Below are 68,751 nucleotides of genomic sequence, written 5' to 3'. Positions count from 1 at the left end.
CATGGCATGGAAAACTTGCTCTGCTTCTTCGTGCAGAATTATTGTGGGCAGTATGCCAAAACCTCTCTGAATCTTGTTACTATAAACGTGTTCAAATGCTGGAACATCTAGAGAAAGTAACCTTTGTACTAACTCACAGAGCCATAAACCTTTAATAGGACACCTCAAGGTGTGCATGATCGCATGGGCTGGGAAAATCGACACACGTCGCTTAACATATTTGTCTCCCATAGATGATTATTTGAGAACAAACAAGATGTATAATGACATAAAGATTGCACCACAGAGGCATCGGCGATTTGCTTGGGACGCCATTTTTTCAATTTGATCCTGACCCGCGTTTCCATGGAGCGAGTAAAACATGTGTTTACTGGCTTGAACTTGCTCGAAACTGGGTCTCTTTATCTAAACAATGGTAAGTTTCTTTCTGTATAGATGTTTACTGAAAAGTAGGACAAACCTTTATATGTGTGTGTGTGTGTGTGTGTGTTAGTTTACATTTGTGATGCCGTGTATGTGTATGTGCTACGTGTGACTGAGTGCCTGAATACGCGCATTTATGTTCGAGTCCAGGGGCGGATCCAGGAATTCCGTAAAGAGGGGGCGCGTTTACAACATTAAAGGGGGGGGGGGGGCGCACGCACCCCTCCCCCATTTTTTCTTTTTATTTCTTTTGTTTCAACAAAATCTAAAGGGGGGGGGGGGGCGTGCGCCGGTTGCGGTCCTCCCTGGATCCGCCCCTGGAGTCTACCATCAAGTGTATTTCAGGAATCGTACAAAAAAGCTAAACCATACATCACCTGCACAGCTTACTGAAGCGAATACAATAATTGCATGGAAAGAAAGAGACAGAAAAAAACAAACCTATATAACATGTACAAAGGCCCCTTGCTTTGCTCGGGGTGTATTTACATGTACGTGGATGCGCAGCCGATCTTTGGAGAGAGCAGATACAGCGGTACACACACACACACACACACACACACACACACACACACACACACACACACTGCGTCCGTAGCAACCAAATCAATGGGCGAGACGTTCAACGTCAATGTGGGGGAAAAATCATCCGTCTCAAGGCTGTGTGTCTATACAGTTTTCCAGTGCAATCGAGGAAGACAAAAGGGGGAGGTTTACACATACACAGACATATATATATATATATATATATATATATATATATATATATATATATATATATACATATATATATATATATATATATATATATATATATATATATGTGTGTGTGTGTGTGTGTGTGTGTGTGCGTGTGTACATATATGATACAAATATTTCAGCTCTCTTGTTGTTTCCAAAACACAAAATGTAAAAGAAGAGATCAGTATAAAATGCATTAACGTCCAACAAATTTTAAAGGTTCGTCGAAATTTGTTCGGTGTAACGAGCAGAATCTTCTGGACGTTATGCATTACTGATTTCTTTCTTTCATCTTTACATAATTGACATTGCGTTGTCAAAATATACAATGTGTTCATTTGTTCTAGGAGCTGCAATAACAGGCTATTAGAAGAGACGACGTACGAATTAAAAGCGCACCATCTATACAACCAATGCCTACCATTTTTTTTTTTTGGCTGTTTAAACGTTTTTCTTGTTACAAGATGTGCGTGTATCGTAAAGGTTGTATTAGTTTTAATATTTTATCCTTTCACCTTTTACAAAAAGTCTGTACATCGTAAATGAATTTATCAGTATGATTTTAGTTTGAACCTTTTTTATCTTCTTAATGGAAGTCGGTCACACATACACGAAAACTATTGGTCGACCTCCGGTAACCCTCTTCTATACAGTACATACATGACGTATTTTATTTGATTTCATATTTTTTAAAACAAAAACGAAGTAACATACAAATACATTATACAAACTATGATGGCAGCAGTGATTTATCAAGGTCGGCAAATTGTTCATAATTATGCACATACACACGTAAAGCAATCAATCAGACATCATTGATACATACACGTACACATTTGAGACTGCTGGATTTCCCAAAAGTAGTTTGAATGACGTGATTGCTGCATTTGATGAACATTGTTAGTCGTTAACATGTTCCTATCTACAATCTGAGCATGAAGTAGTAGTAGTTTATTCTGTAAAAAATCACACCCGTCACACGGACGGCCGGCCTAAAAAGGCCTATGAGTGATACATGTGTACATCAAACATTATAAGTAATACAAAAATATATAAATGAATCATGTAAGACATACAGACAATAAAAAATAATTTAACATAACAAAAGAGAGAATATGGTGGGCTAAATAATACATAAAAGAGATATTCAGCTGTGGGAATATAATAAATGAATGTAGGCGATGATTTTATGAGTTTTAAACATCGCACAATCTGGATTATGATGTTATTTACCTGTTTTGGTAAATTATAAACATGTCACTTCTTACATATTGATTGATTTTAATGCTAATGATAATAAAGCCAATAGTAATGATGATAACAACGATAATTTTCATTCACCGACAGTGATAAAATGTTTGGAGATCAGCTAGGATCAAAATAGGGTGTTTAATGCAAGGGAGTTGAGAGACTGGGTGGGGGGGGGGGGGGGTTCCCCTCCGGTTCTCCCCTCCGGTTCTCCTCATTAACTTATCCCTAAAAGACAGCAGTCTCCCAAAATGTTCCTGTACTAAATGCAGGCTAACACTCGCGGCTAGCCAGCTCAACGACAGTCGTCCATGGTACACTAGCCATTCATTCATTCATTCATCCATTCATTCATTCATTCATTCATTCATTCATTCATTCATTCATTCATTCATTCATTCATTCAATCATTCATTCATTCATTCTTTCATTCATTCATTCATTCATTCATTCAATCATTCATTCATTCATTCAATCATTCATTCATTCATTCATTCATTCATTCATTCATTCATTCATCATTCATTTATGTATTTATTCATTCATATTTTTTTATCAAACCAGAAACTGTTGCTGGGTGTGAACATTAACAAAGAGCCCTGAGGGGTGACAGCACGAAAGACGGGTTAGACCTAGTAAATCTGCACTACTGATAAGTCATAAACCTGGTACTCGAACGTAATGGTTATTTTTTTATATTACTGCTATTTATATTACCACCACCACCACCGCCGCCATCACCACCACTACTATACTACTACTACTACTACTACTACCACTACTACTACTACTACCACTACTACTACTACTACTACTACTACTACTACCACTACTACTACTACTACTACTACTACTACCACTACTACTACTACTAATACTACTACTAGTACTACTACTGCTACTACTACTACCACTACTACTAATACTAATACTACTACTAGTACTACTACTGCTACTACTACTACTACTAATTCCACTATTTCTACTCATGATAATGATGATGATAATAATAACAATAATATCAAATATAATAATAATAATGGTGATAAAGATAATGATCATATCATAATCAAACCCGATAAAGCCAATTATAGTAAGTTCTTGTTACACAATGTAGCATCTTTGGATATAGGATATAGGAAACCCTGCCATAATCAACATCCCATCGCTTCAGTTCACATTATTTCCACGTTTTGGTCAAGGGAGGCATTGTAAGTGAAATGTATTGTCCAAGGGTGCAGGAATAAGACCCATTGGTGTTTGTAGAGACTTCTATGTTTGTCGCATCAGGAGCCTTACCTACAAGTGTCCCACAGCGTGTACTGTAAGTCGTGTTCGGCAGAAACGTTGCGGGTCAATGCAATCTTTTGAGGCCGCAATAACTTTGTAAAATGTCCTAATGCAAAGCTAATTGCGTTAAGTGTTGAGTAGGCCTAGGTAATTATGCAGACTGATACACGTAATGACTCTGTTGCTAAGGAGCTCATAAAAAATGACCTTTTATATAGCAACTATAGCAACCTTGAACTTAGGAACGAACGAATGCGATGTAAACAAAACAACTAAAAACTCACTAAGCATAGTACTGTGCTAACGACATGCAGGAGCTATCATGGTGTCTAGCAAAGTAGTAATCGTCTCTGCTGAACACTTAAACTTGTAAAACGCGTACACAACAACAACAACAACAATGACCACTATACTAATCATACTTAGAAATGAATGAAAATCATGAAATTACCAACACACCTTTCCTAGAGTCCCACTGGATACACGTGATTGGCGGTGAAGCGTCCGCTTGATGTCTCGAAACAGTCTAGATCTCTGAGGGCAACGTGAAAAGCTCCTACGAGTGTTTTCACGACGCCTGACTCACAACGGTAGGCTTTGACATGCTCCAATGGCTACCAAAGAGTTGACCGAGGAACTCGTTTGCATATCAAATAAAAGCTCATTTCCAACCACGAAAAGACTTTCAATAAGTAGTTTTGGAAGGCTGCTTAGCAAATCGATTAATCTCCGCTCTCTACAAAAAAAGGGGGTGGGGCGCATGACCTATATTACTTCATCAAAAGGATAAACAAGAACATGTGCAGCTAAATATACGTATTCTCACCTTCTCGGGTTAACGTCTACTTAAGAATCACTGTATCCCCATTAACCTTGGCAGCTTTCAGTACAAATTGGCATAAAAAACCACAAGATATTGTACACACTGTCCAAAGTACCTAGCAAAGAAAGGGTTAAAGAAAAGCTACGACGTAGTTAAAAGGTACGCGTGTATGGCGTCATGTAACTTAGCTCTGCTAAAGTAGGGGTTAAACAAAAACATACACAAAACATATCGCTCAGAGACGAAAGTAAAATTGAGTAAAAAATTGATTTGTTATCTGAAATCAAGCCTCGCATCTAAGCTCCCCATTTGTTAGACAGTGTCTTGTCCAGATTACGCAAAAATGCATTACAGCTCTGAAAAATTGAAGCAGGCGACTTTGGCTGGATATAAGAAATTCGACATTTTATTCAAGGAGTCACAAGTGTGTTGATTCACCCACTTCCTATTTTGATATTATAATGAACTTGTCAAAATAAAATTTATTCTAAGATTTGCAAAAAGTGTTATTATCTTGATGTTTTTATTTGACCTTTGGCGTTTCAATCCTCTCTCTCCAGTACTTCTGATTGTGTCCAGATAGGGTAGACGATATTCTCAAATCTTTATTCATCTGGCGACGTGTGTTCGTGGCGCTTCTGTGGTATACAACTTTTGACATGAAAGCTAGATTGATTTAAGTAGTGCGTCATGTTGCATAGTATACTCATTCCCACAAACAATATTTTTATAACCGTGCACTTTGACAGGGCTTGATGACATACACCGTTACACTATACTTTTTCATAGCCTCCATTAATTTTCATCAGACTTTCGTGGAGGTTAAAATGGTTAAAAAAATGATCACCAAAAGTTCGCCTGTTGCACAGCTTCAATGGGGTTACCATCCGATTTTCTAATAAGTATTTGGGTGAGTATTGTAGATAATCATGTTAAGTATATTTTTCTGTTGCTTCCCTCTTTGTTTGGTTTTAAATGAAATCATTGAAAACAAACAAGCAGGCGAAGGGATAATTGTCAACTTTAAAATAGTTTGTTGTCATGACATCACCTTTTTTCACCAATTCTGCGCTATTAATTACCTTTGTCGAGAAACACATTCGTATGAGTGTCTTAGTTTGTCTGATTTGGCACGTTGTGTTCCGTCGTATAATTGTCTTCTTTCATCCAATCCGTTAACTTGATAAGAGGAGATGTGTCATTCCAAAGCCTAAATGGAACATCAGGTCTTTTGCTTAACTTACAGAAGCTGATCTCTGGTATGTCAAATCCACGACATCTTTATTGCTATCTACCTTTTGGATTTTAATCGTGTGTAAATTGTGGGTTTAACGTCGAAATAAATCAAAGTTCATTTTTGTCATTACTCTCGGAACTACAGAATTATTGCCTTCGGTTTGCACACCAGACACGTAATAACATGGCGAATAAAACTTCAGCACTTCTGTTCCAACCAACTCCTGCGTCTCAACACTTCTTTTCTTTTCGGGGGAAAGGGGTAGACTGCATGCTTATGAATCTATGACGTACACACACACATACTGTGATTGTAAGGGAGACTTTTATTACTTTCATGTCATTAAATTACTAAGGCACACGTAAATCAGACAAAAGGCATAACATGCCAATACAACCAGAAACAATGTATGAGTTAATTCATTCAGATTAACATTCACGGGATATGAAAAGAGAAAAAAAAGATGGATTGAAGAGAGAGAGAGAGAGAGAGAGAGAGAGGGAGGGAGAGAAGAAAGAGGAGATCCATAGAATAACAGGTATATAGCAGGGGCGGATCCAGGAATTCCGTAAAGAGGGGGCGCGTTTACAAAATTGAAGGGGGGCGCACGCACCCCATCCCCATTTTTTCTTTTTATTTCTTTTGTTTCAACAAAAAATAAAGGGGGGGGGGGCGTGTGCGCCGGTTGCGGTCCTCCCTGGATCCGCCCCTGTAAAGGTAGAGAGAAGGAGAGAGAGAGAGAGAGAGAGAGAGAGGGAGAGAAAGGGAAACAAATTTCTCTTCAGTTGCTAAACCTGTCATGTACGGGTTGTAAAAGGACAGAGTCATTTTCATCTGGTACTCCTAGATTCTGTCTTCCAGCTGTGTAGATCCACTTTCCTGTCTGTAACTATGTATCTTCATGTTGAATCCTGACCCGGCCTCTCTAATCTTCATAACTCTACACCTGAACAAACCTTTTATATGTTACGCAACTCTTTACCCTTTCATATGTTTATTCAGGAATATGGCTTTATCTTTTTATCACTGTGTGTGTGTGTGTGTGCGTCGAGTGTGTAATTCTATTACACGAACTTTTTTTTTTACAAGGCCAGCAGGTTTTTAATTCGTACTTGCAATATCAATTGATACATTTCATAGTACCGACATTAACAAGCATTATACTAATCAATAATGGTTTCTAACGGGTTCTTCATCACTGAATATGACGATTTTTCTAGACTGACAAATGAACTATAACGAGAATGAGTGACATTCTTTATTTTTCGTGTCACCAGCTTATATTCAAGAATATCATCGACATTGTCTTGAAATATGAAATCAAGTTGAATTGCAATGAACATTATTTCTGAAATTCAAATAGTCACTCAGATGTTCTGCACAATATCTTTATTTTTGGTCGAGGAAATAAAATAGCCCTACTAAGCATAGATTTCTGAACTGCGACATGAAAGAAACTAATGAAGCAAAAAATTGGAAAACGTTCTCAACTAAAGTATAGAAATTGATGTAAAATTCAAAAACATTCGGTATTCATGGCTCTCGTTATTCTTAGACGTGCTTTAAAATTTGTACTTTAATGATAATCGTGTTCAGATTAAGATTACATGCTAGACACCTCAATTCAATGTTTGTTTCAATTCTTTGTGACAGAAGCATCTATAATTACTTATTTTATACATTTTAGAACAAACAAACAATGAAAAACAATAAAAACAAATAAACAAACAAACAAACAAACAAACGATAACTTCTTGTCTCGTGTTCTTAATATCACTATATAGGACCTAAACGAATTAAGCCGCATTCACACACAGAAATTACGGTTTTTGCATTTGCCATATTTGTTCATACACGCTATGCTGGACAAATATCATGAATATCGCGAAGTTTCCCTAAAGGAAAAACAGTTTCCAAAACGTTACCCCAGGCATCCGATTTTCCGGACATACCGTGGCGCGTTGCATTGTGCGATTAAAACCTCGAGTTTCTCTTTGCGTTTCGTTCACACGCACCTCTCAGGGCGATCCTCCGCGATGTTTAAAAAAAGAAAGAAGATCAGGCGGGATTGATTTTTCAACCGCGATGCGGACGGTGATGATAAGGATTATTTTCCTACATTTTGTTTGCATTGATTTTACTCCAGTAGTAACGAGTTCAAGTTCTACCCCGGATTCCTCCACACTGTACAATGTTACAGTCGTCTCGTGTTGGCTGCCCGCTGTCTTCATCATGTGACTGTGTGCTAGAGAGACCTGACTTGAATGAGGACGGACCCGGATACATCCTTGAGTTGACTGCAATGGAAGCCTACTAGGATGTACTTCAAGCCCGTGTTCCTGGCCTTGAAAGAAATGTTCCGGCAGATTGAGCCTTTACCAGGGATGTCCCTTTCGGTACCAAGATCAAGAGAGAGTATAGAAAATGTGTTAGAGTGGTATACATAGATGGAAATATAATGATACAGGTATATAGAGATCGTTATGTGAATATCTAAATTCAGTTCAATTTCAAATTAAATTCACACAATTATACACTTGAATTTTCATGAATATGACACAGACTGAAAATATCGAAATTTAAAACAAAAACTCCAATGAATAACTCATGATGATACAGTTGCAAAGTAGACAAGACAATTTATAAGTATATAGAGATTACCGATCTTTATGTAACTAAATACACAAACCTAAAGGATACGACATAAAGGTGCATGACTATACTAGTAGTCTGTGTGTGTGTGTGTGGGGGGGGGGGCGGGGGGGGGGGGAGAAACAAATGAAAGAAAGTGACAATGTCAATGCAGAGACAACTAAAAATTGTCGGCCGAGGGTACCTACTGAAAAGCTTGTATAGGTAGATTGTCAGATAGAATGATAGATAGATAGGTAGATAGATAGATAGATAGATATAGGTAGGGCCTACAATGTATATAGATAGGTATTATAGATAAATATATGAATAGTTGAATACATCAACATATCGATATAAAAATGGATAAACAGACAGCAAATATAGTGATAGATAGGTAGGCAGAAGATAAAGACGATGATAATATAATTTTATATATATAGAGAGAGATAGAGAACGAGTTAAAGATAAAACGCATCATACACATCATACATATTTCTTTGAAGTGAACTAAAGAGGGCAGTCGTCTGCCACAGTATTTTTGCCGACTGTTTACCATTCTTAGCACACGTATCAAGACAGCGATATGATGGCAGACTGTGATTTCATGTATGATTGATTTCAAAATAATTCACACTTGCTGCTAACACAAAAGGCTGACTATGGTGGGGTCCATGCTCAAATTTACTCACTCTTGTTTCACCGAGAACGGCTTGACAAGGTTTGACCCCTCGACCTCAAAACTGCAGTTCGTCAGCACTTTCTCTAGAGGGTTGGTGAACTCGACTGCCAATATGACCTCTGACCCGGTCACCTCTGAGTTGACCTCCAGCCTAGGAATCTGGAGTCTGATGTCCTCACGCTTTGATATTGTTTTGTCCGTTTCCTGGTGTAATGGGGAAAACAAATAAAGGTTGATTTAGTATCTTTATGCCAGAAAGTAGAAAGTCCTGCCAGTCTTGTTGTCATCATTCTCTTGCGAAATTGAAATAAGGTTGTTGTTTTTTTGTTCACAGTAGTGATATTGTCTTCATTTCATTAATTTTCTTTATTTGTCCAAATTATGTTAAAAAAACATGGTATGGAGATTTGATTTTGTGACACATTCACTATGAACACATCTAAACACCATATATTAAAAAAAACCCCAAATTATAATGGATATTCAGTCACAATGTTAAAAGGAACTAAACGTTAAATCAAAACACAAAATATCATCGTTAATCGTGAACATTGAACAAGAGAAAATAATTTATACACATGAAAAGATAAAAAGAATATACTACTTCAAACAATATCAATAACTACAAGTTTCAAAACAAAATTTATTAAAGAATATTCATACAGACCACATCAATATCATAGCCCCCAAATTATTTCACACATTGCACATTATCCCCACCCTAAACCAGTTACAGCTCTTGCACATACGGAAACACAGTTAATGAGATATCCCGCCATGATATCTGACTTTATGATTAAGCTGATTTTAAAGTGGACATCATTGCGTATGATTCATAAAATTAATTTGTACTATGCATATCATGTAAATATTTAGAAAAAATGTAATTATGTTTCCTTCATTTTGTTTCTCATTATCACATGTACTTTGTTAGTTTACGTTTGTGCAGTTATTACAAATATTTTCTGCTTGCACACTGTATATAACTATTTCTGTTTACTGAGGGAAAGGAAAATATATTTGAACTTTGAATTTTGAACGGTATGTAACTAGTAACTGTCTAATATTAAGCAAGACAGTTTCATGTGAATGTCTCTAATTTTTGTTACATAATTATTTGAGATCATCATGAAATTGATCAATCTTGGATAAAGACATATGTTTGTACAACGTGCAAACACACACACACACATATCCATATATGAATATATACATATATACGTATAATTACTTACGCTTAATGATTGGTATGTATGTATGATAAACGTAGTGATGAATTTCACTCGCCTTGATGGTCAATAGTACGAAGACGGTGAGAAGACCTTGTTCTTCGATCTTGTCCACGTATTCGTCAACGAGCACAGGTAGCACGTGATCTTGAAGGTCACGTGCTTCCAATCTTATCACCATCTTTTTCTTCTTGATCTCCTGCCGAATAATTCCTGGAGCACATTGCATAAAAAGATCTAGCACATTAGCATACATACACTTTTTGAAGCATTGAAAGTCAACGATCAGGACCACGTTTCATAAAACTTGTTATCAACAACAAGTTACGATAGTTGTTATTTATAAGTTAATGCTATCCTTGCATCTGATTGGCTGAGAGCAAATCTGTCATAGCACTGTGGCAGTTGTCAAAGTTTTATGAAACAGGACCCTAATACACACTTTTAGAGAGATATTGGGACTTTTTTTTTTAGTCAAAAAATAAGAAAAATGAATATCAAAGGGAAACAAATGCCTATATCGCAATATCTGTCACCTTCTGTTCCGGATGTGCGACAACATTGTGTACTGTCTTTTGAGTGAGTACCTCTATTTCTTTTTTTCACACAATGTCTAAATATGTTTGCATAAGTAATGCCTCATTTTGTAATGACTACAGACATGAACATTCCTTGTTACCTGTGTATATATAATATATCATTTAAAACGCATGTCAAATTTACGTTGGTTCTTTTTTTTTTTACATTCTGTTGAAAGAAGTGAAAATAAAAGTTTAAATTGAGCTGAATTGAACTGATACTTGGTCTATGGATATAGACCGAGCCGGTGTGTGTGTGTGTGTGTGTGGGGGGGGGGGGGGGGAGGGGGGGGGTAGGATATATAGGAGGAGTATCCACGCCCCTGGACTCTACATCTTACCAGTGTAGAGGGTGCTCTGTAGGCTGACTATCAGAGTGGCTGTCCTTGTCTCATCGGAAAGATTGGAAATCCGCGCTTTCAGCTCAAAGGAGTCCCCTATGTAGGCGTCGTTCAAGTCGTTGAGATATATTGCCACGTCGTGATCAGGGCATTCCACGTTGTAGAACCCCCGTCGCATACCTTTAGCTAGCACCATCTCCACTGTTGCCTTCTCCTCGCCTGACCCTGCAATGAGAGAAGGGCAGAGCAAGCTATAGAATGATGAGAGGTGGATTAGTTCCTACGCCCACTGCGAAGCAAAACACTTGCATAATATTGTCCAAAGCTTATGAGAAATTGCATTTGTGACGTCATCTTTTTAATTGATCATCTAAGGTCGATGGTGCTGTTTACCGTTTAGCGTATAAACATTAACTTTTTACCAACAAAGTTGTATTATAATATCACAGTCAGATCTGTCAAGTCTGAGGGACGCTTGTGGTTGAAACAAAGTGATGATCCAAACTTTGAAATTCAATATCTGGAATATGAAGAACTCGTCTTTGGTAATTTGGACCCAAACGTGTTGACACAATGATACGTTATAAAGTACGTTTATTTGGTACTTACCAGAGGTAAAAGAACTGTTTTCTCCTCTCTTTTTTTAAATGCTTGAAAAACCTTTTATTCGTGATCGTAATTTTAGTTATTACTGACTACAGGTGCTCCAGACAAATGGGCATGCAAGTTTTCATGAACTGCATTCAACTGTTTAATCTTGTGTGCTGATTAGTTCATTCAATCATCCTAACCATTATTTGTAAACATAATGACTTTGCTTGTTAAACCATCACATTATCTTCAAACAAGATATTCACAAAATCACCAGATTTCTATCGGCATTTTTGTCATTTTTTATATCATCATTTTGGGCGTGGCACTCAAGCAAATCGTGGGTCTGATTCCGTCACGAAACGAGGACAACATCTAGTTTATTTACATTGTACATAATCCCTAGTACCAGTTGAGGAACGGCAAAGGACACCGCCATCTACAATGGACGACGCGTGGCAATCCACCATTGGTCACTCGACGAAGAAGTCACCAAGTGCTTGAAAACAAAAGCTAAATTCGCCGCTAGGTTTTTGCTCAAGATGATATTGAAAGAATGTAAATTCCATACAGGATATTATGGATATCATACAAAATGCTTAATCTATAGATACATGAATTTCGATGATATTAGCAAATTGATTTTCGAGTGATCTGAGTATTACAAGCGCCGCTTAGCAATAGATTATTCACTCTTTTCCATCGTTATATATAATATCTTTTCATTTTATCCCCGTCGGAAAGCATGCATTGTTTCTATTCCTTCGTCCATTTCAAGTTGTATTACTTAAAACTTTGAGGATTGTATTTCGTACAAAATTGTTAACAATATGATTTATTGAATGCCTTGATTTTGCATCAACCTTTTGTTGTACGGAAATAAAGCGCAAGTGAATTGAAAAGTCGTTAGATATACGTTGCCCCGAACGATCCCCGATAATCATAACGATACCCCGAACGATCAAAAGAAAACCTTGTCACATATTATACTTACGTAAATATATACCACAAAACTTCTAAAATTATCATGTGCCTGGGTTGTTCAATGTGTGTTCAAAAAAAAAAGAGAGTCAAACCTGCAGAGTATTTATAATCCATGGTTACATCTTGAAACTCGTCAGACCCAACGGCCTTGGTGCACAACAACTTCCCGACGGCATTCTTCTCGACGTCGACCAGTTCGTAGCCGGCTGATTCGGGATTGTTCCGGTGGTGTTTATCTGGCTTGACCATCCACGTCACACGGTCGGCATTTAGCTCTGCAAACATGAACCTGATCATTGCAATGGCAAAGAAAACATATGAAAGACAAAACGTAATTACATCAATTATGGAGGCTTACTAGTGAGTTAACTAAAGCGATAAATATCCTGTAGCATCCCAAGGGACCTAGCTTCTGGTAGTGACGCAGTGGCGTATCGGGGGGGGGGGGGGGCAAGGGGGGCACGTGCCCCGGGCGCCACTCCTTGGGGGCGCAAAGAACGAAAACACGAGAAAAAAAAAAACGAAGAAGAAGAAGAAGAAAAAAAAAAAGAAGGAAAAGAAAAAAAAATCTCTCCCGAACCGGGAAGGGGGGGGGGGGGGGGCAGAGGGGGGCAGCGAAAAAGCAAATCAAACAAGATAAGAACAAAACGTAATGATGACGCGGAAATATAAAAATTTCTACTCACTCGCGCGTACTAATTTGGAGTATTTTTTCAAGTAATCAGTTCATTGGTTTAAATCGTTATCTATAAGGCCGTCACTACAGGTGTATATATTGATTAGAATTGTAGGATTTAATAAGCAAAAAATGACAAAAATTCCATGCTTTGTAAGCTGAAATACAAAATTTTCGGCTCGCTCGCTGCGCTCGCTCGCCAAAATTTATATAAATAAATATATGTATATGTATATATATATATATATATAAAGATAGGAACAAAACGTGATAATGACGCGGAAATATATAAATTTCGGCTCACTCGCGCGTACTTATTAAGAGTATTTTTTCAAGTCCTCAGTTTGTTGCTATAAATCGTTATCAATAAGGCCGTCACTACATCTTGATTAGAATTGTAAGATTTAACAAGCAAAACATGACAAGAATTCCATATTTTGTAAGCTGAAATGGAAAAAATTTCGGCTCGCTCGCTGCGCTCGCTCGCCAAAATTTATCACAAATAAAAGAGATAAGAACAAAACGTGATGATGACGTGGAAATATACAAATTTCGGCTCACTCACGCGTACTAATTTACTAATTTACAGTATTTTTTCAAGTTCTCAGTTTGTTGGTATAGATCGTTATCTATAAGGCCATTACCAAATCTTGATTAGAATTGTAAGATTTAACAAGCAAAAAATGACAAGAATTCCATGTTTTGTATGCTGAAATGCAAAAAAAAAAAAAATTCGGCTCGCTCTCTGCGCTCGCCAAAATTTATCAAAAAAAAAAAAGAAAGAGATAAGAACAAAACGTGATAATGACGCGGAAATATACAAATTTCGACTCACTCGCGCGTACTAATTTACAGTATTTTTTCAATTTCTCAGTTTGTTGGTATAAATCGTTATCTATAAGGCCGTTACTATATCTTGATTAGAACTGTAAGATTTAACAAGCAAAAAATGACAAGAATTCCATGTTTTGTAAGCTGAAATGCAAAAATTTTCGGGTCGCTCGCTGCGCTCGCTCGCCAAAATTTATCAAAATTTATTACATTTAAATCACCCTCAAAAGGCCCCCTTTTAAGTGCTTGAAAAAGCATATCATGTGGACTTTTTAAAAGTCCCTACTGGGATGGGGTTTGGGTTGAACACTTTTTCAGAAATTAGGGGCGCAATTTTCGCGCTTGCCCCTGGCACCGTTTTCCCTAGATACGCCACTGGCAGGCTGACTGGGTAGCGGCATACATGGATAGTATACAGAAACTTGAAAAAATCAACTTTTGATAAAGACGTGGCCGAGGAAAAAGCTACGGCGTATCTTTGCTACTTCTAAGTGGTCGGCATGCACAAGTATTACGTGTCATTTGTAGTTTATCTGGAGTGAAACAAAGATTTCAACTAGAGGAACAGCAAGATGGAAATATCAAGGAAGACATCAGTGGTAACAAAAAACCGATACCTTGTTTCATGGCCTTGGTTGACAGATCCCCGTTTGATTGCTGCTACTGGAGCCGGACCGCACTGATATATGCCTTGTGTGGAAAGGATCGAAAAACTGGATTGACATCCACTCTCAAACCTCACTCGTTTACTCAACATAGGCTTTCTTATCAAAAAGCCACATGGATCCTGTGTGAAAAAGACTTCGTATGGCACTGAAAGAGTTAAACTCCAAGACTAAATTAAGTCTTAATGTCTCGTTATAATTTCCTCTATGAGAGACCTCCACTTCTGCTGTATTCTTTGTCCTCTATTCTACGTGCTTATGTCATGGTCATCTTGTGCCCTAGTTTGTCATGTTATCTTCTGCATATTAATCTTTGTGAAGAAGGGTATTGCATTTAGCCTTGGGAAGGCTGGTAACGAAATCTAAATGCTTAAAGAATAAATAGGTGCCTTCAAAAGATCTCCACAATAGTAATAATTGAATTGTTCCCCTCTCCATAAACGAACAACTATACTTGAACAGCTCGGTTTTCTTAGAATCAGACTTCTCTTTTTCGGGGAGGAGTGGGAGTCAATCAATGATTTCTGGTCCATACGGTTTTCTGAGAATTAGATTTCCCATTCGTGTTCACGAATAGTGGAAGAATTAATCATTAAGACAGTTCAAGCAACATTTGCAAGCTCCAAAATTACACCAGCACATGCAGAGTTTGATCAACTGAACAAAGCTGATTTGTTTTTGTTTTTTGTTTTTTTTTTGCATAAATTCAAGGAACAAAAACAGACCTTCGCTGGTATCTTGAGGAGTCACGTCTACGGCCTGCCACCCATCGAACCCGGGGTCCAGATCTGGGCGAGTCATCCACGCCTCGTTCCACACGTGGTAGAGCCACACCGAATCCCCGCCCCGAATGTCCACCCCGTTGTCGTCCACGAACTTGTCGATCACCATGGAGTCGTCCGAGTCGTGGGCGGAGGAATAATTCGTGATGCAGCGTGCGGGGATCCCCATGCATCGAAACACGGTGGTGAAGAGTCCGGCGAACACCCAGCACTGGCCGAACTTGACCGGTTGCTTCGTTCTCCGGTACTCCTCCAGAATCTTGACGCTTCCCTGCCACTGCGTCGGCGCCATCCCGCCGGCGTACTTGCTGTCCCAGCTGCCCGCGAGGACGCCGCCGGGCAGGCGACCCGCTGCATTTAGCACAGCCGGCAGGATTCGCGCGACCTTCACGGGATTCCCTCGATCATCGACTCGCACGTAGTCGTGAAGAAGCCCGAATACCGTGTCGACAACGTCCTTGTCCAAATGTCCAAAATTCCACTTCTGAGAGAGCGGGCATCGGTAGTTCCCCTTCCAAATCTCCCCTTGGTCTTCCAGCACATACTCCCGTCTCTCCTCCTCGTTCTCCATGTACACCGGATCCCTTCTGCACCAGGGATTAAAGAGGAGATAGATTGGCTCCGCTTCCTTGAACTCTCTCTGGAGTCCAGTGCGGTTGTTCTTGATGACGACTGTTAGACTGTATGGTCCTATGATTGAAGTCACTGCTGTGCAGACGATGACTCGAACACTGCCGTCATCCGACGATTCTAGCGCGATGGACCAGCCGTTGGATTGATCACTGTCATGGATCGGTAGCAGAATAAGAGTCCCGTTTGACTGTCGAGGGTGTTTTGCTGAGATTTCAAAACGAGAATGATTAAGAACATTTGCGCATTTTTTAAAAAAATAATATAATGACAAAAACGATAAACGACCATACACCAGACAACAAACACGTTTTGATTGTTGTTATAAACACTTTACTCACGAAACAACCTATGTGTTCAACTAAAGGGCGATGTCATGTGAGTGGGAATCATGTCTATTCTATTTAACAAATCAACTTACACAGATGTATAAACAAACTAATGACAAACAAACGTACACATCAATTATTATACATAACGAACTGCTCAATATTTGCTTTGACCTATGGTTATTAAACGGAATCCATTTCATTCACTTCAACAACTACACTCACACATGGCGGCAAATCGCATGTACAACGTTTCTCGCTCTGGAACGTATTTCCTGCTCGTCCGTACGGTAAGTTTGAAATTCTGCGCTCGTCTGATCACCAGGTTCTGGTTCTCGTAGCTTTCCGTGTGATGCTCAGGCTGGTTAGTGTCCAACTGTTCATGAATAAATATTAGCCAATGAAAACTCGACGTGATGTTGAATCGTTTTACTTTGTGTCTTTAATCGTTTTAAATATCAAACATTTAAAATGAACACTTCCGATCAAAGAGAGAACTATCAATTAAAGTTAAAAGGACACAGGCCCAGGATTCCATAGGGCGCTGTTGCATGGACCCACGCTTTTGCGTCTACCATGTTCCAGAAATCCGAATAAAGCCGATTATGAGTAATGTAGAAAATGTTCGAAATAATGCGAATCTCAGCTCGGCTCTTCATTCGGCCTTTGTTCCTGACTGGTTCCGCCTACTACTTACGGATCCTTCAAAGATAAAGTTTTCTTGCAAGATATTCGTGGAAACTTGCGTGAAAACACACTATCTACTTTGACTGACAGATAACCGCGGCAGATAGCTAGCTTTACATCGTCGATCGTCGTAATGAAGATGGCGGTAATCGTCATGCCGTTCAACAGCGCCCTCTTTCGGATGCTGGGTCCGTGTACCTTTAAGTCGAGTCCGTCTCTCGAAATGATATCACTGATTCGTATCTATCCACACTACTGCTCAAGAATCGCATCTGTTCTTCAGTGCCTCCGAAGTTAACACCTTTATTTCAAGAAGACACTGATTTAAAATACTTACCACAACACTCGTCCCTATGCTGGTTCTCTCCCAAAATTCCTGCTTATTGTTTGCAATTATACAGCTGTCGACAATTTTAAATGTTGGCTCACAAACCTATTCACTCTGGCAGCAATTCCTTTGAATATTACATTCTATTTTCTCATTAATTCAAAGTTAAGCTCATGAAAGATGCAATGCGCATCATCATCGAGGTTTACAGTTAACATTCACAAGGACCAGTTTTTCCTCCTTCTTCAGGTCTTTAAAACATACCTATAGTTTCCTAGAAAAGAAAGTCAGGGACGGGAAAAAAGTCAACAAGCAGCCCTGTGAGTGCATCAAGCTGTTACACCACGCATCAAACATTATATCCGTTCCCATTTATCAGTCATTCGTAACTCAGTGAAATCTAATTCATGGATGGTGATTTGCTTCGACGTTCGATTTCATACTGCACCTGCCCTTGACTCGGATGAAAGCAAGTTAATGTTATGTGCAGCTCTTCATTTCGTCTGCCATTTGGAAAATCGTGTATGTATGATGTAAGCGTAAGCCGGTTGTCATAGATACAGAAGGGCCAGAAGACACACTAGCAATTGATTGCGAGAATCGTTTGCGCTGCCTTACTCTCAAGTCTACCCTTCACCGTGTTTATGATAATTATCCATCTCCTGATGAGCCGCGTGTTTTCTGTCAATGTCATAGCGTAAGGAAAATCTCGATTCAGCAAAAGAAATTGGAAAATTCGTCTGTATAGGGGAGGGGGAGGGGACTGGCGGGAAGGATGAGAGCATTATATACATGTATGAATGTGAATACGGGCTAAATTGAAGAATATGTAGCTACTATATGTCTGCTCTCGCGACATGGAGTCAGCATACCAATTCAAGACTTGATATAGGGGGCATTCTTGGAAAAGCGGAGAAGAGTCCAGACTTTCGTGTAGGAGGATCTAAGGGCGCATCATGTCAGTTGCTTACAGCCTTGGATGATGCGTTATTATCTACCATGTACCCTTCGGCCCAATAGTAAGAATGGCTACCTCACGTTGTTGGGGGTACCACCAAAGGCAACACAAAATCCTCTTTGAAAAGCAGTGCTAACATTAATGTTCTGACCAGAAAAATTATATGACGATATCTCGAATGTATCTAATTCATGTACGTATATCCGATAGGGCTCTGAAGTGACTCTCCACTACAGATTGCTTAGCTCCTCTCTTGTACTCACGGGGGACGAACGAACATGTCAATCTACATCCGATGTTATGGATATGATGCAATTTAATTGTGCAAGCTTGGCAGCAAATGGCAGATTCCGTATCGCAACGCACACGGCATGCACCGTGGAGTCTATGAATAAATCATTAACCTGTGGCATGTGCGGGACACACTCTGTTGCCATAGATCCTTAAAGCGCCTATCCAACTCTTTCAAGCCCGATTATACATTCACTTGTGCAAGAGGGAGAAACTGTGCCTATAGAAAATTAGCTTCGAATGATTCTTTGGAAGGAGTGACAGTTGATCATACTCACGTGAAAATCTACTCCATGTATTTGCAATGGTTGAAGTTTGGAGTGGAATGGCTTTGCCATGTGTGCGTGCAGCATCTTTGTTGGGATCACGGGGGAAGCTCCCATTTCTTCCCCGACCACGGAACGAGCGTCCATATCATCGTCGAGCACAGTCTCGAGATCGTCGTCGCTGTAAGGATCGCTGGCGGGCAGGTTGCTGAAGTATTTGTCGGTCCATTCGTGACTCGGTCTCAGGCCGGTCTCGTCAGTGACGGTGACAGTAATGGAGACAGGGGCGACTGGATTTGTCGTCCTACTCTCATTGCTCCCGACGCTCCGCCGGCTGGAGGCAGACCCGTGTGAACTGCTACCAGATCCCATCTTATCAAACTGGCGAGGTCGCCACCGTCCAAGGGAGAAGACCTTTCCACCAACAGTTGCTTGAGTTCAGTCCAGACTAGAAGAAAACTTCCCATTCATACACAAATCGTGAGCTCACATCAGCTTGCTAAGCAATCACCGCAATCATGTGAACAAAGTCACGACGTAAATTTGAGTTTGCAGAGGATTACCTTAACTTGCTTTCAAATATCGTTGGAGAATTTATATTTTCTATTTTATTTCATTATTGCTGGTGTGACAAGCACAACCCAGTAAAGATGAGGTAAGAAGCATGACCCAAAACAGTCCGCTCTCGGTAATATCGGCTTGAGTGATCGTCTGTCCCTTTCTACTCATCCTCTGTAGTGATTAAATCAGATCGCAAACTGACTGATGTCGGAATGTATCTACATCGATTTCTGTGCAGACCTGTAATCGTGTTTCTCCACGTGTATTTCGCTTGCTGTCCAATATATTTGCGCAGACGCAAACGGTTCCTCGCGACGTAGAATAATACAACACTGCAGCATTCGTTCAGCGTCACAACGCGCATGTGACTGACGCACGTCGTGAATGCCACCGTACTTAATATTGTACTCTGCACCTTTTTTACGCATTCGATGACTGGAAACAATCCCAAAACTTCATGCAAAAATTTAGCCTGCGACAGCAGGTTTCTCCAGTATGCCTCCTTCCACGAGGAAAAGTTTCAACTGCCCAACAAATAGCGTAAACGAATTAGCATTGGAAGACCTTTACTCATGCTGCCTGGTTTCGTTTTCTCCCAACAACCTCTCTTCTACACCGATTAGATTTGTCATTCTACCGTGCTAGATATGCATCGTTATTGTAACATCATAATCCCCTCGATACAAGTGATATTGTCTAACTTTCATTCAAGCTTATTGTCCTCCACAGTTCTCAGTGATGGCTGCTGGGATAAGAAATATCTGGTGGTATTCACTGGGGAAAATGCTCGTTTGTGTTTTCCTCACTTTCGTTTTGATAAAAAATGGTTTCGCTTTGGTCTCTATTCATACTGAAGCTGTGATCACTCTGTGGCGGGAGAGAAATCAATATGGGTATGATACTGTGGGGTTCGCGAATTCAATGAAATCATTTGGCCATGATTTTTAATTTACCTGATGGGTCGACTCGTTTGCCATTCCTGTAAACCGTTTCCAAGGTGACATGACGATAAATGACCTCATCTTGCAGCGTTACTCCTCGGTTACCGTGGTAGCCGGCTACGCTCTGCTGGGCTCACCTGATATAAAGTGTGTTGAAGTCTATGCAGTAAGCCAAACTTAGCAGTTAAGGCTGGAATATACTTACTACGTGTATTGTATCAATATAAAGAAATTAATAAATGGAATAGAATTCATATGTTAAGCACACATTAAAGAAGTGATATTTAAACATCGTTGCGGACATCCTAATAAAAGAAATAAGCCTATTCTTTGATTTATACTTGCTGGAAACCTTGACTTTCCATGAATATTAGTGACACAGATCTTTCCCCCCTTTTTTTTGGGGGGGGGGGGAGGGGGAGGGGGTATTCACTTTCTCGCAATTTCGCGTTATATTTTTGTATACCTTTGGTTATCTGGAAATTATTTTTTGTCAGATTTTCGTTCATTTCTAAAAGACATGAATTATTCCTCCGGTCGATCTATCGATAAGGACTTGAAGATGAAAGATATTTGCTTTTTAGTCATTAACTGCTATAGCAGGTTTACTTTCGTTTTGTAACAATCAAAACTTAAAAATAGAAAATGCATAGATAAGATGACACACTGAAGATAACTTAACCAAGTGCTCTCTCTCTCTTTCTCTCCCTCTCTCACTCTCTCTCTCTCTCTCTCTTTCTCTCTCTTTCTCTCTATCTTCTTTCTTTTCTACATAACAACACTTAGTGTTGAGATTTGTCCAGAGTGTTTGTTTAGAACTGGTTAGGTTTCTTCTCACAGTAAGTTCGTGTAATTGAGTTTTGTAATTCTGCTTTTCTTTTAGATTCCACTTTTTAAATTCTTTTGCAAAGTCATAAAGTTCATTTATTGTACATTGTAATGTTGATCTATGCACCTTTTGTAGAAACATTGTAGCTACATAACTTGGCAATATGAAAACAGATAAATGAATGAATTAATGAAAAAAAAGTCCATGTAATTTGTACTCCAAGATATATATATATGTGACAGGAGAGTGTTACGAACGGACCAAAGGAAGTGTCAGCCTATACCACCAGCCAAGGTATGATTGTGATGATGGTGAATTGAGCTACGCACTGCCCGCTGTGGTGCCTTTTTGCACTGAAACGGGTGAGGGCGCTGACTTTTAATAGCCACAATCAATGGCACGGTGATGAGGTAGTCCCATCCTGAGTAATCAGCTAATTGCACGCTGCCAGCTATCCTTCATTTAAAGGCAAAAACTCCACTATGAAATATAGTCCCCCTGGCAAATAAAATGAGTAAAGTAAAACAAAGAGAACACATTTTTTGTGTGTGATAGGATGGGCACCAAATGAATCTGAAGTTTAAATATTCCACTGAAAGAACGATATAAGATTCAATTCATTCACGAGCAGAATCGATTTTTTCACTTCATAGCTGTTAGATTTTCTTTGCTTTTATAACGACGCTATTTGTCATGGATTAAGCAGCTTTACAAGTAACCACTCCCGCATACTGGAAAAGCAAAACTTTATAATTACAAGGTCACTAACACATTAACTAATTTAATGCATAGTATACATGTTCTTTTCTTTTTTAAAGTTCATCTTAACAAAGGGAATTCAGTCAAAGTTCGTGTGCAAGTCGTCTAGAAAAGTGTAGAGCGATGACATCATCAACTCACTTCTTTTTATATAATGCGTTGTTACCGACAATGAAATTTCGTGGCTCTAACGGGTCATCAAAACATATCTTTTCTTAAAAAGTGGTGTCCCGACATCTGTTTCTGTTGACCCCGGGCCACCGGGCCACCGGTCATGTCGAGCCTTGTAATAAATATTTGCTGGACGACTTTCCCCCGAAAAATTTTTTTGTTATATGAATATTTAGGTACAGCCTAATTTTGTAACAACAACAACAACAACAACAACAACAACAACAGCAGCAGCAGCAGCAGCAGCAACAACAACAACAACGATAAAAATAACATGGAGAGTTCTACTTTAAGTGCAGGTGAGTTGAATATCGTTAACACTTGTCTGCTTGTCCTGCCAGTTAATCCTAAACTGTGGTATGTGTTTTCTCGTGATTAATGAGACGTTAGACCTTTTAGCGGATTGGTCTCAGAAACGTATTCAATTTTCTTCGCATGTGCTGGCGTGACATTGTCTCGTGATGTGAATAAGCTCAGACTGCTCAGACATAGTACAATATAGATCTATGCTAAGTGACACTGGATATCAAAATGTTTTATTGGTCACGTACCGAAAGTTCTTGGTGGATTAGAGAAGAGATTTGATGTTCAAACGTGTTTATATAACTAATTCATATTAGTCATGTTAGTTCACTCTCTTTAAACTACCCGTAATCAATGATGCCATGTGACATAAATACTGATTGTCAAGTATTTGAACATCACACAATATAATAAATCGGTTTGGTAGTTATCTGTCTGGATGAATAATTTTGGTATTTGCAAACCTAAAATGTAAATAGTTTTCTCAAGAGCTTTTCTGTGACTTGCAGTGCCATTATTCTGTTAGAGAGACGGTAAAGATGAAAATAAACAGAGGGCCATGCCACTTGTCGATAAAATTTGCTACATGCCCCAATGTTTGTCATAAACCATGCAAATAAAAAAAACAAACAAACAAACGGTTCGTTCATTCAGAGTCTCTCCCTGTCAAGTCCGCGCAAGGATTTTGCTGTTAACCCTCTGCCTACCGCATTCATTTTCTGCCCATAGGTATGCGTGTAACATCTGTGCACATTGGACTCATTGGCAAAGAAAGGGTTAAACGGTCACCCCAAGCCTGAACCTCTTCACGGCACATGAGCTAGAGTGGTTGCTAAAAAACACACAATAACAACAACAATAGACAATGTGGAATGATGTATTGGCTAGCGTCCTATAGAGGGTGATATATGCCTGGGGAAAAACTAGCTCTTGCATCCGTATCACATATCTATCAGTGTCTACAACATTTCATCTTCTTCCCAGTGGTTTCAAATCAGTGCGTTTCGACTTTTTCATGAATAATCTCTTTTTTTTTCTTCCCCACCTACAAAATAATTCAAAGCCGATGTGATGTAAGGATACACTTTCAGTTGACAAAGTGATGAAGCAGTTACTAAATCTACATAGAAATATAATGAAAAACATAGAGGGAGAAAGAGAGGGAGAGAGAGAGAGAGAGAGAGAAGGATAAAATGTGTAAAAAAAACCAACATAATTAGCACCACAGTTACCGGTTGGCTAATACATTATTCATATGTATTTATATTATTACTGATATCTACTCGCTTTGCCCAAGGCTTGACTGACGTAGCAACAGCTCAATGCACGCATGTTGCAGACCAGACGTCATAATGAACCTCAACGGAACAATTAACTTTAGTAGTCTTTCACTATACTTCATATGGGGAGTGAAAAATCAATAATCTTGTATATTGTGAGTAAATCATCCAAAAATAAAAGCGAAATAGACGTAAATGCAGACATACACACAAACTAAACAACAACACGACAGACAGTTCACAACTACATGTTATACGTGTTACATGGCTGAGAAAAAAAAGGCAAAAAATAAGTATACCGTACACAAACAGCAAGCATTATAGGCAGATGATTACTCAGCAAAAGCATATTCTCTTTTGTTTTCCAGGAAACATTTTTGGTCGGTATTGATCTTGATCAAATGTTTTCTCATGAATAATATTTATTTTTTTAAAAACCGATTTCGTATGTGATGTTATCATGAGGACTGTAATTTTTAGTAAACCCCCTAAAAAGAAAATTTATGAAAGCGTACTTTTGTGCGTACAACATGGATCGATCACCTTGGCTCAGACGCAAATCCAGCAGTTTGGGAAATAATATGTTTTACATTGACGAATATCACAGTGTGAAAAATAAATCAATTCCTTGCAACAAGAAGTATGTCACTTCCTTACTACATGAAAATCCTTTTTTTTTTCACGTATTAACAGTCTAAAGGCAGTGTTATATGTCACAAAGCAAGTAATCAGAAAGTATGGACCGAGAATAAGATATAATGCCACTCCTTCTAGGCATTTCGGATGCGACAAGCCAATTGCAGCTTCTTACTGATTACAATAAAAAGCAAAGACAAAGACAAGAACTGCCCCAAAATGAATGGCAAACTCCTTAAAAGTGTTATCAAAAAGAGTTTACTGCATATTTATATGCAGGGGTACACACACAGACACACATACACACACAGATATATATATATATATATATATATATATATATATATATATATATATATATATATATATATATACTGACATCAAAGGACTTAACCACAACATGGCGGGGCGGTGCAAGAACAGTAAATCTATTGACAGCAAATCTTGCACATATAGACGTGGCTGGTGTTGGGTAGCACCCCTTTAATCATCGAACTTTCGGGCGAAAAGCCCTTCTTCAGGATCTATACAGTCAATGACAACAACGTATAAATAAAATCAACCTAGGTATAAAATCATACTAAACTCAACTAGCCTCATATACTATACATTTCAAAATATACTCAACATAAAACATACCTCAATTCAGCACATTTTATAACAAAAAACAAATCAGCATACTATTACTAAATACAATCTCAAAACAAAACTTACTGTGTTGGTGCTGAGTGTGGTCTTGTAGTGTTGTCTGTGAGAAGGTTATGGTCGGTTATTTATACGTTGTTGTCATTGACTGTATAGATCCTGAAGAAGGGATTTTCGCCCGGAAGCTCGATGATTAAAGGGGTGCTACCCAACACCAGCCACGTCTATATGTGCAAGATTTGCTGTCAATATATATATATATATACATGTATTATATTCATGATTTATACATAATCTCAATAAATGATTATGTAGATGTATACATAATTTCTAATTTCTTATATTAAGATAGTTACTTATTCAGTTGGGTATTGTAATATAACACAAGAATGATGTAATAATAGATGATAGATTGTCATCATTGTCCTTATTGCTATATGGATAAATGCATGATTGAACAAGCTGTATTTTACCTGCCTTTAACTGTTCATGTCGTCATTGTGATTTGATATAAATAGTCAACCTGTCCATCACAAAATATTTGCTTAGCGCCCTCTCTTGTCCAGCATATCGAGACAAACATTATGATTGCCACCGTTTTGTCTTTACTCTTTATCTCCAAGTGCATGTCTACAATTTCTACACATACACACACACACACACACACACACACACACATTTTTGTACATGTATATATATATATATATATATTTGAGATATATATATATACATATATATATATATATATATATATATATATATATATATATATATATATATAATATATGTGTATATATATATATATGTATTTTGAAACAAGGAAGGAAAAACTGACCAGAAACACTTGTAATAATAAATAGCGAAAACTTTGAGCAAAGAAAATGGGTTTTCATCGGGATTCGAAGCCGAGACCTCCGGATTACTAGACCGGCGCTCTACCGACTGAGCTTTATAGGTTTACATATAGGGCTTTCAATAGCTCAGTCGGTAGAGCACCGGTTTAGTAATCCGGAGGTCTCTGGTTCGAATCCCGATGAAAACCCATTTTCTTTGCTCAAAGTTTTCGCTATATATAAATATATATATGTATACACTGTATATACATACATATATATATATATATATATATATATATATATATATATATATATATAATTATTATATTCATGTGCAACAGCATGCAGTCTAAAGTATTGTCGAAACGTGCAGCTTCTGGGAATAGGTAAATATGGAACAATTTCCAGAGAAGTTTCCACTTTTCGAACAGGTGGTGGTTTGGGATGTAAGAGCATAAAAAAAATCAGGTACTAATTTGTACGCACTGCGCGCATGAGACGCAAAAGCTGTACTTCGCATGCAGTGAAGTTGGTGGTGATGATTTGGAAATGCCTACCACAGATATTTTAGGTCAAGGACTTGCATTACTCTGAAAATACTTTGATTAAACCATTTATTTGACCGACTTATGCTGACGGGAATATACAGAATGTTCTTAAATGCAACGTTGGTGAGATTATTAAGTCCTTGAAGTTATCTTCGCTACTTAAAACATCCCTCACTAGTTTTTAGCGCCCTACAGGTGATACATTCTGGTTTTCCCCTCCAACGCCTGTATACAATTACGATTTTATTGGTGACCGTGAACGTGAATTTTCACAACAAAGGGAAGTTGGAGAAGCTTGATTCGTTACATAATCATTGATGTCTCCACGGGGACGAACACGTTTGTTCAAAGGGTCGTGTTGTTGTTTTTTTGTTTGTCTTGTTTTGTCTGTGTTATGTTTGTTTGTTCCTTTTTGCCAAGCCCAGCTCCCACGTACAACGTAATCACACATATAACAAACAAATAAGACACATGTTGGTGGTTTTTTTTCTGCATGAGAACTGCGTAAACAAATATTTATCTCGAAAATGACGTGTTTTTTTTTCATGACAGCATACGATCACATTGTGTTTATCATATCACCAATATCAGCGACTGCTCGAACCACCTTCACATTACGCCTTATCTTAATGGTAACGATGAAAACTAAAAGTCATATAGATATTCCAATATCAATCCGTATAAATCGAAATATGTACAGGGAATGGTAACAAAATAATTTTTTTCACATTTTCACATAGATATTGCACATATTCATATTTACATACTAGTGAAACTGACAATAAATAATTCTGCCTTCAAAATATCGATTACTGACAATTTGTAATAAAATATATAAAAAAATGGACAGACTTATCTAAACGCTTAAGAGAGTGTAATCACATAACAATTCATTTAACACTTAAATTTGACTTGACTACAAGCTAATGTAAGAAATGTTTGTGATATTAATAAGCTAATAAGGAAAGGAAAGAACAGCATCAGATAAAATTCAGATAAAATCATAACATGGTTCTGATCAGAGCCATGTTATCAAACACTCAAAGAAAAACAAATTCTTTACATACAGAATAAAGTGGTTTATGTTTCCTTTCCACCATTGCAGTGGTTCCATACGGACACGCGAAGTAGCAGCACGTTAAGACTTGAAAGTTTTGATCTTAAGTAAAACGACCTTATACAAGAGAGAGCTCAAAAACCAGTGGCAACATTTATATCAAGCACCATAAAATATTAATGAACCGTGAGTAACACCTAAATCTATTTACAACCAAGAAACTGGCATGCCTTCTTACTTACCATACGCAATGTAATACATGTTGTAGAAAAGTCTGATAAAAAATCAACTTTGTGACAAGCGAAACTGTTTCTTTTTTTCATACAAAAGTTCTCTTATCAATACGTTGCTTAATTATTTACATACGTCACACCAATATACTATTAGTATACTGGCGACGTGTCTTACACTAAAAGATGAACAATGTACATGGAATTACGCGAATGAGTCCAAACGAAGAATGCAAAATTTTTTTCCACTAAGATTTGGTAGGACTCGAAATGGCCCATGGCGGAATTCCCGTTAAATCTTTATATCAAAAATTTCGAAAAGACATTCCTTCTCAGACAATAGACTAAGTTTGGTCATTCGCGATTTTCATATCTTTAGAATTTATTGAAGAATCTGTAGAATCACCGATCGATTCACTGCCGTTTTAATTCAACGAAGGCATCTTAGGAAGGTTGGACAAAAGAGTAAACATTGTTTGACCTTGTTGGTATGAAAGGCAACGCATGTATGAATTATCACGTGAATATGTTTTGTATTTTTTTTTTATTACCATGATCGTCTTAATCATATATTCAAACTGTACATCTTCGGCCTGGATGGGTTATCCATCAATGATTTCGGATCGAAGACAACAACCATCATCAAGTCGCAACCAAAAACCGTGAACTGGTCGTCGATTGCTACTAAAGAATGAACCCAGTCTCAACTTCCACTGAAGAAACTCCGTCAGTGAAATGACTCGCGCCGCTAATGCATGCAGCATGGTTAACAAACTATGACCAGTCTTTTCAACAGTTGTGAAAATAGCTAATGGTACAAGATACTCGTGCCTTAAAAAAAAAAAAAAAAAAAAAAAAAAAACACGTGCCGCCATGAATGTCTACCTCAGTGCTGTCATAACTCTACTCTACATACGCTGAGCCGTGAACATCCCCAGAAGTTCCGTTTGTTTTCCGATGCGGAAACAGTCAGAAATACACAAGGAACGAACGAACGAACGAACGAAACAAGGCCGATCGTTCTGTGCTTTCGTGAAGCGTGCACGAATACCAGTCTCCCGCCACTCATATGAAGTGATAACAAATGAACGCGCTAAAATCGTAATGATGACGTCACTACACAAGAGTCTTTCTCGTCCATCGTCATATCCCATGCCTTTAACCATGGGTGGGAACGCTCAGAGATAAGAAGTGCGTAACGCCACTTACAGCCACAATCGTCAGAAGTGAAGTGCTTCAAGTGCAGAAAAATCCACCAATTTCGTCACCGGATGTCTGTGAAGATAAAATGGTGCAAGAAAACAAACATGACAGCGGGTATTTACTCAATATTCACTAGAATCAGAGGAAACTAATGAGGCACAGAAAAAAAAATGCAAACTGGTAGCTTGCAATAATATGTAATGTGGTATTGCTGTTGATTATCATATTGAACCTATACCATTCATCTTGTTTATATTCAGTTCGCTCTTACAGTATGAGCTCTGAAATAATGATCATGGAGCATTGTGCACATGTTCTGTTCATGACACGACGCTACACATACTACGTAACGCTTCATTCTATTGAGATGACATAAATAAAAACGTCTTACCAACTGATTTGTTGGGGTTTACATTGATTGCGACTAATAATTGGCCCTTTCAGGACAGTGTGTTTGAAGATATTTTACGTGTCGCATTACGTTTCGTACGTCAGTTTGGTGTCCTAGTTTCTGTTGAAAATGTTCTATCTTCTTCTTTTTGTTTTGAGGGGGGAGGGGATCCAGTGGGCCTATATGGACTTAAGCCTTTAGTGCGCGCTTTATCTTTTATCTTAAGAAAATCACTTCAAACAAATTATCGTAAAATTATCGTATAAAAAAATACCATGGGGCATTTGTAGTGCAATTTGAAACTTTGAATGGTGGTTTATGGGATATGTACTGTGGTACGAGATATAGTTGATTTTAGTGTACCTAAGCTCTTCTTGGAAATGAGTTTGATAAACATCAGCAGTTATCTGCTGTGTGGCCACCCCGTGGAAGCCATAATTCAATTATGGTCAATAACGTACTCGCCCACACGCTCTTATAGAAAGGCAATTCAAGGGAGACAGATTTTCGCGTGTCCCGACACATTTTCAGCCATGTTGATACTGCGTCATAATCATATCATGTAATCAATTCTGTCAAGAGAAATTATGCGTATACAGCACAACTTTAATCACATTGTAAGAACGAAAAAAAAGAGAAGAATTGTTATTGCGTTTACTCGAGCAAAAATGCAAAGGATTCATGTTTGAGTTTTAGCATCAAAGCATTGTTACGACCGCGTCGAGGCATACATTCAATTTAAATATCGCATTTATAGAGTAACTTTTCTTAATACATTGTATATCATGGTATCTTTAATGTATGAGGGGAGTCGGATGTAAAGCCAAAGATTATGAATCAAGATTGTAATTTAGGTCACTGTAAATCACTCCGTTTCGCTGCGAATTAATCTAACTCTTAGAATACTATCCTGAGATTTCAGTCATCAATCTTCATCCCTCTTACGAGTATTGAAGAGAGAGAGAGAGAGAGAGAGAGAGAGAGAGAGAGAGAGGGGGGGGGGGGGAGAGAAACCGGAAAAAATCCCGCCAAATTTTGTTGTAAGTAGGGAGCCTACTAAGTGTTTCGCCGGATTATTTTCATGTGTGCTAATAAGCACATATGAATACGTGAAAGCTTTAATAAGAACTAGGAAATGGGAGATTTAGAGAGCGGAAATGATGTGGAATCCCACATTGAGCCCCATTTTATGATAAGCTCTGAAATAAATGTGGGTTTCAGCAATATTGGTTGTCATCCTCGAAAACTTCACCGCTTGCAGGATACTTTTGTTGCCTAGCAACTGCCATCGTGACTGTAACATCATGGGCTGCCTTTGCAATAATGAGTCTTTATGGACAGTTTTTCAGGACCCAAAAGTGTCAAAAGTCATAATAATTACAGTTGCTGCAGAAAAGACAAAAATGCCATTCGGTGATTAGTTATTGCCCAACTGTAACAACTGAAAACTGTAATTATTGTAGGTCATGATTGCTGCTGCAGGCGGTCATAATGTAATGGGAACTACGATTGGACGGTAGCTGGTTTTCTGACTCCAATGTTTCAAGCCAAGCAAAAGTTAATCTATCTACCTCCTAGAGGCAACGGAAATCGGCGAAATTCTCGTGTTGGCATCGTCAATCGCCGCTCTGCTGTGAGGACCCCATGCAGTTCTTGAGACCTGCCGACAGTGACGCCACGGAGAGGGCTGGCGTAGACTCCTGGAGTTGGTACCACTGCGCGATGGGCTTGCGCGGGTTGGCCAGCATGTCTGCCCAGTGCGTTGAACCCTGGGCTGGAGCGTTGGGTCCCACCTCACAGACCCCGATCAGCTCGCTGTGGCCGACCCTGCAGGGGAGAGAAGAACAGCAGCGATAACATCTGGATTATTGAAATCGTCACATCTGTCAACCTAGACCAGTTTACTTACTTCAGTTGATAGTTAAATTCAGGAATGTCTCGTCTTTATCGCTCACATGGCGCATTATTTGTCGTTTGGTCTATCTATCACAATCTACAAGCATTATCTTTGCATAGCAACCGGGACGCCGCTTTGACAAAACAGCCTACGCCGAGCCTCAGCGAAATTAACCTCTATTAGTTGTGACGACCTGTGTGACGAAAATATGATTAGTATTGCACTCACGTGATCATTTCGAGACAATGCCGATAAATATTCAGTGTGATATCGAATCCTATTGACGTTCGAGGTAATTGGTCACAAGAAAACGTGCTAGATAAACAGACTACATATGACAGTGGTTGTATCAAATCAATAATAACAATGTCCCCGTGTCATTATTCACGATTCACTTGTGTATTTACTACAATCAAACTCCTATAGGACCAAGTCTTTTTGGTGTGCAGCCACCTGTCCCTTTGATTGGTCGATTACCAGTCATCGGGTGAAGACTTAGATAGTATACACCGTATGTCCCCCCCCCCCAAAAAAAAGCCAAAAAAACAATTACAACGGGGCCCTCCGCAATAATAACTTTAAAAATAGGGAATAAATCCAAATACAAGTTCAGGGTATGAAACTATAACTTATTACCCACATCTTACTGAAAACCTCATCCGATTTGCTTCAGTGGTCAAAGAGAAATGAGGAGTTTTCTAGAGCATGTCAGGAATCCCTTCCCTCCAAGTTCTGTCCATTGTGTTCACACATTAATATGTAGTTCCAAGAGCATCCAAGTGCTAAACTTGGAAGAATCACATCCACGACATGCTTCACAACGATTCACATTTCTCTGTGACCACTTAACCAAATTGAATAGGGTTTTCCGCAAAATGTAGGTAAGATGTTATATTTTTAGACCCTGAAATAGCATTCAGAAAGTTTGATCATGTTAGAAGTTATCAGCGTAAAAATCCGATGGTTTTTTTTTGACACACTGTAGTATATCATCGTTCTACCGGAATCAACAACAACATTCATTTTTTTTTCTGTTGAAATTTGAGAGCTGCAGGATTTAATTCAAAGTTCATACACTTTATATGGCTTCTTTCCTGAAAGCGAATTTCTACGATCCATGACAAGTATTACTTCATATTCTGTTAGCCTGCTACAGTGTCACGTGACTGATACTATACAATGGTTGCTCTAACAGTATGCCTTTCTTCTGGTTGTTTGCATTGAATTCATAATATCTCTCTCACTCGAAATGACGGCGTCACTTTCGTATACCAATTTGTCTAATTGAAGGTATGTACTTTGTGTAGTCAGTGGTATTTCCTGCTCGCATTTCAGCTGGCGGGGTTTCCCCCTGCGGGTGTGCTGAGCTGTGGTCTCCCGTTATTTTCTTATGTCTACATCCATCTTTACGAACACCGACGACGGCTTTACAGGGCTTTTAGTCTGATGGTTTCTATTATTAAGGTATACTCTCATCCCCTGCTCCATTTTACCGGTCTCCCTGGGGTGTATCGTATGTCGGTCTTATCGGACTGATTGATAACGTCCAGTTTAGTCCACCTAGTCGATTGATCATATACTGGGGTCACTTTTGCGGAGGAAATTAATTAGGAAGGTAGAAATGAGGAAGAGGATGAAAAAAAAAATGAAAGCAACCCACAATTTCGTCGACACGATTTCTTTTGCAAAAGGTTCGACGAGTTAATTTAGCTACAGGCGACGTAGAGAGATTGATTTCGAAAACGAAGCTCAAGGGAAAAGAACGTGGGAGTTACTGAATCTAATATCCTATTCGGCTGTTTCCGTTAAAAAAAAACATCATTGTATAAACTATCAAGTTAAGATCATAAATGCAGCGAGAATACATAATAGAAACGTTGCAGTGCAACGATTTCTATCCCATGCTATAATGCTGGTACCATTATAGGAGTGTGTCTGTATCACAAATCAAAACGTTGATGACGCTATACACCAGCCAACACAGGACTGTAATGGTGCGGAAAATTGACATGGGATTAATGTAAACTTGAAGCATATAATCTAGACGTTTGTTTCCCCCTTATCTCATGACTGAGGTGGAAGTACTGTGGTGTCGTGGGTGAGCATCTGGACTCAGAATTAGGGGAGCCTGGGTACATCCTGACACATGTTTAAGGTGTTTTTACTGGGTGATGTTCGTTATTCCGAAGGTTCGTTAATCCGAAAATGCAAAGGAGGTGCATACTAACGAACCTTCGGAATTACGAAACTTTTTTTCGTTTTCGGATTAACGAATCTTCGGAATAACAAGCCTTATTTCATTTTCGGGTTAACGAACCTTCGGAATAAATCATTTTCGGAATTACACGAATTACGAACCTTCGGAATAGCGAACCCTCAGTATAACGGCCCGTATTTCAATTTCGGATAAACGAATCTTCGGAATAACAAACCTTAGATCATTTTCAGATTAACGAACCTTCGGAATAGCGAACTGCAACCATTTTTACCCACCTTGTCCCAATTGATGCAAAGGTGTTTAAAATATTTACTTGGCGATGACGGTGTACAGAAAAGGATTGCATTGGGAGGAGAGTGTTTACACTGAGGGGCATACCTGGGGTTATATCAGGAGCTCAAGTTATCATTATGTGTAGGCCTACTATTATCATGGCTATGATGTTGTTGATGATAACTGTTGTTGGTTTTATCAGTATTGTCACCGTAATCATTATTTTGAAGTTATTAATATGATTATATCACCACTACAATTCGTCCTAATACAACCACGTTTACCATAACTATCGTCATTATTACTATCATAGCTATCGTTCGGGTCATCAGTTTACTCACCAGTCGTAGTCGACAACGGCGACGACGAGGCATATGTTTTGCATGCTGTCGGGAGCGACGTCGAATACCATTGCTTCATTGTAGACGGGATTCAAGGTATTCTTTTTCACCGTCGTTTTCTTCTTCTTCATCCGCTTTCCTTGCGACATGAGCGATACTTTGACGTACGGATCTGTTCGGTGAAGAGAGGGAGATAAATTTCAAATTAAAATCTTTGGAGATGACATATTCTTTGACAACTAAGAATCCTTCTATTGAGTCGCCGTAGGGGGCTTTCGCCACATATCATTCATGCACATTCTCATTAAATTTCTTCTGTTGGTTTCCGCCTTCTCTTTGCTGTAACTCAAATGAGTGCTATAGGTGTACGAACAGTTACTATTTCATGAAGGATATTCTAAATATCCCATGCTTGTGAATAAATACATATTTTCTCTTGTTTTTCCCATGCGATTGTAAAGCCAACCATGCATGAATATCTAGCATGTTCTGTAATTTGAATTTTGATAACTACATACACATATACGAGCTAACAAACCACGGAAAATCTCTCCCTCTTTGAGCTGTTGTTAATTATAAATCATAAGATGATATTTGCTCTTGTGTCTCATAAGATCCTAATGTTATGCCCTTACAATATCTTTGGTATACTTTTTTTTTCAAAGAAAAACTACGTTTTTTTAACGATTTATTGGGAATCATTTAGAACACAAAAACATCAAAATGCTAAACGAACATATTTGCGTATGGATTTCATACAAATCTTTACAGACTAATAATTACAAAACATCAGATATTGAAAAATAAAGTATTTACAAGATGAATTCTGTCCAAACGCATGGGATATAATGATTATGAATCTCATTTTCATACAAACATAGTGGAGAAATTGTATATCAAATCTTGCAATATCCCCTTTCTGAATCTTGAAAACACCGATATTCCAAAGGAAATAAAATAACCCGACATGCACACCCTACAATGCGCACATACAAATCCATCAACACACACACACGCACATTATATGCACAAACGCATAAACAAGTAACACAAACACCCACACAAAGTGGCATACTGTGTCTATCGAAGCGACTTGTTACTCCATTACTGCGCCGTGAGCGGAAGTTAGGCAGTCGCCCGTGTGTGTTTTGTTTTGTTTTGATTTGTTGTTGTTGTTTTTTGGCTCGCTTGCATCACCTACATGTTATAGTAATAGTCATATGCTTGTAGTCTTGCTTATTTGTTAATTTGGCATTGATATTTTGCCGGTGATATCTTGAAAAGGCGGACGCGTCTCCATATGCTGCAAAGTGATCTGTTTCACGATTCTCATTACAATACAATTACCATCCCATTACAATTCTACCCCGCGCTCTGAAAGAAAGGCGGTGTTTAATCATCTCTTTTTTTCTTTGTTGGTGATTTTTTCCCTCTTGTTTTTTGTATGTATCCCAAAGACATGTGAGACGAAAAACAGGACGAAAGACAATCATTGACATATCCCACATGAGTGTGTTCCGTCGGGAGTTGAGCAACATAGACCAAGAGCCCGAACCGATTGAAATTCGCAGTGTAACCACCGGTCATATGCAGAGGCAAATCATCTGCGCGGAATGGCGGAGAGATTCATAATAATTCAAAATGTATCCCCTTTCCGCCTGAAAAAAGAATGAGATAGAGAAGAGAAGAGAAAGAGAGAGAGAGAGAGAGAGAGAGAGAGAGAGAGAGAGAGAGAGAGAGAGAGAGAGAGAGAGAGATCAAGGGGGAGAGAAGGAGAGATCGAGGGAGAGAAGAAACTGCTTCGGGCATTAGGCAGACCAATTTCACCTGTCTTGACGTTCCGATCATCGTCGCGTCAAAGATGATGATTATGAATCTTTCTGAACAGCTTGATGATTGCTGTTGTTGTTGTTTTGCTTTGTTTTTTGTTTTGCTTTTTGTTTTTTGAGGTTTTTCTTTTTTTTTTTTGCTTCCCAGCAGTCTTCACTCTTCGAACACAAGGAAAAAAATTTAAAGCGCGAAACTACTGTTGAATGATGAGCCCACAGTCATGACGGTTAGCCTGTTGTCATCTATCTATCTTTCCATGAAATATACCTATCCATCTATCTTTGTATCTATCTATCTATCTATCTATCTATCTATCGATCTATCTATCTATCTTCTTACCTATCTCTTCTTTAAAAATATCAAGGTCAGCTGAGTTGCGTGACAACCCTAACCAGTCAAGGAGAACGTTCGCTTTTGAAATTTCAGAGTAGTACATGGAGGCTAGAATTGACCTAAAAGAGAAGAATCGATTAAACCGCAAACGGAAGCGCGATGAAAAACGGGACAATTCGTACCATGCGTGGCACAGAAAAACTGTCCACTTTTTCTGCCTTTCAAACACCTCGAAAAACCACGAGACACATATGCTTTTTAGCTTTTCGGTACACCCATTTAACGATCGTGAATTTTAATCTGATCGATCCGGGTATGCCACAAAGGTTTTGATATCCTTTAGTCAGTGCAGATCGAATTCATAATGAAATTTAGTCGGTCTGTTGAGATCTAAAGTTCTCCTCTTCCCGGAGAAAACGCCATCTAGATTTCAAGACACATCTCTCCTCGTTCTGGCACAATGTGGAACACAAATGAAATCACCTTCTGCGAGCGAATGTGCATTAACCTGAAGTGTCTTGTTCTTGAATTGATTTACATCAAGGTGTCACGTGACAGAAAAGAGGGAGGGCATTTGAAAGTGAGTGCATATGAGAGTGAGTGTCTTTTAGCATAGCAGTGAGCTAGGGGGATGAAATTTGACCCAATTCTACGTCGACGAGGGAAAAATCGAACTCTTCGAAAGGGAACAAACAATTCACGTCGCTATTTTTCATATTACATATATCTTTTTATTTGCTTGTGCGCGCAGTTTTAATATCAACCCACACATAATCCGGATTTAAAAACAGGTCTCTTGTCTCAGAAAATAATTTCATCGACACTAAAGCAAACAATTAAGAAAAACGTAGTCATGGTGCGAATAAAAGGTGTCGGATGGCTTCACCGCCCACCTAAAAGCCCATTACACAAACCCATGCGAAAAAGGGCACGACAAAAACGATAAATTGTTAACAAGAACGTGACTTGGTGTGAAATAGCTTCCATTTGATGCCTGAACTATTCGGATAAATTTGACAGTTTTTTTCCGAGGACCTACGAACCGTTTGATTGGATTCACTGCCGAAAAAGGTCAGCGCTGATGCGTTATTTTCATTTCGTGTGGCCAACAACGCCTCCGATCACAGCAAACCGTACAGGAAAGGTCGGAGGTACAGTTCGGAGGGTGGAACGAGCGTGTTACCAATGATCAATAACCCATTCGACGAGATTGAATTCCGGCGCAGATTTCGGCACATTCGAGAACTGCCGGAGTGCTGAAGATCGAGGTCGATACATCAAGAATGTCAAACTGCAAATAGCTGCTCTTTCTCCCTTCCGAGATGGAAAACAAATGTTTACAGACAAACATTACGGGAGTCGAATTGTTTTGACAGGCTTTGCAGACTTCGAAAGAGTAACGACAAGCGAGAAAACGTTTCGCTGGAGGGCATGAAAGCCAGTTGAAAATTAGATTACACATCAAGCCATGCAGCTGTTGATTCGGAGTATCATCCAGATAGTATGAATGTGATAAATGCGCTTTAATGTGCGCCTTGGCAAGGGTGCCCGTCTCACAATTAACATAGGCCATCGTCTTTAGGACGGAATAATAGAGTATCGATTGGGAACGATATGATGATGTAAAATTTCTCAATATCTGCATTTTTTGATAGCTACTCGCTAACCAAGACATTGTGCATTATAAGTATCATGTACAATTATAATGAAGACCAAGAGATTACTTTGTTCATCTATTATTCGGTCTTCTTTAAAAATTTACAGGGTAGTCTGATTCAGGACCGAAAGGCCTGCTTTACAACAGAGCCCTGTGACGTAAAGATACATTGCACAATAATAGGTATCAGCAGAAGCATGTACGCCCATGCATCACAGACGTGCAAATTCTGTTGTAATCAAGACGGAACGCCTGGTTCTTTTGTCAACATGTCCCTCCTGTAACTCCTGAGTAGGGTTATATGAATAAATCTTGAATGTTCTTACAGCATTTTGATTCGTCCCCGAATAAATGTGGTTGCATTTCGCTCTAATTTTGTATTCATTGAGCTGCGGCAAAGAACGCATTCCAGCAGTGTTCTCAAATAAGAATCGTCGCACAGTCACGCGATTGTAAATCCTGTAGATAATAACTCGCGGATTTCTTCTTGAACTTGCCATGAATCGAGTTCATTGCGCAACTACCCTTCGTGATGCCCCTAAGCTGGAATAATAGTGGCAGCATGGTGGTCTTGATTTGGGACCCATAGGGGTGTCTGCTATTTGAAAAGTCAGCCGAACAGTTTGTCACGTTGTCTATGGAACTGTTTAACTATAAAACAACACTTTTTTTTTCCATCGCCCGGAGGAAAGGAAATGCATTGGGTGTGATTTAATCTCTCGATCCAGGGGTCTGTAGACATTTACAACTCGTCGCTGATCAGTGGACTTTTGGGTGCGGTCTTGCGTGTACCACACGAATTGAACATGGCGATATTCTTCCTCTTGAAAGCCAAAAACTCGATGCTATCCAATATCTTAACGGCTTGAGCAATGTGGCATTTGTTTGGAGGGAAGGAGCTGGGGGCAGAAGTCAAGACCGCAGAAAACTGCGATGCCAACTCGAATTTATGTTCTTACTTCAGTTCATATCGCATCCAAGCTGTTTTCCCTCGCAGAAGAGAAAGAAAAGTGGAGGGGAAAAATCCTACTACCTTAATGTCATTGTACACATCAGTTGTTGTTATACAGTGAACTGCGCGCGCGAAACGATTTGTGACGCTGAATTGCCTCTCGACGCCGCTTGGGCGTCCGTCCATGCGGCGAACTGAATTACTTACCGGAGGCACCAGTGATATCCATAGCCTTCAGGTTGCGGGCTTTGATGACCGTTAAGGTAAGTCTGCATGCGGTGGGCAGGTAGTTGAGAGAGAACATCACTTCGCCCAAGTCTGCTTTTTCCTTTATGTAGAAAAACAAAAACAACAACCCAAAACAGAAGATGCATTATTATAAGCGGATGCACTGCGCGCGCACTGATAACAAGCGAAAACTACTCTTGCCCCAGAGAGCTTGGTGTAGTTGCAATACAGGTGAAGGGCAACATTAAATCAACTGCTCCCAAGGAGCAATAATGTAATGACGTGTCAACAGACACGGCACATCTTACTTTAATACGCTGAAAAACCGTGATGTCTCTTTTTATATACCTAGGTGCGTCGTGTAGTGCAATTAGACACTAAGTTCCAACTAACGTTATAACGTATTCGGTAAAATCATACAAACAGACTGGTAGAAGTCTCCTCAAAATAGAAAATTAAAGAAGCTCTAACCTGACATTTTCTATAGAATAGTGATGCTGTTGCAATAACATGGGAACAAAAAAGCTGAGGTATCTTTATGATCTCATAAGACTCAAACTGACGTACACATACACACACACACACACATACACACACACACACACACACACACACACACGTCTTCATTACATGTCCTCTTTGTTGACATGCAATCAGACAGAAAATATTGAATCCTTTACGTTGATTATCTTTGCGTCGTAATAATCGGTTGAATCCTTAACATGAATTATATTCATGTTATAATTATCGGACAAAGGTGACGTAGAAAAAGAATGGTATAGTTGGAAAAATATTGAACAAAAACATCATTTTTACGACATTTGTGATCACAAACCAACTTGAGAAGTGCGAATTGAAGGCATCGTCATCTCAGCTATCATGCACATGTGACTGCGACCAAATTCACTTAGTATTCTGATAGGACGTGAGAATATGTAACACCTCGGAATTCCATAACTTCTCATTCTTTGTCTTATTTGATGCCGCATCCATCATTCTCTTTCTTTTTACTCTTTTATCAAATCTACATTGGACATCGTGTTGAATCACGCTTCCATAGTCTGGGTTGTTGACATGCGTTCTTAGATCAGGGTATTGTCGTCGGTCGTACAAGCGGGAGGCATACCCATTTCAATTTCAGTCGTTTCCTTTCGACCGATCACAACTCATCTTCGGTAGATGGCATACCAACTAATGGGTCATGTTCGGCATTCAATTTGCAAATCTGCATCAAAATACGTAAGCCTGATTCAGGGGACATATCATATCTCTCTCCTTTTCCTTAACGTGAACTTGTAGTGCAGTCTAAAATTCACCCATGACAAAAGATGCGTCATCATTTTCTGTTGCTGCGACCTTTCCTATAGAGAGCAGCCAACTGCAACGGGAGAACTACCACCATCTTGCGTAACTTTGTTTCTCTTTACCCAGGACTGATGGCTCTTGTGTGCGGATATTGTGATGTGTCATTTGGGACATCTAAGTGTGCTCTCGAAACGGGGGGAGATGAAACGAAGCGAGGTGAAATGAGATAGAAATAAAAGGAAATTCGATGAGGGTCAGAAACGAGCCAGAGGGCTGATCAGGAAGAAATGGAAACTGAGCCAAACTCGGTCGCGGGTCGCAAGACAGGAATGTTGATCAGCAACAGTGATGAAGACTATAAGATCAGCGGTGACTTGGTGAGAAGCGCTCGAGTTCGAGGCGAAAGCTCCATCGCATTAATATATTGTCACTCGTAAATTTAATGTGATAGGCCTACCTTGACAAAAAGAACAGACAAACAAAGAAATACACACACATATTATTATACACTAACATGCGCGCACATACACACCCTTTCTCTTTACAGCGATATCTTTTCACCGCGCCTGTGTTGTAAATGAAGGATTTTAATCGTATACATTGTTTTTTAGTGACAGACTGTTGAAGCAAAATGAGTTGTCTAAAATGTATCGCTCTCAGTGCAGGCGTCAGAAATGATGCCTTTCGGTGAACCCTAATGGATTCTGGTAACTTATGTCATTCTATAGCTAACTGCAATAAAGCGTGTGTGGGATGCATTTCCATAATACCGACAGTCCAGTTGTCGGGTTACAGAAAAAGGGGGATGCTCATTTTTTCCCCCGCTAATGCTGCCAGAATTCACTAAATTATCTCGTCAAATCGCGCGGGCTGTCACAAATTAGACTCAATTAGGCGCCACGAGCTTTAATAACACTGATATCAACCACGCTGATAGCGTAGTTGCTGTTTTATACTACAAGTGGTGGTATTCTCTATTATGCTGTATGTCTACTATGCTGTTACCTGCTTCTAATGACTGCGTTCGCAAGAAACGGTTTCTCGTTGATACCAGCCCAGTTTCCCTCTCCTGATGACATATTATAAAGCAAGATCAACTTTTGTGTTTATTAAAAGCAGCGGCATACAATAACTTGACCAATCACTTTCAGTTGGGTCCCATCTCAGTTTTCTTCCTTTTTACGACAGTTCCCGGCTTAAGTAACTTTTCTTCAATACATCTCAGTTAATCACTTTATTTCTTTTTGTCAGCTTAATGTATTGCGGATTGTGGAATTTTGTTTCACAGGTGTTTTGAAACGGCTTGGAAATGCGCTTTGAGTGCAACGAAAAGTACAGCCTAGAAACTCACTTTCAAGTTGGCCGGCGATCACTGATAATCGGACCAAAATATCGCAATGGACAAAACATGTGCATTGTTGAGTTTTGTGTATGGAGGAAACAGATACTATGCCTGGAATGATGGAGACGGGCATTCTTTTTCTCTTATGGAGACACGGCCAGGAGTCAAGCTACGTTAGCAGTGTCAAAATGATACGTTGTCGGTTTTTGGGCAACACATAAATGATGGATGAGTTTGTATGAAACGTGACACATTCTTCCTGTCGACGTAAATCCCAGTGACGGCAGACAAAGCTGCCTGTACTATAGAAGTGACAAAGAAATTAACGTCATCCCACGCAGAATAGTGTCTGGGATTTTGACTCTGAACACTCAGCATGGAGCTGCGAAATGAAACATAATCATGGTGTTTGTTCCTCTGATGCATAATTTAGAGAACACAAGAATTTTTTATTATTTATCGACATTAGATCAGGTTCTCATTATGTAAACGCTTTTCAAACCTGTATAACATTATTGAAGGGGATGATTAGGCTAAAAATAAAGATAGACACGGATATTGGGAAAACAATTTAGAAAACTTAATCTTTTCATCCCACTAGGAGCTTTTAGGGGAAAAATCTGCAATCAGTGAATTTCTTTCTGCTGATTAGTAAAAATGTATTCTTGTGTTTATCCATATCATTATCTTAATTACGACGAACAAGAATATTATCCCCATTAGTATCCAATCCTTTGGATCTTTGACTTACTACTTAAAGGCTCAACTTTGTCGGTCATGCACTCCCAAGACAACAATGACGATCATTGCATTTACACCACTTATCAGTCAAGAAAGATAGGAAATGATTAAGATTCTCTGGTGATTATACGTTACCTGGGACGATCCTTTCACAATGTCCTCGACGTACTGCGTCTCCTTACTGAGATCTCGGTCCGTCAAAAGACTGGTAACGTTCACTTCTCCTATAAGGTCGTGCCTGGAGAATCTGTCAAAGTCATAGACGGTAAACTTTAGTGTTTTGGTTTCCAGCTCGTTGTAGGGTATTTGAAAGGCAAATCTCTCGTCGAAGACGGGGTCGCAGTTCTTGCGATGGACTTTTGTCTGGTACTTCCGCTTCCTGTCGGGGCACAAGTAGATCTTGACGTAGGGATCGGAAGTTCCTGAAAAGTCCTTCGCCGGAAGGTTGACTGCTCGGTCTATGTGGACGTTGAGTGTTTCTGTTGCGTAATCGTAGAAAAGGCTGAAGACAAGTCTTCCGCAGCTTGGTTTTTCACCGTTAGTTTTGCCCTTGTCTTTGGATTCTTGTCTGTAGAGCTCTGGACGTAACGTGCCGATCAGGTCCGTCTGATCCTTTCTGGTGGCGTTGATGTTCTTCACGCTGAATTCCACGTTGGCTAGGTTAAGCTGCAGGGAGAGCTGGCGTTGTTTTCGGAACGCTTCCTGGCGCAGCTTCTGCGGCAGCAGCGGGACTGTGGACTGGCGGGGAAGCGGCTTCGTTGGACTAGGTTTGCCCGAGCTGGGTCGGCTCCCGGTTGGTGACCCATCACGGCTTTGGAACATGCTATCGTTATCCGAGTCAGAATCAATCTCGTAGCTGTGGCTGAAAACTTTGCGCTGGACGGTATAGGAGTCACTGCTGTCAGATATGGTCTTTTGCTTCCTTTTGCAGTAGAGAGCTACGAAGGCAAACACGATGACTGCAGCAGAGAGCGAGACAGGTATCGCTATCGTCTCCAGAGGAAAGCCACGACCTGCAGATAAGAAGCAAAATACAGATGACAGAATTAACGACATCAAATCTCACTGACAGAAAGCCTGAGCTGATAATGATTCTTGAGGCATGATGTTTCCAGTAACTGATAAAATACAGAAACAAATGGTTTTGTTGTAGCAATAACCTCGGAGAGAATAAACACGTGTTAGTCGAAATTAATGGTCCCTCGTTCATGTGGATACGACATCCTTTTAAGACAGTGTGTTGCACGTTACCATGCTGCTGCCAAATGGTGAAGTGTACTATATCTCGCGCGTAGACACAAGAATCACGTATGTATGAATACGCACGGGGTCTCTCAAGTAATTGAAATCCTATCTAGTCGCTCGCCATTACCCCTGCGCTGTATGGCATGATAATTATGCCTCGTCAACGTCAGCCTACGAGTAAAATCGACGAAGCAAGGGTATGCCGCTGGGAACGAGAAGCCGCCAGTGAAAGTGAGAGCATCGTGAGGGGATGGGGGAGGAACGAGAAGAGAACGGGTTATTTTCCACTGAGCATAATGGCTAATAACATTTTCAGTGCGTGTGTGTGTGTGTGTGTGTGTTTATGGGGCTTGGGGTGGTTGGGTGTGTTTTTTTTTCTGTAAGATTTGAAGATGCGTTACACTTGGCTGGTCCAATGAGGGTGATGTAATTCTACGAGCAAGTATCTTCTTCGCTTTTATATTTGTTATTGAATAACAAATATTGTTAATCTTTTTTTTTCCATCAGTTGCCGCGTATCGGTCATTCCTAAAGATGATAGCAAGGTTGCAAAAGAGAATCCTTGGAGGACCATAGTAAATTTATTTCAGATTCAGATACACACACGCATACACACACACAGATACTACACTCCCATAAATGCCAATAAGCAGGGTTTTTAACCCTCCCGTGGGAATGACGTGAGTCATCAATGCGGGCAATACCCGCTGGAAAAAAAAATTAACATCCCGACGCAAAGCTTATCATCTAACAAGACTCCACCCAGTCTTCCTAGTAGGCGAAATTCGCATGGCATTACTATCTTGTCTTACCGTTGACGTTAATAAAGACTTTCCCTGCCTAAGGTAAATGGATGAACGCTAACGATGGAGATGGGTATCGGATTTGTTCAATTTAAAGAGAAAATTGCAATTATATAACACATAGTACTGACCGACTGACACTGAACTGACCGGCAAGTGAACCAAATCCGTTTAAATTTCTCGCTGGTTGGATATTGGCTCCATCTATATAGCACTCCGTGACAAGATCATCTATTATGCACGGTGAGGATTTGGTCCACTTTAATGCCTACGAGAAAAAGTGGAAAGTACGTTGACTGGAAATGTCAATAGCCATGGCAGTGACTAGCCCAGTGACATCTTATTGGTTCGAATCAGATTACCGCCTTTAGACAAACAAGCAAATGGTTGGAACACGGGTGTAACGATCCGAATGCCTTGCTAAGGAGGCAACGCGAGCGCTGCTGAGACTTAAATGTAATTCCAGGAGTATCACGAGAAGTAAACAATCAGGCGCCACTTCTTGGATGTACCTCGGAATATAAGGAGAGAATGGACAGAAGTCCATTCCTGTCGGCCGTGAAAATAAATCACTGTCGAATCTGATTCCCTTGTCTTTGTCATAGGAGTATTCTGTCAGCCAATTCTGATTGGACAAAGCCAAACTCACGTGTAAGATGATTTAATGCTACATCAAGGACACCTTAAAGAAAGTCAGATGATAACGAGTGTGCGATGAACAGATGGTGAAAAGCAATTAAGCTGTAATTTATTGACGATGCTGCCCCGATTAAATATTCTACACATTCAAAGGGGATGACCACATCTTCTGAATCAACAACTACACAATTCGCGCTGTTCTCAGAAAGAAACTGTAAAATGCTTTTTTCACTATGCTATAGAAATGAAAATAAGTTGATTTCTTTTTTTTTAATCATTTTCTTTATGTCGATGTCCACGCGTGACGTCAGGAACTGCTGTACTCTTCTCATTCAGCGGTGGGCGGTACCTAAACTTAAAAAAACTCATAATTTATGAACGGATTGTCCAACTTTTCTCAAACTTCACTGATGTGTTCTGCTATTTTATTGCTATGATTCCCCCCATCCACACATTTGGTTTTCATGCCCCTTTAAACACTCCGTGATGACATGCAGTGGTAAAGGATTGAATCAGAATGCTCAAAGTAGGAGGAGGGGGTAGGAAGAAGGTCTGTTTTTATTTTTATCCCCGGTCGCATTTCTTAGGCACAAAAACAAATCATTTATCTGGTACGAATACAGACGATATAATACAATATGTGTGTGTGTGTGTGTGTGCGTGTCTGTGTGTTTGGGTTTGCAAGGATTCAGAGTTTTGACTGAGGACACACAGAAATTTTGACCCTCCAAGAAAAATTGTGGCTTTTACTCGTGTTGACGTCGTCGTGTCTGGATGAGCTTTTGCTACTCGAATAGTGGCATTCATTACAAAAGCTGAATCAAATGCGAGTATCCATCTGATAGACGCTTGTTATCCTAACGTGTTCCATCCAATGATTAGAAGTGTTTATCATGCTTTAGATGGTGTTGCTATCTGAGAAAAGAAATTAAACCGAACAACTGTCAAACGGATTGACACACAGTAGGCGATTTCGTTAATTGCTGCAGTTTGCGTTGGAAATGCACTTCTGAACAGATAATAAAAATGAAATATGAAACAGTTAAAGCATGGCAGCTGTGGAGAGATAAAAAAAGAGAAAAAGGGTAGTGAGGAGGAAAGAGTGAGGGGGGGGGGGAGGTGGAGGTTGAGGGGAGATGGAGTTGGAGTGAGAGGGGAATGGGGAAAGATGTGGAGAACTAATATGTCGGCATTCGCACTGAGCGGCTAGAATTTAATGTAGATGCGTAATTGTAGAATACGGCTACGTCATCCCGTACCTTGACCGGGTAAGAAAGCGGATAAGCTGCGGAGGGCTCTCCATTGTCTTTCCAAGTACGAACAGATGCGGCGGTTTAATGGCGTGAAGGACATATCAACAGTGCAAAGATAATGGGTTTGCTGCACGGAAAATGACAATATCACGAAACCACCGGCGTGTTGGATGGATTCAGTTCAGAGCGGTGTGTTGGCCGTCAATATTAAAGGTGTAAAAATTCGGCCCATTTTCCAAGTCAGAAGTATGCATGATATGTGTTGGGAAATTATCAAGCTAATGTTTAAGAGATGCATTCACTTCATATTGATTAAATAATGTAAATACAACTGCGTCTGGTTCCAGCGAGTAATGAGACAGTCTTGCACACTTAATATAATCAAACAAACAAAACTGCAAAACAAAAACAAACACACAAACAAAAAACGATACATTTTGGGCATGAAAGAGGTAACGTGGAATACTATTGTTCATTATGCGAACTTGAAAGAAAAAAAATCGTTAGATTTTTGTTTTAGTGTCTTCTATCTGTGGCTTATTTTTGTCCCTTCTGCTTCGTGGCGACACCAAGATCAACCACCGAGTAGGTTAGAAGGGAAGTGCGGCGAAGACAGACGCGAAAGAAATGAAAGAGAGTGATGGCTTTCTCTGCCACCTTCAGAGCGAGTTGTCACTGACGCGTACACGCTTCACTGCCCGCTGTATAGGCGCGAAGAAGATCACACGAGAAAGAGACGGAGCTATTTCAGATTCGCGATCACGTATCCGACGGGCTAAAAATACAACACCTGTCCGAACATCTCTCAGTAACGGTAGCAGGTGATCGACACAGACCCTTTCTTGACTTCCAGTGCGTAATTTTTAACCTGTGTTTTTTTTTTCTTTCTTGGAGGGGTGAGGAGAAGATGAGAACATCAGCGATGTAATTTCGAGGAAGAAGATCTCTCATCTTTAAATTGTCCCGTTGAAACGACCAAAGCAACAACAAAAAAGAAATGAAAAGAAAAGAAGTCCATGGAAAGGGTAAATGGAAATACATGCTACCATCTCAATTTACTTTCGTTATCCTTTTGATGCGATGTTCTTATTGTGTTCTTCAAACTAGGGTGATGTTATTATTCGGCACATATGAAAGTTTCAATTTCATCTGATCCACAAGTATTTTTTTATTCCTGTATAAATTGGCTCATATATATATATATATATATATATATATATATATATATATATACAAATATGTATACAAACACGCATGATTATGCTTCATCAAGACAACGCAACGCTGCGTCTGCTTTCTTCCCATGTCTAATCACCCGGCGGTCTGTCTAGTCTGCAAATGTTTCATGTTCTATTGCACTCTAACTCTCTTTTTTTTCCCTTCCTGCTCCGACCAACTCTTCTGTAATTTCAGTACTTGAGCAAAATTTGTTCATCCCATCGGAGTATATAAAGAGGAAGAGAGTAGAGAGAGAGAGGGGGGGGGGGGTGGGAGGAGAAAGAGGGAGAAGCTTGTTAGTTTGCTCTATGTCGATGTAATCTTTGAAATGTAGTGGAGAGATTTTCCATTGTTTCTTCTCAAACACCGGCGATTGATCACCGTGTTTGAAAATAATATATCCAAAAGTATACGGTATCCTAGAGTGCAGGGCTGCTATAATCTCTCCCGGCGTTTGTATTGAAATGTCACATTGCGACAGCGGGATCGATAGAAGACGGAGGACTTCCCCCGTTCATGTCCGCCGAGACCAAGGCCTCGGTGAACACACACTTTACGACAAGCTGGCTGCAAGTTGGAAAGAGGCTTTGAGAGGAACACTCTGGCTTGCCGATTACCTCCTCCTCCCCCCCCCCAAAAAAAAAAAGTTAGAAAGTAAGAAAGAAAAGAACAAAAAATCCGACTTTGGTCAAGGATTTATGTTGTCTCCATCGCAATCCTGGGAGAGACAGGAAAATGTCAACATTGGCGAATTTGCAGGCATTTGCTCAAGGTATCAAGTGATTTGACTCGCAAGGAAAGAGCAAACGAAGGAGGAGGGGGGGGGTGGTTGTGCCATTAGATCTAGCTATGATGTTGAGCCGTCCACAGACAGCTAACAGAGAGCCACTCGAATTTTCGTCTCATGTGGTTCAAAATATTATCCAATTACGCTTAAAACCCAAACAAATAGGTAATCAGTCTTTCATTTTAAGAAACACTCTCATTCTCGATTCTGCAAGTCATGTCCTGATCAAACTCTCCTGACCAAACAAAAAAAAAAGTTTAATGTTACATGGAATAAAATATACAAGTTGTCAACAGGATGTTCTATCTCAAGAACTATGATTTGTCCGCCTTACTTTAGTATTTCCTGGGAAGCAACCACTTGGCAATGCTTGGTTACTGACCAGCAGGGCCAACGTTTAGTAAGGGTCTGACTTACCAGTATGCACCTCGTAAACGCTTTCTAACAAGGGATCCCATTTCAAACCACAATTATACTGGGTAAGATGCCGTAACAACACAACATCGATAATTAAAGGAGAACTAAATGCTTCTCATTTTCATTAAGCATTTTCATTTTTGTTTGCTTTGATGGTAAACAATAGACAAATTATTATCTTTTCTTTTCCAGGGCGTTTCAACGTATAGCTTCAATGCTTTAGACCCAAACACGGACTTGTCTTGAATTGGTGCAATAAAGGGCAGAGATGCATGGGTGTGAACAACGCTCCTCTTATTACGAACGGATATTGTCACACTGTCGAAGATCGAATACAGTGAAAAAAAAAATCCGCCAAAATATCGTCACATGTATTTTACTTTAAAACATTTTGTAGCGCTGCTGGCCCGAGGGAAAACCACGTGTTAGCTTTGCTGCAGCTGCTTTGCCCAATACCCGCAGTTTCTCTTCCGCCTCTGAAAGATTACCTGAAGTGCGGATCGTTTGTTCTTCATCTGTCAGATGCAGACAAAAGATTGGTTGTACAATCGACAAGTGTTTCCTTTCGGGGAAAAAATGCACCCCTATCTCTTGCTGATACGGTGCGCGCTACCCCCCCCCCCCCCCATTTATCTTTCAATTATATTGCAGTTATGCTATCGGAGTTCAAGTTTATCTATACGTGATTTACAAATTCCATCATCGTCAGGTATCGGGATGCCCTCAAAGACGACTTGTTACTTATTCGCTCATGTCCTCGCTATCTCCAGAGATACACTCAAGACTATGAGATTTTGGATTATGGGACTTCAAGTCTACTCAGTTTTACGAGCGATATTTACGTGAACGAATGTGGTGATAGGTCGTCAGACATGACACGTGAGGGAGATTAAAAATAGAAGTCATCAACGCGTTACTTTTCGTGGTCATTTTCATGCTAATTCGATGACATTTCAAAAGGATAGATGAAAGAGTGAAGAGAGAGAGAAAGATGGGAAGGGAGGGAGACATATCCGTAACATACTCATACCCAAACAGACACACACACATACATACATACACACACACACACACACACACACACACACACACACACACACACACACACACACACAGAAAGAATTCAGAAGGGAAAGCTGAATAAGAACTAAGAAGAGCGTCACAGCACTTTATTCACTGTGTGTCACATCTTCGCAAGTAGCTGACGAAAAAAAGAGAGAAAAGGCATACAATGTCACTGTTGGTTATGAATTACACCATCACCGAATATCCTTTCGATTCCTTATCATATTTCATGGTAAATTAGCCGCTTTTATTATGTAACATCGTCCGATTCGCGAGTTTCGTCAACGAAACGCGTGTGACAGAGTAGTCTGTCAGAACTGATAATTTTTTGTGTCGATCATTCGTGTCTCGAGCAAGGTGCAAGATCCGATGAATATTTCATTCTGTAATCTGATTCGCCATGAAGGCAAGGTATGCCGCCCACACACAGATAAGCGCAAGGAGACATTGCTTTTTTTAAAAATTTCTGCTGTTGGTTTAAGGAATCAATCTTATAATCATGCCTCAGTGGCAAATGATATTCTTTCTTGCTGGCCTCGATTAGCCGGTGAAAGACAGGCGTAGCGCATATCCAAATATGGATAAAGCCGTTTGCCAAATGCACCCTCTCAATCAAAAGAGATAATAAAGCAGCCAAATGGCTACACGACGAATCATTGAATGTACTTATCGCTTCTGTATTTGACGCGTAGGGATATTTGCATTGCCACTTCTTTTTTTTTTTTAAAGAGATGGCCAAAAAGACAAACAAACAAAACTTTGCCCCTGAGATGGAATAACTCAGTTGCCATTAGCGATGACCATATAGTGACGTCAGCGCCAAGTCGCAAGGGCCTGATTTGTATATATTCCTCCCCCCCCCCCATTTGGTCATCCCATTCGGTCAAGGTATTGACAGTGCCAGAGTGGAGCCAAACCCTGCAATATGGCACCCAAACGGGAACCACGTACGTCTTTGCTCACTTTGCCAAATAATTTCATTTTCCAGAGTAAGATGTATATGTATATCTCGTGTTACGATAGCGCTCAGCTCCCCCCCCCCCCCCATGAGGAGCTTGGTTTGTAATGAATAACTTATCTTTGCACTGCTCAAACGTTACGGGTCGAGCTGTAAAGAAAACTGTATTGTAGCAGCGCGTCGGAGGCGGAGCAGATGCAAATAGAACGGCTTTGGTGGACGATGGGTGAATGGGAGAACCGGAAATGAAGCAAAGCGCTGCTAAAGGCAGGCGTCAGCTCCGTCTTCTTCTCTCCCCCTCCCCCCCCCCCCCCCCCTCCGCCTTCTCTCTCCAAAAGGCTATCTCGGCAGATTTCTTGTTACGGAGAGGTCACGGGGGAAGAATCTAAGAGATGCCGAATCGAACATGATCTTGCCGACGGGCGATGGGAGATTGAAAGGTGGGGGAGATTTAAAGTGAAATCAAAGACGAGAAAATAAGATCAACGGTTCCAATTCAATCAGCTCAACGTTGCTTGTTTTTCGTACTAATAACGCAGGGATCGCTTTCACGTTCCTTCATCCTCCCTTATTCCTATTTTGAAACGGCAAGAAAACAAGAACCCGAAGTGGTCGTGAGTGCATCTTGCTGTACATGACAATAAAAACAAAAATGTCATTTTTACAGCAAAATCTGATCAAAAAATAAAAACAACCTTTGTATTGTGGGAAAATAATGGTATTCAATACATGTATCAGGATTATGGTATTACTGTTAGAATTCTAATGGAAACATACGGACAGAAATCCACAGGAAAGCGAGATTGAATTTGTGTGCCTGTGTTGTGCTTGCTGTGTATAGAATGCCGTTAAAACGGCCTTCACCTAGGTGTCGATTACTGGAAAGCGCTAGTGAAGATTGAGTCAATACTACCTTGTCGTTGGTGTCTCTGCCTCTCTCACTCTCTTTCCCTAGCTTTCATCGAATCTCAAAACATGAAAAGCTTTCGGCACGACTTGAGCGAGAGGACGGAACGTACCTACCCACCTCCCCGGTCGATTGATTTGAGACGGCGAGGTGCACCGATCTTTGCCTGGCCGACTTGAAATTTATTCCACGTATCTTGGTATGAAATTACACCACACCAGGGAATCACCACGCCATAATGACCAACACGCGCCATTTCACAGCCCCTTGTGCACGGACAAGGGGGTAATGCGAGCCGGAGCATCCTCGAGTGCCCTTAAACGGTTCTCTTGGTGCGTATACTTGCAGGTCCCGATGTGGCCACACACTTCCGCCATGTTCCATCTTGTTTCAGAAAGGGGAAATTTTCTATGAAATGTCCAGGGCCGAACGAAATGATTGCAATACACGGAGGCACAACACGGATCCAATGTCATCAAACTTTGTTTGTTTTCCTATTTTTCCTCTCTTTTTTTCGGGATGGATGGGGGGGGGGGGGGGGAGGAGAGAAATAATGAAAAAAAAAAACAAGACATCAACGTACATCATGCCGGAAATTCCTTCGGTAACACCAGAATCCATAATGATTGTTTTTTGTCGCCCTGAGAATAGAATACATTACATGCCTTTTGATAATTCTATGGGCTATGCTTATAGACGTGGAGTAGTGCACATGGTATGATAATACAATGTAGTTTGTTCAATGACTTTTATCATTATCACTTTTAATACCATAATTTTTATTAACAATATTATTACTATCATTATTATCATTTTTTACTATTATTGTCATTATTATCATCATTCCCAATGATATTGTTATTAGAATCATCAATCCCATTGCAACTATATTTAGTTGCTGTTTTCATCATGATTTACGTTGTCAAATTTTTAATCATTAGACTTATCATTATTCTTGCAATGACAGTTCTCTTATCACAAAAAACCTCATTAAATCAAAATTGTCAGAAATATTGTGGCAAACTCTGTTTGCTTCTGTAACCACTCCGCGTTTCTCGAGTCGTAAATTACGTCTTTGCACCCTGGATTACAGCTAACGTGTAGCTGGCAGATGGGCTTTTCACTTGCCGTACTCATTCAAACAATGCGAAAATTCTACCCATCTTTCATGTTAGGGTAAACATCGAACCATGTACGACAGCACTTTCAATTATGACAGGAATAACTTAAAACAAAGACCATACCTTCTTCTCATAAGTACGTCGATAGCAATAAAAAATCGAATAAAAATTCATTATGTTTCACATGTGGATTCTCAGAGTAGATAGGCACGAAAATTTAGTAATATCTTCCGATGCTTATATTTTGTGACATTGGCTTGCTATAGCGCCACGGCACTCTCAGTAAACACGGAACGCTTTTATATAAAACTTATTAGATATATTTTGTTTAAATGCAGGCGACTGAAAGGCCTTCGAGTAATATCATTCAGCATGACGGAAGAAATTATTATTGTCTTTATTGGCATCGTATGAGTGAATTGGAAATGAGCAGTTATTGTTAATGGTATTCACTTGCCTCCGGCTGCATAGCTTGCATGATACATGAATGTGCATGAAATATACGGAGTATATAGGCAGGACACAAAGAAGAAAGCAGAGTAGACTAGAGTAGAGTAGAGGAGTGTTATGTATGATATATTATGTTACAAATGAAGAGTAGATATTGTACATCAATGATGATAATATAAACTATGATGATAATGAAACATCGCGATTACTGATAATAATGATAACCCGCATATGCTATATGTCACGATGAATATCTTTCGACGAGATCTAATTTAGTTTGTTTGTAGGTTGGCTCGTCTCTTTGTTTCGAGGACTTCCGGTCTCTATTTTCCGGTCTCTTTTACTATATGCGATATACGTATTGACAATATTATTACGATACTATGATACTATGATATCTCTCTCTCTCTCTTTATATATATATATATATATATATATATGCCATATAATTATTACACGATGGTTATCTTAGACAAATTGATTTGAGATGATTTATGAGGGGAGTCAGATATCAAATGTTTGCTGTGTTTCAAGGAAGATATTTGACATGTCCCTTTTTGAGTGTCTGGATAAAATCTGATCTGAATATTGCCGCGGCATGGTAGCATGAGTGGGTGTAATTTTGTCCTTGACTTGTGTATACCAAAGAACATTATTATAAATTTGTATACGGCGCGGGATTGATTAGAAATAATGGCAAGATGATTGAATGTAGTCTAGATGGTGACTTGATCTAAAGATTCAAAAATAGCAGCCGACATCTTCATTAGATATGAAAACACTGGTGTCGAAAATCAGCACTACGAATACGCCAATATGCATTTTGCCATCTGCATCTAATTCAGTGCACATGCACGCTGAGTAAATTCCCTTTGTTTACAATATTCCCTCTGCTAGTGCGCTGAAGTCTGTATGGCACAGCAAGTAATGCTGCTTCTGTTTGATTTGTGAAAGATCCGCCTCTATTTCGTTTTTATCGATACAGTTAGAGTTCCCAAATACATGTAAGTAGATCAAGATGTAGAACTATCGTCCTCAAATCTTTACGATTTGTTTTTGTACGACTATAAAGTTCCCATTGTCCTAAACGTTCATGGCTGGCGTGATTTTTTTTTTCTTCTACGTCGGGGCCACTACATGCTCTGTCCTTCCGCGTTTCTCGAAGTGTGAGAGCAATCATATAAACATTAAAGAAAGGAGTTGTCGTCTGCGTGTTAAAAGCCCACAGAGAGTGATCATGAAGACGAGAGTAATTATATAGATTGAATGCAAGAAGGTTACCATGGTAACGACGCCCCACAGATTGGGGCTTCAGCATTGAAGTGGCCCTTGTCACCAGCTATGTTTCCTTCATGAGATGACTTGGAGTGAACTGTTTGCGCAACATCAGCTTCATGTTGCGGCAGAGGAAGGGTGTGTGTGTGTGTGTGTGTGAGGGGGGTAATATAGGTTACATTTGCATTATGGTGCTTCAACGACACTTCAACGACACACGCACAGCCAGTCAAGACTAAGCTGTAAGTTCACTGTTGCATAGACTGCATTGGAAATGCATGGATGCATGGGGCGTTTCAGGGATTTGTGGCGCTTTCTGAAAACAATCCCCTCTCTATCGGCTCTGACAAACGCAGATATCCTTTTTTTTTCTTTCTGGATCATTAATCTATGATCGGATCCTTGTTACTGTGTAGTGTGATAAAACTACACGGGAAAGGTTTACCTACACTGTAAAAACATCGGTGTTAGATTTAACACCACGGATGTTAAATTTAACACCGATCAAGTGTTAATAGAGGACCACACCCACAGGTGTAGAAAATGCACTGTGATGGTGTTGAAAAGCGTTCACCTGACACTTCGTGGTGTTAATTTGACACTGTACCTGGTGATATTTTGACACTGTACTGGCGTTAATTAAAAAAATGACACCACATGGTGTTGATTTGATATTGCTGGTGTTAATATCAATGGTTTAACACCCGTTTAGCTTCAATAAGAGACCACACCAGCTGGTGTTACTGTGGTTTACATTTATTTTCACATTTTTTCAACAATCTAGTATTTTAATGTAAAATTCTTGATCGTCTTGTTTAAATTGAAATTCAACAAGAAGTGCAGTTACTAAGAAACTCTTCAAAAAACGGTTTTATATTTGGAAATGACACCCGGAGGTGTTAATTTAACACCATAAATGAGCACCGAAAATTTAACACCAGCTCGGTGTTCACTATTTAACACCGGACTTTTTGCAGTGTAATATCATACATGCAATATGATGATTTCACAATGGATTTGTTGACATTAAAGGGATGGTAGAGTTTCGGTTGAGATGCTACAACCTTGTACTACATGTTTTCAACTTTTATTGATTATAATTTTTAGAGATAATGAGAAACTCAGTATGGAATATGAAAGAGCATTACTGAGAGGAATTGAAAATTTGTTTGATGAAAATTGGTTTGAAAATTGGTTTTGAAATCTTTGAGATATCCAAAGCGGAGCAATCCTGATAAAAGGTGGGACCCACCTTTTATTTGGAACGCTTTATTTGTTTTTGTGGGTTTTTCATACCTTAGCCATTTCAACTATGAATCCCTCGTAGAATTGTATGCTCAACATTTTCATGAAGTGGTTTCTAGGTACCTTGCAAAAAAGTTACAGGCTGAATCCTCACCTCAACCACTTCTATACCATCCCTTTAAGAACCGTATTCATCATGTAAGCTAAGACATGAACATATGTTTACGGGTTTACGGCCTCAGACAGATCAAGAAAAAGATAAAAACAATCTAGAGAATCAATCCCCATTTGCGCCGGGCAATTCTCTTCTTTATTTCTACTTGTTCTACCCTGTCTGCTAAACACAAACGAAATAAGTTCAGATAGGGATAATAGCATATGGAAACAACAATGCAGACATTAAACAGACAACCTCGACTAATTTGAATCTAAAGGGATCGGAGAAAAATTTTCGACTTATATTATTAGGTGAATTCTTTTCAACTGAAAATAGAATTAACAAATATTAATCTTCATTTCCATCCTGGTAAAATTTTTCGTCGACTTTAGTCACTTTTCGACATTTACGAGGTCGTCTTGTGCGAATCTGACCTTAACATCTCGACCGAGGTAAGAATATAGGACGCTGCAATCACGGCAATGTTCATTTCACCTTACTTTGGCTGATCTTGAATCCCTTTCCGGCTATATGCCAAACAGTGCTCCTCGTCTTGCATACTGTTCATTACGGTTCTTCGTTGTTTATTACGATGTTGTTCCCACACAAAATAACCCTATTTATGGGGAAAAAAATCTTTCGTTGCTCTTTTATTGAATGTTTCATAACCTTTCAGCTAACATCTGGGATGCCAGATCTCCATTCTGATTTTTCCTCTCTCTTTTCTTGAGGCCACCCTTGGCACGAGCTTTTCGCGGAGCTTCTATAGGGAACAAAAATGGCGAAGCCAGACACCCACTCATGATCCCATAAAAGCGGTGGACGATCCAAGCCATTGATATTAATTAAAGCAGACATTTAATCAAAGTCACTGACAGCGCGGTGTCAGGAAGAGGGACAAACAAAGGAACGAGGAGGATAAGCGATAAGGAGAAGAAAAGCCTTTCATCGCGTCTCAGAAGGTGGGCAATTATGCTGATTTGGTTCGTAGTGGGCACACACTTGCAGTCACAGCATACAACCTTAATTTTGTCCTCTTTTTTTTCTAGGCAACAAAAGGTGAGTTTGAATGATGAAACTGTGTTAAAAAATAATTTCGATTAAGTTATTAAACGATTTCGACAAACACTATTTTTTAACAGATTTCGATGAAAGAGCTTTTTTTCTCCCCCAATGAAGCTCAGCTGGCCATGTACGTTAATGTATAAACAAGAGAATTCCACAATGTCACGCAATTGATATATGAACTATATATATTATATGATATATGATTATCATTCACCATCATTCACATCTCGGTGTTTGTGTAGTATCCTTTGTCCCCCCCCCCCCCCAATTTAGCCAGCCTATTATTATACGGAATGTTTTAAATCCTATTTATAAATTCACCATGCGTGTTTAATACTAAATCGTTATGCATGTCATTGTCTGAACATTTCTGGATTCCGTGTTTGAACAGAAAACTTCCAAGATAGAAAAAAATTAGGCTGAATTGCATTTATTTGAATAGCAATACTAGTCATACTCCCCATGATAATCATAACTGTAAGAAAAAAACAAACAGACACTGATGACTGTACTGCCAATAAAGACACTGGATAAAAGTCTTTACAGCCATGACATCCGGAGTTTGTCATAGTCTCAAGACCTATAAATATGACAAAGTATTGACGTTTTATAAAATGTGCCTTTCTTTTACAAGGTAAACAGTGTCATACATTGTTTGTGCATTTTGTCGACACAAGAGATTATCTGTCTGACGTAAGTTGCGCTCAGTGGGATTAAGTATATCCTCATCGACTAATTATATCATTTCATGGATGTGTTGCCAAACAAACAATGATGACCGAGGTGATTTATATAAATGAGTTATTTCCATCCTAAGATTTTTGAGAGCATGCATAAGGTTAGAAATTATGATCCTTTCAGTAGCACTACTCTGAAAGTGTCTCATTCTCCTGTGGTAAATCATGCGGAAGCTTGTCTTTGACGTGGGTCATTCTTTTCTATTAACGCAATTATTTTGAACAACTAGTTTCATAATATACGCATTTTTTGTTATAATACATTGTACGCTTTGTTTTTCATTGAATTTGTGCAACAACAAACGTGTTATTGGAAGTAAAATTTCATTAGAATTGAAATAATTGAAGAGAACTTATGTGCAAGTTATGTGTGTGTGTGTGTGTGTGTGTGTGTGTGTGTGTGTGTGTGTGTGTGTGAAGGATGGGGGTGGGGGAAGGTGATAATGGGTGGGGTGGGATGCGGTAGAGGGACGATGTCTGGCTTCATCTTGAGGGAGATGGTCATCGATTTGGCATCAATTCCGTGAGGTTTCGTTTTCTGGGACAGCTTCTTTAACCACTTGCCATCAGAATATTGGATTTAATTCTAGAATTCAGAATTTCACCACCCATTCTTCCTCTCCATGTGTCATTTTTCTTTCATTTCAGACTGCATTCACTATTGCATTCACGACCTCTTTACATTTGTATAACAAAAATGAAAAATATCCCTCTCTCTCTCTATCCATTTCTATCTGTAACTATCAATATCCAAATGTTATTTTAAAAGCAAATGAACTTGCAGGGATTCGGATTGAAGATAACGCAAAGCGGGAAGCATGTGTAGGAAATAACGAATTACATTTTTCTTTCGACCTGATGACGGTTTGTCCACATATTTTTCAGTACTTGACAGCGTATCTTTGGAAGCGAAGTATGAGAGGCTATGCGTATACCACAACTATATTTGTGTTTGTGTCTACGTATTACATGTACAGAGCTCTGGTTTTGAAAGCTTTACGCATACTGTTTTAAAACGTAACGCATTGCAAAGTTCTTAATAATTAAAAATTGTTTGAAACACTGATGAGGAATTCCTGTCGATTTGACAAAATAATACTAAAGGAGAGACACATTTTGATACAACTCGTCCCAATTTGGTCAGAAAAAAAAAAGCTAGATGGACCACTTGGTGAAGAAATCGTAAATTAGTACAGTTCAAGTTTTGGTGTCTTTTCAGCGTGAGCAGGCATGTGGGTTGTTCGTGCCCTACTTTCTATGGAATCGATAATTTGCAATCGTCTGGAAATACTGTTATTGAATTGTCCGCGTATTGACACCTTACGCTGAAAATATGACACACTAAATTCTATATGACTATCCCTCACCATATAGTGAGACACATCGTGGCATATTTTGGCGCGCATTTTCCAACCAGGGGTTCTAAACATGTCCCCCGGCACAGGTAACGATCGATAGTGCGTAGAAATGTGATCAGTAAAAACATCAACAATTTTCTTGGCGCACAGCCAACAAATCCATCTACGGGAGGAGGATTTCTCTCTCTCTTTTCGCTATGGGGAGCGATGCCTAAATCTGAAAGCATTTCTGCGCATTTCTTCATGGAGTTAGATATTTTGCGTGAATGCCTCAATTCGCATAAACTGTATTACATTGGGCTGCTCTCACAACTTGTATTTCCCCAATATCCAGTTTTAAGCAAAAGAAGTGTCTTCGCCTTGCCATGACGGATATGAACTGGCGGGGCGAGACTGCTGCTAGGAGTGCCCTAGAAAACAAGAAAAAGAAAAAGAAAAGAATCTAACGAAGATGTTTATTTCTTCTGACCGCTGACCTTTACATTGGGACGTAACATTCCACCTTCCCTGACCTCCCCTGTAGTCATGAACAATTTCCCGCTGAGCTGCATGGCTCACACTATCGGGTATTACCAGCAAAACTGTCGCACAAATCGAGCTATTTGTTCTGTTCACTCTGACTAATGACACCAGTACTATAGGCGTGAGATTGCTGGTAATCATGCCACCCCATCCACATGGAAATACGCGGCTTTGAATACTTTTCAGAATGAATCTGCTCTGTTGTATTGTACATGTATTATGATTTTATGTATATATCACAGAACTATGATAAACGTCACGTGATTAACAGTATATTAATTTTGCTTCCCTTGTGTCTCATGCGTTTTGTCTTTTGTCTATTGCTTCAGTTCATTTGCAGCAGATTATTTTTGTTAATTATTTTAAATGCAGTGCTTAAACGGCTGTTTGAATCTTTAATCTCATTACGGATTGTCCTTGAAAACATGACATTAACCTTTATTTCGAAAATAACCGTGTGTTGCAGTTAAACATTACGGAGCAGTGTCTATCTATCAAGTCTACTCCTGTAAACCCATTGCTAAACTAGGAATGCTACCTTCACAAACATAGTCTACAAGGACGAATTAATACTGTTGTTAATCATTACGCAAAAATTAATGAGCGATACGTCAGTCGTTTACTTGATGATGTTGGGTGGCACTTTCCGCTACACGCAGTCTGATCTACCTTGTATGTTTGTGGCATGTAAGCAGAATGCAATTTCAAAAACAATACCGTTCTTTGAACGGTTAGTCATCAGGCACATGAATGCACAACCTGATTGTACAGCGAACAAACGGGTGACTAAACATCGCCATATTAGTTCACGCCGAATTACAGATCCTACACAAGTGCCAATCAGGTACATACCACGGCCCACATTATGATTTGGCAGTGGCATTGAAACGTATATGTAATTAAAAAAAGGAGAGAAAAAAAAACACAACGAATGAAAGCATGCTATTCTATACTCGGTTCGTTGTGTACCAGGCGGCCTAATGAAATGTCTCGGTTCGCCGCGCCATCTCCTCTATGATTTATGTGCGCCGATGCATTGCGCTGCAGTCTGACAAGAGTGTAATTCCAGTGCTTTACTTGTGGATTTGTGCAGGCAAATCCCGCTCCGCGCGCCGAAAGCTTGTTAATTGCTCGTGTGTACTCGTTCAATGTCATATTGCGCGTTACTCCAATTATGCTGATCGAAGAAACATGGTAATCAACCGAAGCAGTCCTCTGTACAGAGAATCAGTCAGGCTTGCGCGTTATGTAAACTCCCATATTATGATCGCTCAAACTATCATTGTTTTCACGTGAGGTAGAGCAGTTATGGCAGATTGATTACGTCGCTATACAATCGTGTCGATGTTGTTCAATTTCAGAGCAAGTTTCATTGCATTGATTAATGTAATTTCTCACTTATTTTTTATTTCAAAGACATTACAAAACATCACTTATTTTTCCATTTCATTCATAAAAGAAGAAACCATTCTTTCAAACGAAAAAAGCAAAACAAAACCCTAAACTAATCCGACACAGACTGTTGTACATGTCAACTTGTTAATAGCGAATCTACCAAAAACCAGTAGCGAAACACACAAGTTTTCATCCATGAGCCACAATGGAACGAAATCCTGTATTACGTCCCACAACAATTAAGGGGACAACTTATTTGGTCATGACGCAATATTGTGCCAGCGCGACTGAACTTGTATACTAGTACTCTATACTATGATGATGAACACGCATTACATGATCCAGATACACGAGTGTGGTTCTGTCTAATTTAAGGACTTGGTACTGGCGACAGATACCTATAGTTCAAACTACCAGAATGACCAGAATGGATATTCCTTGACGCGCGCAACACACAACACACACACACCCACACCCACCAACTCACACACACAAACACACACACACACACACACACACACACACACACACACACACACACACACACACACACACACACAAGGAGTCACGGAGACGTGGGGACCTGTCAGTTGTTGCTATGATAAAATAGATGGGGAGGAGGAGCAAACGAGAAAAGCGGTAGATGTAGATTTTTCCTTTCCGTGCGACCTTGACCATTTTGCTGCTTCGCGTCTGGAGATGAACCTTCAATTTTTCCAACTCAGTATGTAAAAACATTCTCAGGGACAGCGATTCGGCTCCCCTATTAGCGTGATTACAGAGCAGAGGAACTCTCGCGAAAGAAGTTCATGTAAAACAAAAGCTTAGATCAAGAATGTCCAATTTCCGTTATGAGGTCCAAAATTACTACTACCATTTTTTTTTTTTCGTGGAGATGGATGACCGCAATCCGTCACGGGGATATTTTCAACAATCGGTCCCGACTTCAAATTGACTAAACACACCATGACATGGATTTTTCAATCATCTGTATGATATTTACGTGTATATCTACGTATGTATGTATAGATAAGACATGCATAAGAATCTAAGAATTATTCGGATTTTCTGACGCATACGCGTTTCTTTGCATACCCTTTTTCTGATCTACTTGAACGATAGAGACTGGCAGCTATGAAGATGATGCTGACGACGGAACTATACGATCAAAGTATTTGCTGCTGAATCACCACTGCCACTGATATGATAACAACCACTGCTGTTGTTTCTACCATGATTACTACTCCCTGATTGCTTCTATGATTACTATGACTACTACTACTACTACTATCAATACTGGTATTACTGCTACTACTACTACTACCATTACTACTACTACGACTATTAATACTGCTACTACTACTACTAGTACAACAACTACTACTACTACGACCACTACTACTACGACTACTACTCTGCTGCTACTACTACTACTTCTACCACTACGACTACTATACTACTTTTATTTCTACAACTACTACTACTACTACTTTACTACTCCTACTTCCACAACTTTATACTACTACTACTACTACTACTACTACTACTACTACTATTATTATTATACTTCTACCACTACTACTACTGTACCACATCTACGTTTTCAACTGCTATGTACTACTACTACTCCTACTACTACTACTACTACTGCGACGACTACTACTTCTACCACTACTACTACTAGGACTACTACTACTACTACTACTACTACTACTAGTACTACTACTACTACTGTAAGGACTACTTCTTGGTACTTCCATTCTTTTCTCCATCCACTTTTTTATATTTATGTACTTACTTATGTAACACGAACATCATCACCACTTGTAAAACTACTATTCAAATACCACATTTCTACCATTACAAGCACAATCCTTGTTGGCAACAATACACCCACATGCTCAGCATTGTAATCGTCAACATGATTGAAGTCGAACGTGATAACTTGAAATGCCTTGCAGTGCTATGTAACACGAACATCATCACCACTTGTTAAACTACTATTCAAATACCACTTACGGTGTCATTTCTTTCATTACAAGCACTGATATTGTTGTTGGCAACAATACACCCACGTGCACAGCATTGTAATCATCAACATGATTGAACCCTAATTCGAACGTTATGATAACTGGAAATGCCTTGCAGTGCTATTCCGAATGGATTTACCACTTCGCAGCCAAGAGTTTTGCTTAGATTAGTTTTATTGGCCATCAACGTTTCGAGAGCTACACTATCAACACTTTTTTTTTTCATCGAACTTTCTCTTTCGCGAGATGGTTGTTGTACATTACGTAATTGGACATTCACGAGCGCTGCCTGGAGCTACTTACTTCCATACTTTCTGACTGGGAACGACCATAGCAACAATCATGTCGGCAAGGATCACTTCGAAAATAGCATTGTTGCACAAGTAACACGGAATTTATGAAATACTTCATCACCAGCCACGCGTACAAGCTGATAGTAAATGGCTAATTTTTTTACGGCTACCGGGCTTTCCTAGGGCCGTATATCAAACAGTCCGTCCAAGGTACTGCTTAGTACAGGCTCAGGCTTCTCCATTATGATAATCATAGTCTCCATATTATATTCGAGTGTCTATGATTAGTTATTAATCGAACATCGGTTCGTTCTCGTCTTGATATCATACACCCCTAGAGCTCCAGCTCCGCTTCGGCGCAAACACAGTGCGTCTTAAATTACCTCGAAGCCTCAGAAATAACCGAAAAAATCGTTAGTGTCAAGCTCGGTGAGGTATGCATTTGTAGACCCTGGTAAAAATCCAGCTCTGTCTTTTTTCTTATCTTAAACAGCGTTTCTCGGGGAATACACCAGTCGTTATGGTTACGCCTATCCGGAAGCATCATTTTGTGCAGATGGCAAAGTGTTCCTATTCATTTTTTATCGGCTATCTTCCCTCCCTACGGTGTGATGTACTTCTCGACTGGCTTCGGCAATCATAAATCTCCACTAGCTGTATACGTGTCGTTACGGATATCTTTTTTTTTTCAGCATTCAGCAAATGTGTCTCCTTTATGAATAAGGTTTCTGCATCATTGAATTCAAAATGTAGTCTTCTTACTCTCATAAAATCTCCACTAGCTGTGTATACGTGTTATTACGAATATGTTTTTTTCTAGCATTCAGCAAAATGTGGCTCCTTTATGATATCGTTGAATTCAAAGCATAACCTTATTACTCTCATGTGCATACACAAAACAAAACAAATCAAATCAAAACAAAATATGTGAAAAACAAGGCTCACATAGTATATACATATTGAGAGAAAGACACGCTAAACTTCATTCCTATTTTGAATGTTAGATGATTTTAACTTCACACTAGAGCATCCCGAAGAGAACACAAGTCCATCAAATTAAAGATTCTAGGGTTTTAGTTGGGTGCAGTTTTAAGTTAAAAGGAACAGGGATTTGAACATGAATAGAAGGTTCATATCAGGCGACATTATTTTTTTTTTTTTTTATATTGTCACGAACCTATCTAACAATGCTATATTTTACATTCAAACAATTATGAAGTTACGTCTTTGGTGTGTAGTACACATTTTCAACTGTTGACTCTATTTATCGGAGTTATTCGTAGAGTAGCAAAATACTTGTGACGCAATAATATTTCCAAACTTGACAAATTTGTACTCCTTTATAAAACACAACCTACAGGTAGAATGCCATTTAATTTTTTTTTAATGTAAAAAAAAAATGCTACGATATATACGCCTTAAAGCGATTAAAAAGTATTCTGTGTGTTTTCTACTCATAAGAGTTGTCGGGGCAAAGTGCAATGGTGGATTAATCTGCCTGTATACGTGTCGGAATGTTGTTGTTGTTTTTATCCTTCCATTATTATTCGTTATACGGAAGAATGCAATTTAGACTACATCCAATGACATTAAATGATCACTCTCCAGCTCATTTGTTTTTGTTTGTTTGTTTTCCCCATCTTCTGGAATGTTTAATTTGCAAGAGCAATTTTGAAAAAACAAATCTTGAACGAATGTTTTGTTTATAGACTCTGAATCAAAGGAAGGAAACACGATAATGAAATCACACCGAGATAAAACAGTATGTTATATAACTTGCCATCTACCTCTCTCTCTCTCTTTCTCCCCTGTCTGTCTGTCTGCCTGTCTGTCTCTATCTGTATCTATCATATATCTATGCAGGTATATCTCTCTCTATCTATATCTCTCTTACTATATATATGCGCAGTACCTACTTATGCATCACTCGGGTGCAGCCGTACCATAGGTAATTATTTGTACTCAATAACATGCGTAGATCATTGCCATCGATATTGGATTTTTATCAATGTCTACGAATTGTTTCTCATTCTGAAGACGCCGAATTCCAGCAATGGTTAGGACTGTAATACAGATACACATTTCCCCCACCACGAGCCCCGTGTCTTTCTTCCCCATCTCCGCTGCATGCTGCGGCTCTCCACGATCTCGGCTATTCCCACACGGGTTTTTCTCGTCATTCTGCGGCACGGAAATAAAACGCTCGACGCTGGAATCATGTCCATCAACTGGAATCCGTCTCGGTCACAATGTTATCAGCTCCATCACAATCAATTAACGTTGCACTATCCCTGGAAAATCACAATGTCATCTACAGAGCATAATGATATATACAAAATTTATCTTTTGAGTCATCACTGTAATACAGAATGAGCGTATGGTATGGTATATCATATCTAACCCCGTATGATATTCAAAGTGCATTTGAACTTACCGGTTTGTGAGTAAAGAAGAAGTAGATAAGAACAGACGTTGAGCAGCTATTTCCAGGGAATATCCGATGAAGACAAGAGCAACGCTACAAAGGAGTCTCAGAGAGATGGCTTGATGGTGGTGTGTGGAAAAGGAAAGGGAAGGCATTCATAACAGGTGCTATCGAACCAGCTAGGACTAAGCGCAGCTCTAGAAACTCTGCCACGGCTGGACGAGGCACAGACAGCTTTAAGAGAGGAGATTGCAAATCCTTTTAACGGCCTGACGGCGCACCAATCTCTGAGAGTAGTAGCGCAGCCACCGGCACGCGAGAAAAAAACATCGCGAAATCGAGATGGAACAGAAAGATGAAGTAAGATCGGGAGTAACGGAAAGAGGAGGAGGGAGAGAGAACGCGAGGTAACAAGAAGTGCTATTGCGTGATAAAGGCAAAACAGAGGTTGAGAGAGAAATGGGGAGAGAGAGAGGGAGAGGAGGGAGGGGGTATGAAGAGAGGCGGAACGCCGCCGTTCCAAGATTTGAGTTTGTATGTTCGAGTGTGTGTGTGTGTATGTGTGTGTGTGTGTGTGTGTGTGTGTGTGTGTGCGCGCGTATTTGTGTTAGTGTATGAACGCAAAGTTGGGGTGCGCGAAAAATAGTGATCGTGGTCGTACTCAGCGCTGTGTGTGAGTCGTCGCACGTTGTTGAAGAGCGAAGAGTGTATGCGCTGAACAGTCAAATTAAGTCAAAATGATTGTGTGTGTGTGCGTGTGCGTGGGGTTTGTAAGTGTGTGTGTGTGTATGCTAAGACGCGTGTGTAGTTCTGATGACTCAGACTTTCCTGAAATTGCATGGTGGAAAGGAAGGTATACTTGGCGCATAATATAAATCTTTCTCGTGCGTGAAATTTCTAAGGGGGAAATATATTAACGTATAATTTATATTGGAAATGACGATTTATGTAGGGGTCTCGGCGATCCTTAATGAAAATAGTGATGAAGGACGAGTTTTTTTGAGAAGAAATCTTTAAGCAGGAATTTCGTGAACGATCACATCTGCCTAACACCCGTTGTTTTCGAGATAAAAACAAATATAGGCCCTACATCAGTGTAAACAACGCGTAAAAACCAAGATAAAAAGTCCTTTATAGCTAAATATAAATGTGCTTTGAAAAGAAAGAAAGAATGAAGTCGGGGTAATTTACCTTTCACTGTAATGGAAAATACTTAGGCCTACATGACAAATCGCTTGTTGATTACATTCAGGGTACAATGTATACCGGTTTTATGTAGTCCATAGCATCTATCATTTGTTTGTACTGGTGTATTTATTTTTCATTCTCTGCTCATGAATAATATCCAGTGTGTTGCGTGCCTGTGTGTGTATATATGCGTTTGAACGTGAGTTTTGTTACTTTTCTATTTTCTTGCACTAATTACAGGTCATCACCACTATTAAGAAATATCTACATCACAGAGGTTATCGCTCACAATCATCTGTGACTATATTCTCTTTCATGAATATTTTCATTGCATTTACACTGCTAAGCACAGTACCAGGATACTACTTTCAATGCGTCAACTATGCGTCAATATCTAATACTTCTACAAGCAATGTTACAGGTGTATTGGACATTCCTATCACACTCTGATATCTTCTTATTTTTCATCATACATTTATGGTACGGGACATCAAATACTGAGCAAAGCTTTAAGGCTATAAATCATCACCGCTTTTCGTAGATATTCGTTTAAGAAATAGAAATGAATTGTGACGGAATGAGGCAATCGGAAGCTTAGCCAAGAGCTAATGGCAATTTCAATCTTTCTCTCTTTTTTTGTCGCCCTCTTTTCTCCAAGAAATAGAATACGCATTTTGATGCCACCAGATGGGGACTGCCATTCCAATTACGTGAGCCGCAATCCTGATATTTCGACACCGGTAATTTTCTATTAGCACTCTGAAGGTATTGCTCGACCGTCCCATATTTCGTCTTTTCCATTTCTGTTCATGTTGTTGCTGTTTTTTTCTTTTGTAAGGTTTCTCCCGGTAACCCAGCTGGGGCTCCTCTCAAATTGTGTTGATGTGACTTACGTCTTTTTGCTCCGTGTCGTCTCTTGGCACATCATGGTGATACTTTTTCTGCGTTTCATTTTTGTGTTTCAATAAATTCACGTGATAGGACTGTTTTCGTGTCGAGTCCTGAGAAAACGATTAGGGAATAGCGATGCCAAACATTTTTTCTTGTTTTAAAAAAATGGCTTAGAAGACAAAAAAAAAAATTGCATTTGGCCTGAATTGATGGAAATTCTCCTCTCTACTGTCATTTTGTTATCGAAAGCAAAGAATAAGGATAAAAAATAGTTACACAATGAATCAAAAGTTGAATCCCCACGCACTGTGTTAGAGAGTGATCATTAGAGGATGCCCTATACAACTTTGCATAACACCAAGACAATTTGCACGATCGTCATGTCCCACGTGGGGTCTCTATATTAAGCCCCAGGCGAATGTCACTGTTACGTGAAACGAGAAACATCGGAATTATCATTTCGTGGGCAAAGTTTCCCTAAGGAAAGGAGACATTATCACGTAATGAATAACGGGACAAGAACATCATACGAAAAAATTGACATGAAGGGGGCGGG

General features: G+C 39.5%; 2 protein-coding genes across 2 annotated transcripts; both read right to left on the bottom strand.

Annotated features, from left to right (window-relative positions):
* Positions 1-8,007: 8,007 nt before the first annotated feature.
* Positions 8,008-19,613, bottom strand: LOC139717352 (coagulation factor XIII A chain-like). The gene is made up of 9 exons (XM_071628857.1): positions 19,254-19,613; positions 16,937-17,087; positions 15,696-16,589; positions 14,923-14,995; positions 12,891-13,087; positions 11,224-11,448; positions 10,363-10,517; positions 9,086-9,279; positions 8,008-8,152 (listed from the first exon to the last, which is right to left on the bottom strand). Exons 1-9 carry the CDS (start codon positions 19,611-19,613, stop codon positions 8,008-8,010), a joined length of 2,394 nt encoding a protein of 797 aa, XP_071484958.1.
* Positions 19,614-29,101: 9,488 nt separating this feature from the next.
* Positions 29,102-43,570, bottom strand: LOC139717288 (synaptotagmin-6-like). The gene is made up of 5 exons (XM_071628779.1): positions 42,884-43,570; positions 39,340-39,460; positions 34,361-34,532; positions 31,203-31,458; positions 29,102-29,312 (listed from the first exon to the last, which is right to left on the bottom strand). The coding sequence occupies exons 1-4, from the start codon at positions 43,568-43,570 to the stop codon at positions 31,248-31,250; spliced, it is 1,191 nt and encodes a 396-aa protein (XP_071484880.1). The 3' UTR covers positions 29,102-29,312; positions 31,203-31,247.
* Positions 43,571-68,751: the final 25,181 nt, after the last annotated feature.

This window comes from Diadema antillarum, unplaced genomic scaffold (assembly GCF_040938485.1).
Source record: "Diadema antillarum isolate AM-2024a unplaced genomic scaffold, OU_Dant_1.0 scf00000074, whole genome shotgun sequence".
Taxonomy (NCBI): domain Eukaryota; kingdom Metazoa; phylum Echinodermata; class Echinoidea; order Diadematoida; family Diadematidae; genus Diadema; species Diadema antillarum.
This window is presented reverse-complemented; position numbering and strand designations above follow the sequence as displayed.

Bases quoted from the DNA above. Each gene is read 5' to 3' on its own strand.
- LOC139717288 (XM_071628779.1), bottom strand. From the start codon at position 43,570: ATGTTCCAAAGCCGTGATGGGTCACCAACCGGGAGCCGACCCAGCTCG. The intron at 39,461-42,883 runs GTAACGTATAAT...TTCTACATAAAG, and splicing joins TTGTGAAAGGATCGTCCCAG to GAAAAAGCAGACTTGGGCGA. The intron at 31,459-34,360 runs GTGAGTAAACTG...TCTCCCCTGCAG, and splicing joins GCCGTTGTCGACTACGACTG to GGTCGGCCACAGCGAGCTGA.
- LOC139717352 (XM_071628857.1), bottom strand. From the start codon at position 19,613: ATGGGATCTGGTAGCAGTTCACACGGGTCTGCCTCCAGCCGGCGGAGC. The intron at 14,996-15,695 runs GTCTGTTTTTGT...TTTCCACACAAG, and splicing joins TCCTCAAGATACCAGCGAAG to GCATATATCAGTGCGGTCCG. The intron at 10,518-11,223 runs GTAAGATGTAGA...AATGTGCTCCAG, and splicing joins ACAGAGCACCCTCTACACTG to GAATTATTCGGCAGGAGATC.